Here is a 72,089-nt window from a genome sequence, read left to right as displayed (position 1 = left end):
CAAAACCCTTGCAAGTGTGTGTGCGTGTAAAGGAAGAGAATGAGGTGGTGGTTCGATGGTTCTTACCATGCAAATTCTTTTCCCACGAAGTGTTCTCGAATCTCCAATCATTGCTTGTACGAAATAGGTTTTTGGATGAAAGGAAAAATTGTGTTTGTTTCTCTTCTTCTAGAGTAGACGAGATAGAGAGGAGAGGAGAGGGAAATAAAATCTGAAACAATGAAGCAAATGAATTTTGGTGTTCCTCTGGCAAGGGTAAGGGGCGCCAACCATAAATGCCTCGTATTTATACTTCCCTTTGCTCCCACTTAGGGGAGGTTTGGGAGGTAAGATGAGAATTTTGTGTTTTGTTTTGAAATTTAAAATATTATGTTTTAATATTATTATTATTTTGGGATTTGAAAAATGTGTATTGGGATTTGAAAAAGTTGAATTGTTTATTATATTTTGTATGAGGATTTGAAAAAGTTGTAATGATGAGATAAGATGAGATGAGAATTTTGTGTTTTGTCTTGTGCCCCAAACCTGCTCTTAGTCTCTCTCTCTCTCTCTCTCTCTCTATCCTATCACTACTCTAATGAAGAATCCAAAAAGTATTTGATGCATGGGCACAAAGTGGTATCCCTTTTTTGCTAAGATCGAAAGTCCCTTCTTCTTCCCCTCATCATTGCCTCTCTTGGGAACCTAAGGGACTCCTCATGCATGAATGACTAGTGGCACCTTCTGTCCTAGCCAAAAGTTTCTCTTATCATCCCTTCTTGTGGTCTAGGTACAATGAACCTATGCAAAGAGACATGCATGGTAATGGGCGGCGTGTACATCACATGGTCGAAACGCTAAGGTCCTCTGGAAGCTTCATAACCTAGCTTGCATGCTTTCCAAGTAGCGTGCTCCTTAGAAAACTGATACTCTCCTAATGATTAAAATCTTCTAGAAATCCTAGGATACCTACGCATGAATGCCACGTGGTAGAAAAATCAATGAAGGTGGCATGTGTCTTTTGGATTTTCGAAATTCCCTTCCTCCATTTGTAGTTCAGGTTTAATAAACCTAAGGAAAACAATGCATGGTTGTCAAATGACATGAAGTAGGCATGTGTCTCTTGCCATTTTGAAATCCTCATTGTCCACTTTCATGAAAGATTCTTCTAGAAGCCATCATAAGTGGTGTGTAGCTCTTCCCCAAACTGATCCCTTGCTTCATCTTCCTCATCATTACTCCTTCTAGAAACATCAAAACCCTATACATGTGTGACAGGTGGCCATGTGAAGTTGGCCTCTAATGAGTTGGGCGTGCACAATAGGAATCCTAGCCCCTAATTCCTTCCTTCTTTCCATTTTGATCCAGGTTCAATGAATCTATAGAGTGTAATTGCATGACCGCCAACTGGCATTGTGGGTGTGGGGTTGGTGTGTACCCTAGGTGAGCCGAAATCCTAAGACTTTCCTCCTCCTTGACATGACTTCTTCTAAAAGTTTAGAGCTTCATTGCATGATGGACAAGTGGCAGTGTCTCTTAGAAAATATGACTTTCCCAAGGAGCCTAATGATTATGGCTTAGGGCGCCTCTCCCCTCATTCCCAAACCTGAAAATAGCTAGGTGTTGGGCCTTTCCTTGGGCTTGGATGCCTATTGCACCAACATAAGCCAAAGTCTAATGCCAATCTGACACTCTAAATCTTCTCAAACCATTAGGCTTAAATCCATTTAGATCAAAACAAAAAGTGAAAAGTAACAAGTAAGGACTTAGCTTAGACCAGGTTATCACATTGAAACTAATGAAAATAAGTAAAAATGGAATTTGAAAGAGACTTCTATTATTTTTTGAATGAATAAAATGTTTGGTAAGAGGGTCTATTTATAGGGAAATAGGCCAAGTGAAATAAGAAAGTATTCTAATCAAAGTAATATACATCAACATCCCCCATCAAACTCTAAAGTGTGGAACCAACTTGAGTTTAGAAACAAAATCATGAAGTCAATCATATGGATGATATTTTATGAAATGTCAACAAGCTGATCTTAAAAGGAGATGGAGCAAAGAAGCAAGGTCTCTTGCTGAAGATGATGTCTAATGAAATGATAATCAATGTCGATATGTTTGGTATGCTCAGGGAAAACATCATTATGAACAATCTGTATGGCACTTTGATTGTCACAATAAATGGGAGAACAAGTCATTTGAGGAGTACCCATATCTACCAAAAGCCAGGGTAACCATAAAAGTTCAAATGTTTTGTCACCAAGAGCACGATACTCAGATTTTATACTAGAGTGAGCAACAACAAACTGCTTCTTATGACGCTAAGAAATCTGAGAAGTCCTTAGTAAAAAGAAATATCCAGTAGTAGATCGACAATTAGTAAGATCTTCAGCCCAGTCAGCATCAAAATAAGCCTAAAGCTCAAGAGATGAGTTTGGGAAAAATGTAGTCTGTGAAATAGATGTAGGTTGAGAAGCACTCATAAACTGGCTAACCAAATGTACCACATAGAAAATATCTAGTCGTGTGACGGTAAGATAAATGAGACTACCGACCAACTGTCTATAGAGAGTAGCATCAGAAAGAGGCTTACCACTGATGGCAAGAAGCATGACTTGGTCTCAAGATGGGTGTTGACAATGTTGCTGTCAATCAAAGCAGCCCGAGAAAGTAAATCAGAAGCATATTTAGATTGAGAGAGGTAATAACCATCTATGCTAGAAGTAACCTTAAGTCCAAGAAATTAGTTGAGTCTGCCCAGGTGCTTCATTTGAAATTTTGCTCATAAATGCTTGAAAACTTTGTATTCCAGGAATTTCATTCCTGATGATAATCATATCATCAACATATAGAATGATGATAATAATACCCACATAACTGATTTGCAGAAATACTACAGATAAGTCATATGATATGGGAATAAAATCTTGTTGAGTGGCCATAAAACTAACTTTGGTAAACCATGCACAAGGAGTTTGTTTGAGACCATAAAAAGAACGAAAAAGACAACAGACTCTGTGAGGATGCTCATAGCCAGGTGGAGGTTGCATATAACTAACTATGCATCATTAACATATGAGGAAGAGGATGAGACAGATCCAATGTGAGTGACAGACATGTGTGAACCGTTAGCAGCACCAATGCCAAGATTAGGAAAAATGGCAGTTTTGTAGGAAAATAAGGTAGGGTCAAATGTCATATGATTACAACATGTAGAGTCGATGAACCAGGAAGACTTAACTAAGGTGCCAAACAATGAGAGCATGAGAGTGGGATGGAGTCTAAAGAGTAGATTCAAATGAAGATGGAGCAACCGCAACAACCTGTCGAGTGGAAGCTCGTTGCTTTTGGTATTGTAACTTGTGGCATTCCGACAGAGTGACCACTCTTTTTGCAATACTTGCATAAAACTAACTTGAAGAGAACCTGTCATTATTTTAAATACCGTACCGTACCGGCCGGTACAGGTATTACATATATTCGTACCAGCTCAAATACCGGCCATACCAGCTGGTATTTTGGCCTGTACCAACCATATTTTGACCCCGTACTTACCGATATTTTGGCCTTTAATTTTTTTTTAAAACTAAAAATTCATTTTTTGACTTTCAATTCAGACTAGACTATTTATAATTCATATATCGACTATCTCCAAAATGTACACAAAACTGTACCAGTACCAAAATATTTTGTTCCAATGCCTTGACCAGTACGGCGTTTGATACAATATTCAAAATTTTGGAACCTGTGCAGGTGAGTGACTAGATGAAGGCTTGGTAGCACTTGTAGAAGCAATTGTCACAACCATATCCAAAGATTGCATTTTCATAGTGGAACGATGGTTTTATTTAGAAATAGGAACCTCTAGTTTTGGGAAAGGTGTGCAATCCAAAAGGAAAGTCAGAGTTAGCAAAAAATTCTCATGAAGTGCCATCATGAAAGGCATAAGTTTTTTATGATCACGATATGCAGCAAATAATTCTATGCCTTACGGGCACTACAGTTGAGAGTCTGAAGATGATAGTTGTTCCCAAATATTATTTACTTGAGAATACAAATAAAAAATAGGCTAACCTAATTCTTGACACATTTGATAAATTTTAGTCTCAAGTTGGAACTCCAAGAAGCATCATGAGTACAGTTGTATCGGCATGCTAGAAAATTCCGGGCAATTTTCCATTTCCAAGCTTTGGAAGCAAAATATAAATAGAAGGAATTGAAGTGTTGATCAACCAAGAAAATATCTTACAGTGCATACTATCACAATCTTCAAGACGTGAAGTAATATCATCTTCTGTCTCACCATCTTTAAACTAGGTGGAGAGATTGTGCAAGACACATAACCCCACAATCGACGTCCTCATAGAAAAACCTTCATATGTTGGGCTCACATATTGTAGTTTGGCCCATTCAAACTAGAATCAATCGGACAAACAATATTGTCCAAATTAGAAAAGTTTGAGCCATTGAGAGAAGTCCAATGCAAAAACAGACAAAATATGAAATCAGCACGAAAAATCCGAGTAGGAAGCACCTAGTCAAAGTCAACTGTCAATGTGACACAATGAGATGGAAGTTTGTTGGCGCGTGGATGAGGGCCAAATCCTTTGGGCGTGTGTAGGTGCATGCGACATCGATTGTTGTTGATTTTTGGCCCCGTTCAACTTGCAGGCAGCTTTTCTATCACAATATGTTGTTAAAGATTTGAAAAAGAAAATATTGGTGGTTGACCGTGGTGTTGAGGGTCAAATGTTGTGGTGGGTCGTGACAGCGCATGTGATGGCGGATGGAATTGGGTCTTTCATAGATCGGAAGATCTACACCTTGTTAACTTGATTCTTAAATTTGGCTTCAAAACGAGTAGTGATAAAGGTTAGAAAGCACCAAGTGACGATAGGCTTGCTAGAGAAAAACACGGAAAAAATTATTCAAAGAGTCTACATGGAACCTGGGGCTTTGATACCATGATGAAAATAAGAAAAAATGGAATTTGAAATAGACTTCTATTATTTATGAATGATTAACATGTACAGTAAGAAGACCTATTTATATGGAAAGAGGCTAAGTGAAATAAGAAAATATTCTAATCAAAGTAATATACATCAGCATAATCTAGGTAGTATTCTAAGCAAATTAGTATACATCAACAGAAACCAATACATAAACAATTAGTTTTGATTGGTATAAGGAAAATAATTTGTGCAATCTAAAATTGTATAGGTCTCCTACAGGATTTTTGAAAAAGTGAAATTAATTATGAAAGTATGAGTTTTTTATGGTGGATCTGAATGGAAATCCTTATCGAGAAAAGTTGTGGGCAAAGAAAGGATCAGGCAAGCTAGAGCAAGCACAGTACAAGCAAAGAATAGGCAAACATAGCATCGAGTGGGCAATGCACAATGAGAGCAAGATGGGCAAGCAAAGGATTAAGTTAAATTGGGCAATAGTCAAGCAACAAATAAAGCAATACAAGTTTAAATAGGTGCCCAAAAGCAATTTTCCCGCCTTACTGTTTTTCCAGGCTAGTACAGGAACACATTCCTCGTGCCTAGTTACTGGTTTGAGCAAGAGCCCCGAATTAATTCAATTGCTCAAAAATAATGTTGAAGTGCTCGGAAGCGACCCCAACCAAGTGTCCTCACAAACTCCTTATTTCTGCCAACAAGACATCATTGCAAGGAGAATCACATACTCTCACCTTCCACCTAACCATGCGCTTTATGGCCACGTGTGCAACTTTCACCACCAGCAGACTGGGAGACCAACTCTATTTGAGGAACCCGTCTCACCTTGGTCGAGCTTCTGGAACGTGGCAGGGTTTATCATTACTGTTATTGTCACCTCTCCCAACCTGGCATACATTTGGATAGCTGAGAGCCCGCCAATCAACTAACCAATCCCCGCGATTATGTCAGAGAACTCGTGACAATTTCTTTTTCTTTTTATTATCTTCGTTGGCTATCTATTTCACTCATTTTTCTAAAATTTCAGAGCTTCTTCTCTCTGTCCCTTTCTCTCTCTCCTTCGTTTTAGTTTCCTATTCATAAAGGAACCATAATTCTCAAAAGCTTAAGTTCGCATACACTTGGACGCTTGTGGTCATAATCAAACTGTTGAAAGGATGACCCGCCAATGATCAAGCTCAATAAACCTTCACTGATCAAGGTAAGTGTCTGGCTTGACGATGCTTGCAATGTGTGTTGGTTGTAAATTATGTACGTTTTGCATACGTGTTAAGAAAAAAGTCTCTCATTATTTTTTTATTTCCTTATCTCACCACTCTAGCTGCATATTGCCTTGCTTTCACAATTCTTATACAAAGGTTGTTCAAGCATTTCTATAACTTATCCTATGTTTTGTTTTTAGAATAACTTTCCCATATATTTCACTTGGATTTTGTAAGTCATTATAGTATTATATCTTGACTTTGAGTTGATGTTTTAAAAATGGGATGTTGGCTATTTTAACGAAAAGGTTGTGCTTGTCTCTCACGACCCCAAGCCAAGATGAGATAGTATCTTAGTGGAGCTCCAATGGTCACTTAAGAGCTCCCTTGGAATAACATCCCCTAGGTTGACGTTGGGTGATCAACAGGTTTGGACAAGACAACAACGCTCTCGGGTCGAAGTTGTTGCCTCTTTGCTGACGAAGGCTAGAGGACGTTGTAGTGAAGGATAGGTATGCGAAGCCAAGTGTTGCTTGTAATGAAGTCGTATATGCATGGTCGTTTCTTGCGATGTGGCAAAGTGAGCCACAGTGTGTGCACGACCGTTAGAGGGGGGGCCGTGGTGTATACACTAAAATGAAGGAAAGGGGTTTATGTTCGTTAATAAGGAAATGGGAGGGCCTGGGTCCTTGGTGGTTTTGGTTTATGGAGAGCCTAGGATTCTTAGACTTATGAGATTGTATTTTAATGTTCGGCATTGGATACTCGAAAAACATTTATGGTGTTGAAGTAATTATTCATGATTGCTCGGGATGTTCATAGCTTGCTTTGACTCGATAATTGAATTTATGATCTATGAAAGTTTTAAGCTTATGATTTTGATGTAGATGTTGGAAACAATGGTGGATACGAGCAGGAAGACCCATCGCAGCCCAAGGAGTGAGACGACTGCCTGTCAATTTTCTGTTATTACCTAAGTTGTATGATTTAAGCAACTTGATAAACGGAAGTATGGGTTGTAATGACATTGGCTAATTAGGAGTTTGAGATGTGGTGACTTATGGAATTTATGATATCGAGTTCAGTGTTGATAACATTATTTCTGGTACTTCATTATTTTCCAATGCGATCCTTGTTACATGCGTGTGCCGAGCATACAAGCACACAACGTTTCATGTAAGGCAAGGGTTGTTGTTGTGTGGCGCATATGTCCGACTCCGCGGCTCTTGCCAAATCACTAGTGGGCATTGGAGGCGTCATAATCCCAATACATTGCCCAAATCAAATTGTTGGAAAAGTAGAGCCTTAAATGATAGTTCATAACTTAATACAATGGAAATACAAGCTATAATTTCCTTCCACGCTATGAAAATTAAAAAGAACACTAAGCATTGGTTTTATATTTATTAAAACCAGTCGATGGGCTGGTTAACTTTTGAATGATTTTGCTCCTGTGTTCGGTGTTCCAATAAGTTCTGTTGGAAAAAGACAATAAAAGGGTGGAACCTTTTAGTTTTACTCTAGTTTGGATGGCTACTAGGTTCTAGTTGTTTGTCTCACTTGGGTATAAATGGACTGAGTTTGAAGTAGTGGGTGATTAAGTTTTGTTAATTTAAGGCCATGTTTTGATGATGGGAAAATGATTTGTGCAATCTTATAGTGTGTAAGTTTCGCATATTCCTTTTAAAAAAAAAAGTAAATCTGAGATCCCTTAAGAGCACTCTCAATGGAATAGCTAAACTAAAATACATTTTTTATGAATGTAAGATGAATTTAACTTTTAGCTATTTCATTTATATAAGTCTCCACAATGGAATAGCCATTTTTTCATTATATGATAATAAAATAATATAAGATGAATTTAACTTTGACTATTCACATCAAATCTCCACATTGGATTATCCATTTATTCATGAGTAATTAATAATTTCAAAAATATTTTAATTATTTTAATTATGAAAATATTTTATTTTATCATATTTTACTATTCATAATATTATATATTAATCATATTCTAATTAAATTTAAATTTTAAAAAAATTATATTTTTTCAATTGTCATTTAATGCTATAACCACAAACGTCTAATTAAACTTATCTAAAATTCTATATAAATGAGGAGTTTATGGTTTACATGCACTGACAATTGGTACTCAACAAGCATTTTTTATATAATCTATGAAACTTAGTAGCTGCATGTGTAAAAAAAAAAAAAAAAAACAGATTCTTCCATCCAAACTAATAGCTGCATGTGTACAAAAAAAAAATCTATCAAGCAGGTTCTTCCATCCATTTACACTAAATCAGCACAATGCATTTCCAGGAATCTTTTTTTTTTTTTTCTAACGTAGAGGTAGCATGCTATGCAATGCAATAGCAACCAAACAAGCAAGTTTACCAATTAAACAATCTGAAGAACCAAACAAGCAACTAAATTTCTTTGGTGTGCTGTTTCTTAAGAGAAGGTTTCATGTCGTCCAGTTGGTTTGGTATCCCGTTGTTTCTGTCAAATTCAATTTATAGATGAACCAACGATATGTCCCTGTTTCAGCAGTCATCATCTCTATTAATGACTCTTCTCTAGCTAAACCAAAATCTGCAAGTTTAACTGTTTTATGGTCGGCAATCAACATCAAGTTTTCTATGAAAGGGAAAGGAAATGAAGATATCAGAATTTTGCTTAATCCTAGATTCATCAGGGCTTTGCCTATTTCTATGAATAAAATTTCTTGATTACCTATATATATATAAAAAAAAAAAAAAAGATTCATCGGGAAGCACATACACCTAAGGTGTTTTAAATTACTAATGATTCACCTTACGATTTGGTTACAGCTTTACAGCACAGTCACGCTAAGGCACGGAGATAAGAAGCATTACAATCACAAGGTGGATGTACACAGAGATGTAATCGTGTTGTGGGAGCTCATAAACAGAGATGTAATCCTCAACCCGTAAATTTACATGCAACCCGTAAATTTACACAAATAGATTTGTAATCCTCAAGATACACAAACAGATAAACCCATCCACAATCAAATATTAGGGTTTCGAGAGGAGGAATGCGAGGGACGGCGAGGTGCGGAATAAAGTTAGGAATCATCTTCATTATCGAATTTTATACATGGAAAGAGATTATCTTACCTTCGGAGAAGCAGATCGGCGAGAGAAATTTGGGGTTTTTAGTCGTTTTCGTTGAGAGCAGGAGTGCGGTGGCGCGGTGGTGCTGTGCCGTTGTTGCCGACGAGACGTGGGGTGGTGGTGCAGTTGTGGTGCGGTGGTGGGTCTCTATGGTCGACTTGGGGTCTTGGTGCGAGAAGCTTCTGGATTTTGCGAGCGAAAGGAGAAAGCCATGGGTTTTGCGAGGGAAAGGAGAAAACTTCGGGAAGGGACCGTAGATGCAGACGTCTGGAGAGAGAAAGAAATAATATAAAAGGGATTTGATGAATGAATAGTGTGTTCCAAATTTGAAAATTAATTTAGACTTTATTGTGGAATATAGCTAATTCAATGTGAGGGATTTTATGACCTATTAGCTAAATTCTCATTGGATTTAGCTTTTAGCTAATCCAATGACAATACTCTAAGAAAGAACTCATTTTCTTAATGGCGAGCTCCACTGTTTTTTAAAGAGAGTGCACGACTTACAGACCTTAAGACTTGATGAGCTTCGGGCTGCTGCTCCAACCATTGTGGGGCTGCATAAATTATGCTGCATGTGGCGACTAGGCTCTTTAGCCACCATAGGCAGCCTAGATCAAGCCGCTTGTGGCCAAACTAGCCACTCAATGGTGGACACAAGGTGGCTGCCAGTTTGTCATTCTTTATTAATTTTTTTTTTAAATTCCAAATTATATTTTGGATTTTTATGTTTAAGAAAACTTGAGTAAGATTTACATGTTTGGAACTAAGATCAACTTGTGATCGATTTAGACTGTATTTTCACAAGCAGATAGTTCATAATTTGAACGAGCTCACTCTAGTTCGGGAGCGACTAATTTTGACAAAATAGATTATTTATATGAATTATTATATTATCAAGTCGATGTGTAGAGTGCATTATCCATATTATTTAAATGGTAAAATTTGATTTATAAGTTTTAAATTTTAAAACTTTTCTTTCAAATCAACGTATACCATGTAAGCACTTTACTAGATGTGTTATCCATACCGGCTTATAAATATTTTTTTTCTTCAATTTTTGTATATACATATATTGATGATTATATTTATAAGGATTTTAAGTAACTCATATAGTATTAAGCACATGATCCCCTCTTAGTTAAAAGAAAACGATAAACACAATCATTTTCACAACACTTTATATAACTATAGTTTAAATGAAGAATATTTTATAAAATAATTTATAAATATATCATCATTTTACAAATATATCCTTATTTTCAAAAGTATATTTTTTTTTTAATTTAAATCCTCACTTATAGCGGAGAAAAACCTTGAACACAACGAAACAAACTCCCTTTACAAACCCAAACTTCCACCAAACAAAACAATAAAAACCAAACCAAAGAAATCACACTCTACGCCTAACATAGGTCGTACCCAATTTATCTGAACTATACAAGCCTCTCAAACAACGTGGAAGCTGAGCAATATTTTAGAAAAAATATTCCTCCCCCAGCGCACCAAGCCTAGCAAATTCATCGACAACTTTATTCCCTTCTCTAAATAAATGCTTGATGGTAAAATCAAAATATTATAATTATAAAGATAAAGAAAACAACATAAAAATAACAAGAGTCAAATGACAGATTAACCATTTGACTTTAATTTTAAACTTTTTACTTCCTAAACTTTTAGCTTTTATCTAACCGATCCCTCCATTAATATACTGTTACAAATCCATCAAAATTTCACGTCATCACCAATGAACTTCTACCACGTCATCTAAAAATTAAAAAAATATTTTAATACTTTTACACAAACCATACGAACATATTCAAGTTATACAAATTGACTTGAATTTTATATATAAATTGATCATAATTTTATATTTACAAACAATTCATATTATAAATTAATCAAATTGAACTCGAATTTGACTCACCAACTTTTTGACTCATCTCAGTCCTAAATTTGTCGCTAGGGCTAGGCTCCGATTTCGATAGAGTTCGAATGCCCAACTCCGACCTCCTACTTCGACCAAAGTCAAAGGCCAAGTTAAACTTTGAATTTGAGTGAATTTCAACTCCAATCAGAGTTGCTAGAGTTAGAGTAGGAGGCCGAAAGATTTACCAATGGCGAGGCGTTGCAACAGGCCACATCATCACAGAGGACAAGAGAAAAAACAAAGCATGAAGAACTGAGATCAAACCCTGAATTTATCAAAAGGGATCTCTGGCATCAATATGAATCTGCCCTATCAGTGTATTGCTTCCAGAGTGTGTGGTCATTGGAGAGAATCTCGTTGAAGCTCTTGTACCGAAACCAAACGCTACATCGAGTCAACCTGACGTCATACTCGATCTTATCAAAGGATGTGGAAGTGAAGATGAAGTGATAGACGTAACAGAAAGAGTGGAGGTGATGCAGTATTGAGAGAGGGGGGCAAAGAATCCGTTGGTGGAGTCATCGAGGAGGGCCATGGTGAGGACAAGGAAAGAACAAGAGAGAAAACAGAAGAAAAGAGAAAATAAATGAAATGAGTAGGATTTTAACTGAAAGGAAAGAGAGGAATATATTGGAGGAGAAAATGGCGTTCATTTTTAAGTTTTTCTTTTAAAAAAAAAGATTTGCAAAACACAATCTCATACATAGGGGCTCGCATGCGGGTTCTAGGTTTGCAAAACATTATTTCAACTACCTACTACTTATATTATAATATTAAATATATAAAGTATAAATATCATAATCAGAGTTTAAAAGTCAGGACTTATATCCGTTTTGATTCCGACTTCCATTCCAATTCCGACCATTTATTTTTAAGCAATCCCAATTGCACCCTGTTAAGAAATCCAATGTAAAAACTTCACGCGTCCGTGGTCGCAAGTCCTAATACTAGTATTTGTTTTTATTGACCTAGATCTAGAAGCCTAGAATCTAGTTGTTGTGTGGAGGCCATCTGGAATGCGAATGACCACTTGGATTGCTTGTCAATGCCAGACGGGGAAGAAGAAAAAAAGAGATATCCCTTTGGACTACAGAGATGACAAAAAAACAGTACGGCCCTTTCTTCTTTACCAAATTGTTGTTTGGTTGCTAAGAAGTGACAGAAGGAATAAATACAGAACAACAATTAATGGGCAATAAATCATGGTAGTCAATTTAAGACAAAAAAAAAAAGATAAGTGATTAGTTAACATCTTTCAGTCACTTTTCTGAGCTGTCCATTGAATCCAGCTACTACCCAAAATATCTTTTTAAAGGAGCTAGGAATAGGGGTTAAGAGGCTCATCTTCCCCTCCATCAAGGTATATCCCCACCTATGTTAAAAGAGCTAAGTGTGTACCTCATCACTTCTCCACCAACCGCACAACCTCTCCTGGAAATTAAATAAATGTTTCAATCTCACAGATGTATGTGTAGTCAGCCAACATTGTCATTTCCAAAAAGTATCTACGATATTTTTCATGATTCAGAGAGATATGAATATCATTACGTAGATTCCATGATATTTAGATATTTTTTTAAATTTCATTTAAAATCATCTTATTTCATCTAATCTCATCATCAAATTCAAACCAACCATGATGTTTAAGTTCACACTGTCTATTATAGCTATGTAATTGTCAAAAGTGGTTGGTTCAAAAAATTGTAAACAACCTTGACAATTTTGAACCACTCAATGCACATAACAAATCCCAAGAAACAGCTTTGGACATGGTTATACAAAAAATTCAATCTCAGTCCAAATCGTTATAGAATACTGGAGATTTTGTCTATGACCTGCAGATGTACCTCAAAGCACTTACTTTGTTACAGCCTTTTTAGTTTTAATTGTGAATAGCACTGGCCAATAGACTCCTGGAACAATGGCATATGCCACTTGGTTATCTCACAGTTGAGACAGCTAGCAAGTACATACCCTATGGATTTAAGCCGGCAATCGGCAAATGATATTCCCTGCCTAGTAACGCTCTACCCCTAGAACTAACCAATCCCATTATGGTCTACCCAAATTGAGAATACCAAAGTGAAAAATAGTTATGAAGTCACTTGGCATGGGAGCCCATCTCAAAATTTGCTGATTGGGGTTAAGGGAAAGCCCCTCTAGGAAAGATAATAAAAAGAGTACCAATCCAAAGATTTGAACTTAGATACGCCAAATATGTAAACAGAATTGCCAGATGTGTAAAAAGAAACAAGAGATACGCCACTCCCCAGATTCTCCTTGAGGATGGAAAAAGATCCCTCAGCCCTGGAAATATCAGAAGTGCCCCCATGAGCTATGAAAAAGACACTTGAACTTAGACATGCAACTGAATGAAGGGTAAAAGCATTAAGCAGAAATTTAGGGAACCTTGAAGCACAGCATGGCAGCTATGGTTTCTGTAGATAGATAAGAACATAGACCAATATCATAAGAAGGGAGTCTCAAACATGTATTGTTCTCTTGTGGTATTTCTGAATGCAAAAAATGAAATTCCCGTAATCATGAATGAGCAGATTTATCTGCATTTACATTTTGTATAAGCCTTTCGAAATGCAAATTCCGTAATGATTGAATATGAAGGTAAATGAAAACAAAATAAACCCACGGGAATCTGAGAGACATTCATCAATACCACCACATTAATCTGAATGGAAACAAATTAGGGAGCAATTTCAAGCCTGGGCTCAAAGCAAAAACCAGTAAAGAGCTGAAGTGGGAACCTCTTTGTCACAGGGCACTTCTGTGACCATTTCCACTGCTTCTGGTTCATATCAAAGGTAAGAAGTGCTGGAGCTCCATAGCTCTGGATATATATGAGATCATCTGTACCACTGCTTGCAAAAACATCATCAAACTCCCCAAATCCCTGAAAGAACTTATGTGGCATTCGCGCAATCTCCCGCCACTCCCTCCCATTTAGAACCCAGATGCCAATCCCCTTAATTATGTCTGCTCGATCTTGTTTACCAATTCCTCCGACCATCACCAGCTTCCCCTTGAGGTTCATTAGTCGGCCACATGTAAGAGGGCAAGGTACTGGAATAAAACTCCTATTCAACAAACCATGGGAAGCACGGCTAGAAAGACTATATGCAACTAAGCCATGGCGACTTTCTGGTACACCACTCCCTGTTGAATAAATCAAGAAGTACAAAATTCCATTGCAGATCACACTTTCCTCGCCACCTCTCCATCCTGTTAAAACCTCTGTCAAAGAGGTTGTCCACATAATTGTTTCTGAATCATAAATATGAATTGAGATATCCCATTGGAAAAAATTCCCGGGGACTTGCTTAGATTTTACGATTGTGATGAGATAACCAGGTGATATCCTGTTCACTGAGACTGCAAGGGAACTGTAATCAGAAAATTTCAAGCCAGGGGGCTCTTCAAGCTTCTTGCAGCGCTTGGTAATAGGGTTGCAGATAAATAGCTCGCTTCGGCTTTCATTATCCATGAATCCAACCAATCCGCATGAAGAAGCAATGGACCAATCGGGTGCCTTGATCTCGGGTAGTTCAATGCCATACCACTTCCTAAGGATGGGATCATACGCATAACCAATTGGCTCACCAGAGTTGGTAAACATAAAATACCATGGTTTTTGTGATAGGACATGCGAAAAATTCCATAAAAACCTATTTGAACTAACAATTTCATGCCATCTTTTACACACACAACCTGCCCTAAAAATGCTAGCAATTGGGAGATAGGCTAGGATCCGCTCCAGCAGGTCATCAGGCAGGATCAACTCAAGAGAAACTGCAGTAGTTTCTTTACTGCTTTCATCATCAAGCTCTGAGAATGAATCAAACTCTCCAATCTCTCTTGGTGTGTCATCAAGGCAATGGTTGGTCCATGATGATTCTCCCGCCATGACCTAAACAAAACCTGAGCCCAAGAAAATCAAAGTAAAATTACGCTATTAGGTCTCCCAGTGAGAGGATCATCAGCAATGTTAGGAACTCATCAATGGCAGATTCATATAAAGAAGAAGTAGCCCCAGATTAAATCCTTGAAATATGATTTAAAGCAAATTTACCAATCGAAAAAAACAAGTAAAATATGGTTCCCCTTATGTAAAGATAATTTCCACCTGCCTCCACGCTGTTAACAAACTTAAACTACCTCCACACCTTCTATATGAAGAGAAAACAGTAAGCATCCTCAATAACAAGCCAGGTTAAACAGATACGAGGAGCTAGAGAAGAAAACCCCGCGTCTCAAATCTGACAATTTGGAAAGAATTCAAAACCACAGAACATATTTTTCACATATATATTAGAGATTACTGCCTAGCCGGAAAAGATAGCTAAATAGATAATAAACAAATTGAAACAATTAAGCAGCCTCCAATGAGATCGTACACATACTCGGAGGAAAAGTATCACGTAGAGGAAAATTAGCAGACCATGCATTTGTCAGCTAAAAACAACGTTTTAGTAACCTATAGGAACAAAACAAAAAAAATGAAAATCGCCTATTTCTCGCAACAACAACAAAGAATAAAAACAAAAGCATATAAATACCAAGCAACAAATTGATATGAAAGGGAAGATTTTTAAGAAATTTTTTTAACCACACTGCGTCAGCTAGTCCGAGAACAAGTAGTTTTTCCTCAGAAACCAACTTTTACAGTACTCTAAACATCATACCCTAAGAGAGACTTGCGATTTATATTTTATTAAATAAATGTTCGGAAGACAACGATTGGACCACGGAGACCTGCCAGTCAAAAATGAAAACCCCACGTAACTGAAAAGCAATAACATCAACAGCTTAACCAATGACACCCATAAAAAAGATAGATCAGTGAAAACACAGAAAACAATTTCAAGGACACGAAAAGAGTAAAAACAATTCCAGAATAAAACCCATCATGAAAGTACCTCGTTTAAAACCTCCTCGACTGTCACTGACTAGAAGGGTCTTGCTAGATTTGGCCAAAGTCTCCAGATTCAACACCCGTGAAAAATAAATCAAGGAATAAAATTCCTGAATATCTGATACAGAGCAACCCGCTATTTCCACAAAGCATAAAAGAACATGAAGGAAAGGAGACTGGTTATATAGGAGATTTCCCTTCAAATGGTAGGAGAAAAGGAAAATGGGATGCTCTAGATTTAGCCGATAAAAATGCCAAAGCAACACCCAGACAGAGAAAGGGAGTTCTGTGGGAGAGAGACACTGTGTGTATGTGCGTGTTTTGTTTCTTTAGCCAATTTTCTTCTTCTTTTTTGATATAACAAAAACGACAGGCCGAGAGTGAAGTGGGGAAGGGGCGGTTTTTCTTTTCTTTTCTTAAAGGACTTGCGTGGCTTTCATTTTTTCGGGAAATACAGGCACTTTGGATATTTAATATTAAGATACAAATATTAGAGAATTGATGTAAAATAAATTTAGAAATCCCTTCTCTCTCGTTCAAACCTCTCTATCCGTCCGGTCCTTCATTCTCACTTTATCTTTTAATCTTTTTTTTCAATGTCTTCAACCTTTAACTCCTTTAAAAATTAATCTCTTTGTAAGTATTATATTTTAATGAATAAGTTTATTTCATATATTTCTCTTATATTATTTACTTCATCATACATATGATCGGTTATACCGCTTAAATAAATTTATATACTTAAATAATTTATATTATATTTATTTTATAATAAAAATAATTTTTCAATTTTATGTATCACATTAAATCATATCAATCTATAATTTTATTTTTAGAAAATTTTTTGTAATTAAAATATTTTTAAAATAATATAAAAAATATTTTATAACTTAAAATATATAAAATTGTCTATTTTTTTAGTTATATAAATTTTTATATAAACAAAAAATTATAAACAGCCTTAATTCAAAAGAGGGAGAGACCGAGATCACATAAATTTGAGCATTTAATAATTATTGTAAATTTTAACCGAGAGCACATATATTATATTTATATGACAACCGTAAAACCTACTTTATGTGCATTTATTTCTCCTACTAAATCTTAAAATTTGAGCATAAAATTCAACCACCTTGATTTTTCTTTAAAAAAAATTAGATTTTTTTTTTCTCTACTAAATAGTCCCCACTCCCCCATTTATATTACAATTATTGCTTTTTTATTACACATTGTGGCCCTATTCCTCCAATCTCTCTTCCTCTTCATAATTTAATTTAATTTTTGATTGAGTTTTAGTAATAAATGAGAGGGTGATATCGTGGATTTTAAACTAAATGGAGGAGTTCTCTTTTTATAGAAATAAAAAAGAGAGGCAGAGATTGTAGATTTAAATTGCGTTTAGATAGTGATGTATTTTTAAGTATTCTATAGATAAAAATGAATAATCGTGAGGTATTCTGAGAATACCTAAGATATTCTCAATATTGAAACTAGGCCGTAAGTAACAAGTACATGTTGTAGAAGAATACAAAGTCTTGAAAATAAAAGGAATCTATGTTTTTAATATTTTACGATGAGATTGTTAGTGTTGTTTGACAAATTAAAAAATAATAATTAATTTCATTCTATTCAGTTAACATCTAAATATCCCAAAGAGAAAAGTTATTTTGCCGTCCCAATAGTACCGCTCAAGTCTACCGTTTGATAATTTTTTTTTTTACTTAATAATTAAAAAAATAATTTTAAGTATATTGACGTATTTTTTTATTTTTTAAAAATATTTAAAAATATAAATAAAAAAATAAAAAAAAAATTATAAAAGCAATTGGCGGTAAGAGGGAGCGGTGCTATTCTAGCACCAACCAATCATATATCCCAAATTAAGGGATCTACTCTGACCAATCATGCTGCCCACTTGTGTATGCTTCTTTTCTTCTCCCATTTTGCTTTGGGTACTGTGGCAATGGGCCTGCTTTACCTAACTAAAACCTAATTTCATATCTTTCAAGGTCTCAAATCCTTGGTAATTTGGTAGTTCTTATATTTTTAATTTAGCACTAAAATCATTCATGCATTCTAAACAATCAGATTTTATTCTCTGAAATCACTTTCTCTTACACAGTGGCTTTGGTTCGTTCTCCCATTAGATCTTGCGTAATCTACTCAACAGAAACTTTGAAACAAGAAATACAAATAAAGAATAGAAAAATGGGCACAGAAGCTCAAAACACTGACACAAACAGAATTGAAGAATTAATGACAAAATTTCTACTATTCAAAGCGGAGAAAATAGAGATACCAACACTTAAAAAAGTACTTAATTACGTAAATTCAGGGTCTGTCGAGGAATACAACTGTTTTTAGATATCTTCAGATTATTTTATTATTATTTACAAGTTATTCAGTACTATTTTTTTACTATTCACAAATTATCTAAGATACTTTTTATTCAAATAACGTCAATCTATCTCATTTCGCATCCTTGAATTCAGATAAAATTTTCAAAAAACCTGATTGACCTAACATCACAAACCTTGTCAGGATGTTTTAATTAGGTCGTATGCCTGCTTAATGTATCCATTCTTATGCAAAATGGTCAAGTGAACAAGATACCCTAATGTGCTGATTTCTACAAGTTAAAAAAAATCTAACTAGTTTTAGCGGGTAACACTAGAAGAGGTTTACTCTGTCTTCTGTCTGAATTTTCTCCCTTTTCTCTGCAGAAAAGAAGAAGCCATGGAAAGATAATAATAAAACAAGTGTAAGAAAAGAAGATGGCATTATAATATGTATCGATCCCGAGGCTCATCTCTAGAGATGAAATGAAATGATTTTATATGAATTAAATAAAATACTGTTAGAATATTATTTTTTAATATTATTATTATTTTAAGATTTGAAAAAGTTGAATTATTTATTATATTTTATATAAAAATTTAAAAAAATTATAATGATGAAATGATATGAGACGGATTGAGAATGTTTCTGTATTGGGTCTAATCACAATATTGTACTTCATATACAAAATATATCTGAAAAATATATTAAAAAAAAAAAAAAAAAAGAAGGGGAAAAGAAGTGTTTGAAGTGGCTACACCACCACCATAAACACTCCTCTTTCCAGACAAAGCCACCTTCTGCTCATCAAGTCATGGCTCACTTCAAATAGTTTATTGACCTCCTTTACCCAAAACCATTATATAAATGTGTCTGCAATTTGTCTACATATGTATAGAATCTGTCAAGGAAAAGCCACCAAGTACATCTGAAACATAAAGACATGGAACTAAAGAGAAATGGCTAAGCAGGAACTGAAAGTGATGTTTCAATGATAATTAAGCCATACATACAAGCTGCAGACTTGCAATTCATAATAATAATAATACCCAGTACTTACACTTTCATTCCAGTCTAATCTTGTTCTAACTCATTCCTCTAAACTGCTTGGTCTCTATCATTGTAAATTGTTCCTTGAGAAAGTGGCATGCAAGTCTTGTAAAAACTTTGCCTTTTGATTTTTGTTTCTCTTTTTCCCTTTTCCTTGAGCTTTACAGTCACGTTTGGATTCGAAATTCACATCAATTCATCTCATCTCATCATTATAATTTTATTAAATTTCTACATAAAATATAATAAATAATTTAATTTTTTTAAATTCTAAAATAATATTTTATTTAACCAAACTGACCTAAATGTCAACATGATTATCTGTCTGATTGGAGTTAATTTGGAGGAGTAAGTGGGGCTGTTGAAATGACCCTTCCTTTCCAGTTGGGTGTCTGGCCTTCAGTTCAGTACCTAATGCATGATACAGAAAGGTGGAGTCTGTAGCAGGGACTTGGTGGAGCTAGTGATTAGGGAAAAGGGACAACACATGCTTCTAAATTCAAAGGAGAATTATTACCTCTTTTTATGGGTCATGAAAGTGGTGAGGGAAATGAGTGTTACTAGTTGAAAAAATATGTCAAACCCAAAAGTACCTAAAAAACAAAAAAAAAAAAAAAAATGCTCTTAGTCTTATGAGAAATGGTAGATAAGAGGGAACTATTTATTTTGAATTTATAGCTATTATAAAACATCAAAATAGTGTTTTAGAATGATTAAAAAATAGAATTGTTAATAGAATTTCTTTTTTCTTATTGAATGTCATGATTTGTCACATGTCAACAAAAGGTGCCAAAGGTCAGTGGCAATTGGTGGCTGCAATTTGTGGGGTCTTTCAAGTTAGAGCGGTGCTATTCTGCTGTCTCTCTGTGTCCATTTCGTGTGTTGTTTAGTATAAATTATATTTTTTTTGAATATTTTTTTAAACATATTTAAAAAATAAAATAAAAATCAATACGCTAATAATCATTTTCTTAACTATTAAGAATTTTTAAAAAAAAAATATATATATATATATATAAGTGGTCAAAATAAAGAGATAAAATAAATAAACATATTAACATTTTTCTTCAAGTTAATGCACCACATTCTATTGATTTGATTGAATAAATAAACATATATTTTTCTTCAAACCATTTTTTCTAAAATAAAAGTAAAAGAGATACCTTTTTCATATAATAACCAATAGAGGTCTTACGTGGAACGCAGCTTCCGGACGATCTCTTCCAACATAAAGAGTATGAAAGAGAGGTCAGCCCTAATCAAATCATCATATAATTTAGAAAGAATAGAGGGGTCACAATTTTTATTTTTATTTTTATTTTTTATGGGGTTAAATTGATTTTTTTTTTTGTCAATATTTATTATTGTATATTAAAATATGTAAGGTTTTACAGTTTTGACTAAATACTAAAGAAAATTACCAAATATGTCTCTCAGTTTTTGTATGTTTTCAAATTAGAAAATAATTTAAAAATGATGGAAAAACAAATACAGCAAAGAAGACTACAAAAAAAAACATATAACAGAATAAACATAGCAAATAAAAACAAAAAAAAGGAAAGAAAAGAATGAAATTAGCCAAATGAGGTAAGGGCACTTTGATCTTCATGACTGCCAACTACTACTTTTTATATTTTTCTTGTATTTATTGGGATTATTTTAATTGTATTTTCTTAGATATGTGACAATGTATAGTTGTGGGCTGCAAAACTCATGGATTCCTAAGGCCCAATTTAAAAATGAATATGATGGTTAATAGGCTTTGTTTGGATAATGAGATAAAATGAGATGATTTTAAATGAATTGAATAAAATAATATTAGAATATTATTTTTTAATATTATTATTATTTTAAGATTTGAATAAGTTAAATTTTTTATTATATTTTATATGAAAATTTGATAAAGTTATAATGATGAGATGAAATGATATGGATTGATAATATTTCTGTATTCAAACGAGACCTAAATCATCATCAAGAATGGCAAATAAGGCGATAGGACTACTATCAAAGAATTGGCCGGATGGCAAATAAATCATTATCAAAGGTAGGGGTGGAAACCAAAAAAACCAGTCAATTGGTGAATCGGATCGGTTTTATTTTTTTTTCAAATTGGTCGAAATTGATCCGATTCCGATTTTTCTTTTTATAATACTAGACCGGACCGATTCATATTTATATGTATTTTAATTTTTTATATTATATAAAATAATTTTATATTATACGCTAAATTGCTAATTAATATAACAATAAATTTTAAGATCATATTATTCATGTATAATAATAATCTAATAACATAAAAATAATGTAATATTTTATATAACATAAAATTAATCTTATAAATCTTAATATAACATTTGATATAAATTATCGTTAAAAAAATTAATTTTATATCATAAAATTAATATAATATAACATTTTAATCTTAAACATGAACATTTGATCATTTGTTATTAATATAAACTATATATATTAAAGATAAATACATTTTATAGCATAATAAATTATAATATATATTGTTTTTGATAAATAAATCTCTATGCATTTGATTAAATACACTCGTATAAAAAGTGTATGCAACCATCATATTATCACTAATATATATGTAACCAAGCATATTATTACTAACATATACAATCAAATATATAAATTATTTAGACACGATCATATTTGGAGGAGATAAAATATCTCAAACTTATAATGGATCTCCAAGCCCAGCCTAGGTGGGAGAGTCTCATTAGACGGGAATAAAGAGAGAAAGAAAGAGAGGACAAAAGGTCTAGAAAACAAAATATGTCAAGAGAAAAAAGAGGAGATGTGACATAAATGAAAGAAGATGTGACGTAAAGAAAGCAAGGGGCAAAGGATAAAGGGAAGAGACTAGACCACTTTAGGGGGGCTTCTTCTAGATGATTTTGGAGGCGAGACTTCAACTTTCCTAGTGGATCTTCTTCAACCTCAGGACCAACGCATCAACGATAGGGTCATCATCACAAGATAGACCTCCAATCTCCATTATACAATGAGGATAAGAGACTATAAGAGATTGTAAAACAACCATCTTATAGGTGGATTCTCTCCTCAAACGACCCGTGGACGTAGTCATTATGTCAAACCACGTAAATTTGTGTGTCTCCCTCTCTTTTACTTTCTCTGCATTTATTTCATGTTCACTATTATGGATGTACGCACGGACATCGTACAGTAGCACCAAACCATCGTCGTGGGCTCCAAACCATACCGATCGTGACCCGAATCGCCATAGCAAGCCTGGAGTGACTTTTTCTCCGCTTCCAGCCCATTGTACCATTTTTAAGCGTTAATAATTGACACCGTCTGTGAGATTTAATTTACTTTCTACATTGAAAGTGGGAAAAGGAGGATTTTTCATGCAATCAGGTTCATTGCTCACCCAATCACACTTTGCACTTAAGCACAGTGTGCATATGGGATAATGTGCATGAAGGACATCAAATTGAGGATTATGAAAGTGCACGTACAACACACACGCTATGCATGGCATGCACAAGACCTTATAAACATGAGATGATAGGTATAACTCCTAAATTTGATGTCCTCACGTGATTGATTACGTGAACCTGAAATTATACATTTTAGGTATAACTCATCTCATAAAATCAATTCTACAAGAGATGATTAATTACTCCTTATAAACATGCCCAAGACCTTGTCCACAAGCAATGTGGGATTATTCCTCAACATCATCCCTCACGTGCAGGCCAATATTTTTCCTGGTCCTTGTCACAGGGTAAGTAGTGTGGGCCCTCATTCATCCTGTGACAGGCTCTAATACCATGAAGAAATTCATGGTCCTAACTCATCTCATAAAGAGGTTCTACAAGAGATGATTGATCTTCCTTATAAACATGCCCAAGACATTGTCCACAGGCAATGTGAAATTATTCCTCAACAGGTGCACATGGCGGCGGGCTAGCTTCCCTTCGCCCCTTAGGAATGTCCTCACATGCTAGAGACCTCACCTTTGGACTGCCGGACAGAACCAGCGGAGATCACCCCGCCTGGTTCACACAGTGCAAAGTCCACGGGCTGAAGGGATCCATCTGAGGTGATGGTCCCCCTTCCAAAACAACCATCACCATCAGAGGTAGCACACGCAGCGGACACCGCATGCTATGGATTCACACGAACTGCAAAGTCCTCCAACAGCCACCATCACGCCTGCCGATGACCACCTCTTAGGCCACCGGAGATTTCTGCTGCCACAAGAATGGCAACCATCCATAGAGGTAAAGCACGCAGTGGACACCACGTGCTAAGAATCTGCATGGACTGCGAGCTCCTCCAGTGGTCACCACCACGCCGACATTTTCTATCGCCGACATGGTGGTCCTCGGCCACAGAAAACACCAGTAGGGAACCTCCCTACTTGCCCCTCAGCAGAAGACACTCCCCGACCACATTGTGAGCTGCCCAACCATGTTTTCTTGGCCACATGTGGCAGGGTCACCTAAGTGCTCGGCCTGAGCAATTGCCCAACCTAAGCAACTTGAGCGTTGCCCGGCCTGGGCACTATCGAGACCAAACTGCTCGACTGCATGCATATAGCAAACAACCACCATCTCAGCCACGGGCAAGCGAACAACCACCATCTCGGCCATATGCAAGCGAGCAGCAAACGTCATACTTAGCCAACCCAACACGACCTCATTACTGCTCGGACTCATGCATCACGATGCCCACCACCTCTTGCCCGCCATGGAGGGCCCTCTCTCTCGACAAGCAAACCTCATGACGTGAGCTCGTAAGCCTTGGCCAGATCCAATGAGACACAAGAACCTCCATGTGCAAGCCTTTCCAATGGGTAACCCCCACGGTACGTTGCGTGGCCCATGCGATATACCCCCACCGATCACCACCCCTCCCAATCAACGGCCACGCAAAATTTATCAGACACAGCTAGCCCGACTACAATGCTTCACACAACCACAATGAATTCTACTTGGAGATGCACTTCAAATAAATAAAAGTATTGAAGAAAAAGAAGGAGAAAAGAAGAGCGAGGAAGAGAAGAAAAAACAACTAGCAATAGGCAATTTCATTCAAGCAAAAATTGGCTACAACAGCTAAAACACTACGGTCTGTCTCTCTCTGAATTTTTGTGGATTCCATTTTTACTAACAAAATTAATTCTCGTGGCGTGAAACACCTGATACATAGCCCCACTCAGGCATCGCTCAAACGTCCCAATATGTCTTCATCAAAATAAACCACATGGCATTCACATGCATGAGAGCAACCTCCCCAGCAGCAAACAACCTCAAGAAAAACAATAGAGAGAAGAAAAAGAGAAAAAACAACGATGGACAAATTCAATCAAGCAAAAATTAGAAACAGTCTCAACACTCTGACTCTCTCCACCAAAACTCGTTGAGGTTTTGCGAGAATCTCAGGGTTAGCACACCTTGGGAACATATTTTGCCAAAGCTTACCAACATAGCACGGAACAACAGATACATAGCCCCGCTCGGTATCGCGGGCACCCCGGACCCTCATCATCGTCGAAACATGACTGCCACAAGCCTCGCTAGTGAACCTCAGACCTTTGCCGCACTCCAACAAGACAATTCAGCTTCACAAATCTTAAACTTGTGATTTGGGATTATCTACGCTAACCGGTTTGGCTTTTGTGGCACGGTCAAGCACTTCCTCACCTTCCCCGTGAGGCTAAAAAAGGTTTGGCAACGAGGTGAGTTCAATCTGACAAACTACTCGACCTTCGTCACGGAAACAAGGCGAGTTCAATCTTACGAATTGTTCGACCTCCCTCACGTCTACGAGGGTCAACAAGGCGAGTCCAGTCTTATGAACTGCTCAACCTCTGTCACAGCAAAGTGCGGATCCAGTCTTACGAATTGCTCGACTACTTACCTCCCCCATGAGATTAAAGAGGCAATTCTAATCTCTAGGTTGCCTGTCCCCTCTCACGACAGATGCAGATTTAGTCTTACGCACTGCCAGATGTTACTCCCAGGACGACATCTCCACCAGCAAACATCAGGTCTCCGCACTCGTGCCATAATCGCTGTCAGGGAGCTACCTTCGAGAATGAGCCTTCAAAGTTAACGTGTTTCCAAGCTCCACAATCGTCTCACGCTGGTTACCTTTGGGAACAAGTAAACGGGCTCGACAACCACCTAAGGTGGCCGAGGGGGTTGACGTGCTCCCTAACCACTTTTCATGGGTTACTACAAACAAACTCTAACACTGATGGCAAAATGGAAACTTTATTGACAATTCACATAGAAAAAGAAAAACTCACCAACACCTTCGAAGACAAAAACGTCGGATGAATATACACTTTTCGACAACAGAACTCGTTCATAAAAATGAATTGTCAAACTACTTACCTTCCCCTTGAGCCGCAATAGGTGAGTCCAGTCTTACTAACTATTATGCCTACCTCATGTCTACGAGGGTTAGGGGTGTAAATTGGTCGGCCCAGGGGGGTTTCAATCCATCATTTTCCTTGGACCGAATTGGACCGAACATCCATAGGGATCGGACCGGACTGGTAGCTATTGGTCTGGCCCAATTATTTTTTATTTTCTTTCTTCTTTTTTTTTTCAAAAAAATTAATAAAACTTTTATTTAAATTGCTAAATTAAAATTAAGTGAATTATTAATGTGGATTATGTAACTAACTCATTAAAAAAGTAATTAATTATAATTATATTGACGATGTTAATTGCTAATTAGTTACTAACTTAAAGTATGTCAATGTATTATGATAGTTAATGCATAATGAGCTATATTAAACTCTTTACATTTTGTATATGAAGCATAAATAATTGAATTATCCATAGGTCCCCGTCCATACATGTTTTATATTTACTTACAATTTAGGTATTTTACAAAATATTTATCTAATAACTTTAATTAGATCATAGATGTAGATGTTAGTAATTAATTAATGGTGAATTGGTGATAGGTTAGTTAATTGATATCATACATTAGTTAATTACAATTTACACTAATATTTGTAATTGCTTTATATTTACTTACAACTTAGGTATTTTACAAAAAATATATCTAATAACTTTAATTAGATCATAGATGTAGATGTTAGTAATTAGTTAATTGTAAATTGGTGATAGGTTAATTGATAATATACATTAGTTAATTAATAGAATATTAATTTGTATTTACATATTTAAAATTTTATATTGTTAATGGTGATAGGTTAGATGAAAATTACATAATTAATTATACAATTATTATATAAAATAATATATTTAATATATTTAAAAATTAAAAATATATATTTTCCTATATGGTCGGTCTGGGGAAAAGCCAACCCCGAGACCAGACTGAAAACCGAAAAAATGGAATTTCTTAGATCGAGACCAACTGGTCCCAACTTCAGGCCAAACCGTTCGATTTCTCCGGTCCGAACCAATTGACTTACGGCCCTAACGAGGGTCTACAAATCAATTCCAGTCTTACAAACTACTCGACCTCCCTCACGTCTACGAGGGTAAACGAGGCAAGTCCAGTTTTACGAAGTGCTCGGCCTCCCTCACATTTACAAGGGTCAAAGAGGCGAGTTCAATCTTACGAACTACTTAACGTATCACCACTTTCATAACGAGTCAACAGGCGCAAAAGGTCAGGGATCGCCCAGCCTCTCAAGCGCCCAAATAGGTGAGCAAGTCACTTGACTACCTAACCACTCTCGAGCACATAAAAGCCGAGCTTCGTGCTCGTACCTCACACATTCGAGTATATCTCCCACCAAAGTCAAGCTACACACTCACACCTTACACGATTGAGTACATTTCCCACCAAAATCGAGCCCCGCGCTCGCACCTGACGCGGTCAGGCCCATCTTTCACCATAGTCGAGCTCCACGCTCGAACCTTACACGGTCGAGTACATCTCCCTCCAAAGTCAAGCTCTACACTCGTACCTTACGCAGTCGAGACCATCTCCCACCAAATCCGAGCTTCACACTCGCACCTTACACGGTCAAGTACATCTCCTGCCAAAGCCAAGCTCCATGCTGACTGACACCTTACGCAGTCGAGCCCATCTCCTGCCTACCTTACGCTGTCAAGCCCATCTCCGTGCTCACACCTTACGTGGTCAAACCTATCTCCTGCTTAGTCTCGCACTTGGAAATCTTTATCACTTAACGCAAGTGAAACAAAAAACTAGGGATTCATCTCGAAATTTATTTTTCTACAAATTTCTACAGACTACCTTTATCGCATATTTTATTAAGTCTTCTTTTGGAGTGAATTGACATTAAGAATCGCGGGAAACTAGAGGGGATAAAATATCTCAATCCCATAATGAGTCTCCAAGCCCAGCCCAAGGTGGGGGGTCTCATCAGGAGAGAAGGAAGGATAGGATAAAAGGCTAAGGAAAGAAAATATGTCAAAAGGGAGACTTCAACTTTAGGGGGGCTTCTTCCAGACGACTTTGGAGGTGAGACTTCAACTTTCCCTGGGGAGCTTCTTCAACCTTATGACCAAAGTACTAACGACAAAGCCACCATGAGAAGATAAACTATTGATCTCTATTGTACAGTGAGGATAAGTAACTATGAGAGATTATAAAACACTCGTATTATAGTGGATTCTTCCCCCCCAAACGACGGACGTGGGCATTATATTGAACTATGTAAATCTGTGTCTCTCTCTCTCTTTTACATTCCTTGCATTTATTTCCTATTCACTACCATGGATATACGTATTGACACTGTATAGCCACACCAAATTATCGCCAGGGGTTCCAAACCACACTGATTGTAACCCAAATCACCATAGCAGGCCAAAAATTACTCTTTCTCCCCTTCCTGCTTGTTGTGTCATTTTTAGGCGTTAACAATATTATCACTAGCATATTAACACTAACATATATAATCAAATACTATATCACTATATGACTATTATATATATACTAAGACTAATACTTGTACTATTATTAATCCACCATATATAAATAATTATATAAATCATTATAGTATAGTTATATAACTATATAATCCACTAATACTATACTAAAACTAGAAAAACCAGAAAAACTGGACCAAACTAGTAAAACTGGAAGTACCGGTTTAGAGGTTTAACCGGTGCAGTATCAGTTCTTTAAATATCAAAATCAGTGTATACCAATTCAATTCTAAAATATATCCAAAACTAGACCAAACTGGATCAATTACAACCCTAATTAGAGGGGGATAGAAGTTGAACCAACCTAAGGCAAGATGACATGCAAGTTAATAGATCATGCTCAAGATTTGGCAAGAGCGAGAGCAAACTCAATCCTCCCTCATTGTTCGAGAAACGGAAACTTCAAGACTTAGAGATACTAATTACAATATGGTGTGTTGGAGTTAATTAATAGTTAAACAGAAATGCTTTATTTAAAAATAAATTTACAAACTTAATATAATATATTAGATTATAAAATTATTTTTATTATAAAATAAATTTAAAACATAATATGAAGTCATGTTAATTTATAAATTTATTTTTATAAAACTTATTTATATACTTGATGGATAGCCCTTGGACATTAATAAGGACAAGACCAAAATAGGGTATTGCACACGCGAAAACCCCAACTACGTACATGATTATTAAAAGATGCATTAAATGTGGCCATCAAACTATAGATGCTGCAAAAGGTGTCTCGCACACAACATCACCGATACTCTACTATAAAAGGTTGATTAAAATACCTATTTACTAAAGAGGCGAACATAAATATAAGAGCTTTCATATGCTGGAGCAAGTATCTAGACCAAGTTGTGTTCTTGTCTATAAGAGCTGAAACTACTTCGAAGTTTGAAGAGTCATCCATATACATGACAAGGGGTGGCAAATCATAAGTGAGGGCTGTTTTTTGTTTAAGAGGTTTTTGTTTTGTTTATTTTCTTATTTGTAAACTCCCAGATGTTTGGTTTGTAACCACAATATTCATCCGCCATAAGTGAGTGTTGCTTAATAAACTTGGGACGAGGTCGCTATGAGGGTGGCTACCGACTCTTCGAATAAATAAATAAAAAAAAGGTGGCAAATCATATTTTCAAGTCGTATTTGTACTGTGTCAAGTCATAAACATTCGATTATATAAATCAACTCGAACTTAACCTGTTAAACTAAACATATCAAACTTTCAAATCTTAATCCAACCCATTTAGATAATAGGTCGTGTCGTGTCACCCATTTTGACATGTTTAATAATTAATTAGAAATATATTAACAAGACAAGACTCATTTAAACCGGTTTATTTCATGTAAATTGGTTGAACTAAAACGCATAACTCATTTGACCTGATTAACATAATTTTACATATAATTTAAAATCTATATTTATTAATAACCATAATATCTTAAAATATATATATCAATATTTTTCAAATTTTAACATATAATAAAATCAATATTACAAACCATACAATAACAAATATAGCATAGGTCTAAAATTACAATCCTAATAATAAAAACAATAAAAATATAAGCATACTGAAAATATCAATATTACAACTTAATAATAATAAAATTTTAATTTTGAAATAAATTCTAAACAGTTCAAAACGGGTTGATTTCGTATTAAGCAGATTGACACGTTATTGACTTATTTATAAATCGTGTCTTAACGGGTCAATCTATTTTAATCCGAACTCGTTAACATCATCAAACCTAAATCCATTAATTTTGTATCATGTTCGTATTAAATTCATGAATCGTATCACATATTGCCACCCATAATCTATGTATTGGAAACTATATTTTTCGTCTATTAGGTCTCTGATCTCCTACTAACAACTAGATGGAAAAATAGTAAAGGATGAATTTAAAACCGGCCGAAATCACAAGCCCAAACTATCACAAGCATGTGAGCCAGATGCAAGTGTGTGGGCCCATTTGTCAGTTTAGAATGTTATCGAGCTCTGATCAATCTTATCCTTAATACATTTCCTATCATTTTTCCTAAATATTTGACCCAACGTATTCTTTTATTTATTAAAAAAAAAAAACAAACGAAGCTCTCTAATGAACCCTCCAACCCATTTTAAGCCCCCCCTTCCTCTAAAACGTGATTTCCCCCCCCCCCCCACTGCGATAGCTATAGTCGAATCTAATTAGCTTCATTTCTAAATGGGAGCACCTTTGGTGGAGATGTGGTGTTTTATACGATTCTAATTATCTCTCTATATGGTGGCCGCTGCCCTTTTTTTTTTTAAAAAAAAGAAAAGAACATAACTTCATTACTTCAACCAGAGTTATGGCTTTCAGCCATTACAGAAGGCATGATGCTAGTATCTACATAGTCTACATCAAAAGTTTCTTGAGCTAATGAAACAACCTTTTTAGCTAGTTGATGTGCCACCTTGTTAGCATCTCTTCTCACATGTTGAATTGTCCAATTTGTATCTAGCAATGTGGTCTTAGTGTCCTCCACCAAACAACTTAGTATTCCATTTTGTATTGTGCTTTGTCTCATAACATTGACAACCTGAGTTGAGTCCCCTTCGAAAATGACATCTTACAAGTTCAGTTTCTTACACAATCTTGCAACCGTGAGTAACCCCCTAGCTTCTGCAATATTTGGTTGTGAACAGAAGTGAATTGGTTGCATTAAGGTGGCTAAAACTTCAACCTCACTGTCTCAAATAACCACTCCAATTCCAATTCTGTGGTCTTCCTTTTTTATAGCAACATCCCAGTTAAGTTTGAGCCATGTATATAGTGGTGCAATCCATTGTCTGCTAGCTTGTTGTTACATCCTCCTGTGCATACCTTCTTGATGTATTTGTATATATTTGAAATCCTGTTGTACTTGCTTAGCTCTGTTGGTTATTGCTTCTGGGGATAGGAAATTGCCTTCAAAAATCCATTTGTTCCTCCTCTGCCATATTTCCCTTGTTGTTTCTGCAAATAAATTGATCTCCTCTTGGTCTGTTCTCTGAAGCAAGCTAAGAATAATGGAGCCAAAGTTTGCATCAATAAAAACTGCTTTTTGAACTTTCCTGCTTCCTAACCCCCAAACATATTGCGCAAATGGGCATGACCAAAGAATATGAGTAGATGTTTCAATTGCATTCTGACAGACGGGGCATAATGGGTCAGTTGTAATCTTTCTTTTGTGCAAATTTTGTTTTGTTGGTAAAGCATCAGTAATGGCACGCCAAATGAATACTTTGACAGAATTCTTTGTTTGTAGCTTCCAAATTTGTTTCCATAATTCCCTTTGATCCCATTTTGTAGAAGATTCCCCCCTCTAATTTTGTTGTTGTTGTTTACACAGGTGATATGCACTTCTCACAGAAAAATCTCCTTTTGATGTGGCTTTCCATACTAGCCTATCTTCTCTATCACATTGTGACACAGGTATTTTAAGTATTTCTTTGATCTCTGCCTCATTGAAAGCCTTTCTCAGTAATTGTATGTCCCACCATCCCTTGTTGTGATCAATTAAGTCTGCCACTTTTGCATTACTTGACAGAACTCTCATTAGTGATTGAATGTTGCAAAGTCCAGTTGTTGCGATCCATTTATCAGTCCACAATTTAGTTTTTTTCCATCTCCTACTCTCTATATGCATCATTCTTTAACTATGTTGATTGCTGAGTATAAGCTCCTCTAAACAAATAAGGGTCTTGATCCAAGTTTAGCCTGTAGAATGGATGAACTAGGGAAATAGATTGCTTTCATTATTGTGGCTGCCATTGATGAAAATTGAGTAAGAAGTCTCCAAACTTGTTTAGCTAGTAGGGCCTGATTGAAACTCACTAAATCCTTAAATCTCACTCCTCCTTCTTATTTTCTCAAACTCAAACTCCGTCAGCTTTTCCAGTGAACTTTGGAATTATTTTCATGGGAACCCCACCAAAAATTTTCCTTTAAAACTTTTAGTTTATAGGAATTATTTCTGGTCAAACTAAATAATTCTCAAACTCAAACTGCCACTTTTAGTTCACTCTTTTTTTTTTTTTACAAATAAATCTTATGTTACCAAATGTTATCAAAGTAAGAATCAAATCCGAAGAATGGATTTTTACTTTGATTTCTATAAACTAAATAACTACTTGTTCTACACACAAAAAAAAAAATAAAGAGAAATGATTTTTTTTTATTATATATAAATTTTTTTAATTTTTATTAAGGCTCTACTTGATTGAATTTTGATTCAGAGGAAAGAATGCATGAAGCTGAAATAACTCACTCAGAACGCCTTTTAAAAGATTACGCGGTACGATTGGATCGAATAGGCCCTTATGGAATAAATATTCAGCCGCTTGGGAGCCCTCAGGTACTGTTTTATTCAATGTTTGTTCAATTACTCTTTTACCCGCAAAGGCAATGTAGGCATTGGGTTCAGCAATAATGATATCCCCCAACATACCAAAACTAGCTGTCACCCCACCAGTAGTAGGAGATGTAAGGATTGATAAACACTCATACTATATGTAGGAATAGCCTTAATGATAGCCTTAATTAAAATCTCATTTCCAGCTTGTGATAGAAACTTGTTCTTCCAATTCTCAATTCTCTTGCTTACTCTTTCAACAATGCCTTGGAATTTCCTGAGTTTTGACCTTCCAATGAAAGATGCAATTCCAAGTACTTTTCCAGATTAGTTGAAGCTCTTAAACCAGCAACTTCCGTGAGATAATTTCTTGTCAATTTCTTAGTGTTTGTGTTGAAAAACAGTGAGGTTTTCTGTCTGTTGAGTTGCTGTCCAGAAGCCAATTCATAACCATGTAGAATCTGATTCAATCCTACCCATTCTTGTAGAGAGGCCCTACAGAACAGCAGACTATCATTTGCAAAGAACACATGGTTCATCTTTATCCACCCTCCTACCAATGGAACCCCTAAAATTATACCTTTATGTTCTGCTTGGATCAGCTTAGCAGTTAATGCTTCAGCACAGATTATGAATAAAAAAGGTAATAATGGACAGCCTTATCTTAATCCCCTTGATGGTTTAAAAGCTTCTTGAGATGCCCCATTAAGTAAAACAGAATGATGAAGAAGTTATACACCTTTGAATCAGTTCAATCCAATTTTGATCAAACCCCATTTTGAGCATTGCTTCTTTAAGAAATCTCTATTCTACCATTAGGCCTTGCTCATATCCAGTTTCATTGCCATATATCCTTTATTACCATTCAACTTTGTTTTCATAGTGTGAAGTGTCTCATAAACTGCTAAGATATTGTTTGAAATTAGCCTTCTTGGAATAAATGCACATTGGTTCTGTAATATAATGGCAGGCATGATTTCCTTCATTCGATTGGCTAAGAGCTTTATAACTATTTTGTACAACACATTACATAAGCTGATTGGTCTGTACTTAGTAATATTCGTTGGGTTGTTATGCTTTGGTATCATCATAAGGTATGTGTAGTTAATAGAAGACATGTCTTGCTCACAATTTAGAAAATATAAAATGGCTTCACATACCTCATCACCCACCACAAACCAATATCTTTGATAGAAGTAAGCTCCATATCCATCTGGACCAGGAGCCATTATGGCCCCATATGAAGGACTGCATCTTTAATTTCTTCTTTGCTAGAAGGTAGAAGTAACCTGTTATTCATCTATTGAGTTACTTTCCTTTCAATAGCATTAAGAAATTCCTTAATGAGAGTAGGCTCAAAGGTTGTAAACAAGCCTCTATAAAAATGAGTAAAAGCCTTCCCAATCTGTCCAATATTTTTCAAAGTAAGTCCAATCTCATCCACAAGTTGCAAAATTGTGTTCCTTTTTTTCTTTGGCTTGCACAGAAATGATAGTATTTTGTGTTTCAATCCCCTTGTTGTAGCCATGTCACCTTAGTTCTTTGCTTCCATTTCAAGTGTTCCCTCTCAAGTATATCATCCACTTCTTTTTTAGTCTGTTTAAACTACTGCACTAATTCTACTATAAGATATTTCTATAATTGTTGCAACCTGTTGGTTTTTTTAATTAAACTGCCTCTTTCCTGTAATTCCTTTCTATAGCTCCATCTCCTTAAGTCAATCATACAATTTTCTAACTTTTCCTCAATCTTTTGCAATCCAGCAACATGACCCCTCCCTTACTGCCATGCCTTTTTTTTTATCACATTTTCACAATCTGAGAAAGATGACCATCTATGTTCATATCTTCTGACCTTAGTAGGTTTGATTGACTTAATATTCTGCTGACATAGTGACACTAAAATAGGACAATGGTCAGATGTGGATGAAGTCAACACTCTCACATCTCCCCTTCCAAAGGTTGCACACCATTCAGAGTTTGCAATTTCCCTATCGAGTCTCTCTTTTGTAAAAGTATGATCTAACTTGTTATTAGCCCACGTATACTTACCATTTGTAAAACCCAAGTAACTAAGCTTACAGTCGTGCAGCATTTCCCTAAACCTTTCCATATGTTTTTCCTCTTTTCTAGCCCCTCCATACTTCTCACTTTTGTACAAAATCTCATTAGTCTCCTAAGCAAAGCCACCTTTTAGGATGTTGAAATTTAAGGTGTTTCAAGACACTCCAACCTTTGTGCTTATTTTCTGTTTCAGAATGAGCATAGAAGCATGTCATCATCCAACAAATTTTTTTTTTTTTTTTTATCAATCCACGAGTTAATATGCCTCTGATAGTAGCTGTGTATTATGAGTTTGACTTCCTCCTCCCAAAATATGGTCAATCACCCACTTTTTCCTACTCCCTCCACAGTAAAGAGACCTTTAAAACCCAACTTATATTTTATAGCTTCCAGTCTATTTTTATCCATCTTGGTTTTCATGAGAAACAAGATGCTAGGCTTGTGAACCTTAACCAAATGGCTAAGGTCCCTAACTGTCCGAGGGTTGTCAAGCCCTCAGCAGTTCCAATTTAAAAGCCTCATTTCTCCAAACGGGACTGATTTATCGCCTTTGCTGATAAATTCACAACAGATGCCATAGCTTGTTTCTTGCCCCTAGCATCCTGATTATTCTCCATGGTAAAGGGAGTATTAGTCAGCACCTCAATATTAGCCTGCCCCTAGCCCTTCTTTTCCACTTATTTACGCTTGTCTCTGCAGCCTGATGTGGTATGCATAAGAGCAGTTGATCCTTCTCTATTTCGATTCATTTCCCCTCAATGTTTGCCATCAAATCTGATGAGGGGTCTGGAATTGAAATGTTCAGGTAGTTGTGTGCCATATCCAATGCTAGCTTAGGTAAAACAATCATCTTCATTAATTCTATCTTACTAGTCTATTGATCTTCCTTTGGTACTGCCTTCAATATAATCTTGCTACTCTCTTCCCTTATCACATTTTTATTTCGTATAAGCCTTTGACTTTCTGTATCCTGGCCAACAGACTTAGGCATATTGATAGTTTGAAATGGCTTTCTTGAACTACTACCATAACTTGAACTTGTTCCCGAGCTAGTTGTACTAGTGCCTGAGTTAGTAGCTCTTATCCAAGTCCCATATTGATTGGTATTAGTCAACTTAGCAGTATCCACTTGATTATTCTGGCCAATACATCCACTAGAAGCATGTTTTATAACTCCACAAGTAAAGCAAAACTTAGGAAGTTTTTCATATTTGAAGTTAACAAACCCTCTGTGTCCCAGCAGATCCACCACTTTCCTTCTTGCTAGTGGTTTCCTCAAGTCTATTTCAACAAGAACTCTCAACCATCTCCCCCAGCAATTCTCATTGATATCAGCATCCACTGTTATTACAATCCCAATCGATGATCCAATTCTATTCCCAATTTCTTTATTCATACATCCCAGAGATAAGTTATGTAACTGAACCCAAAGATTTGTGTGTGTAAAAGCCAGGTTAGTTATAGGAGTATAACCCTCAAAATTCTTCAAACACAATAAGTTCATATCAAACATCTAAGGTTGTCCCTCCCATATCCTATTCAAGTTTGTCTTAGTTTGGAATTCGAAGATATATAGGTTTTCACCTTTTTTTTTTTTTTTTTTTTTGAAAGAAACATACTCATTTCATTAATGAACCAAAGTTACAAATGTGACTTATCAATAAATAAAAAATCCAATACATAGAAAATCCAATCTATAAGCCAACTTACGCAACAGCTCTGGGGCTTCCCCACACACAAATTCTTTTGTGGCGGACATTGTCTTAACTTCTAATCAGACTCTCTCATAACAGAGAAAGCGCTCTATAAAACAGAACTTAAAGGCCCTCTCTATCCTCCCAGGGAAGAAAAGTACGGGACACTACTATGGACATCAAATCCAATAGCCTATTCCTATTTTCTTAAAAACTAAACTAACAAATAACTACAAATAACCATATTAACAACTACAAGACCGCAAGCACTAGTGAGACCCCAAACGTCACGCCCACCGCAAGCATCGTCATCTCGAGCCCTGGTGGAACGAGCACCCAGCTTACGTACGGACCACAACAACCTGGCCGTAGCATCACCCACCACTCTCGAAAGACTCTTGCCCCGAATTACGTCTGATCCAAAGGCCCAAACCTCACTCGGGTCAAAAAAACAACACCAAAAATAGAAACAAAACACTGAAACGGACAACAAGAAAGAAACAAAAAACTAAAAATGGATGAACAGTGCACAATGGTCGGCATTGGTTCGTGCAGAGATTGTTTACACTGGGAGGAAAGCCGACGGTCAGACTTGGAAGTCCTGGAGTCAGAGGTTCCACAGAAACCAAGCATGGCGTCGGGAGAGGGCTCCTCAGTGGGGCGTGAAGGCCACGCGCCAACGCTGTCCGAAACTTCGTCCGGCGCGTGCGAGCTACGCTCCACTCCGATGGACGCCGGATTTGGAGGTCTTGAAGATCGGTGACTGGGCATCATACCGCGGGGTGCGTGTTGAGATGTGATGGCTGGAAAGACTCGAACGTCAATCCTCCCTTATTCGGCCTAAAAAACACAAAAATAAAATAAAAACACTACACAAAAATAAAATGGACAGTGAAGAAAAGGAATAGGGCGTGCGGGGGCAAGGAGGAGCCGAAGCTCCCACCCCCTTATTCACCTATTTCGATGATCTTAACATTAGTACAGAATTTCCATATCTTGCACATGGTATTTTTGAAGGCTTCTTTATTGTTCTTCTTATCAGCTATAATTTTTCCCACCAGACAAAGCTTACATCTTTCCATGGTCTCTTTGACATCCTTTCCCGTGATTACAATTTCATCTTTTTCTTCCTATATTAGTGAAAATCCATTCCATCTTTTGGTTAATTCTTCTGTCATCTTATACTCTAAACCAATCCTCTATTCTTGTTCACTTGTAGTCACTAAATTCTACTATCTTGCTTTATCAAATGGCCCTTGGCAAACTACCCTTCCAGTGAAGCATGTTCTTCCTCCTCGCTAGAGTACTTTAGAAACGAGAGGAAACCATGGTGGCTGCTACCTGATAGACGATCAGAACAATCACAAATGTCATTAATCTTGCCATCACTTGTGGCAGCTATTGCCACAGTGACAAACGACTTGCTCATGTGCGACATCGATATGGACGAATCTAGCCAGAATAGTTTGATCTGACCACTTTTCTTTTTCAATTATTTTTTTTCACCAATGTGGCAGCATTGCCATTCAATATGGTATATGTACTTTGGTTCTGCTGTGTCACACAGTATGGTAGGGATGTTCGAAAGTGCAAATTTATCAATTCATTGGTTTCCTCTGTTTCGAAGAAAGACATCAAATTTGTTCAATGATGGTTTTCATACTAATTGCAACATCAATGAAAATGACTTCAGAAGTACAAAGACTGGATTGGGTAATTACCACTTTCTTACTGGATCCCTTAGGCTCTGTTTGATTGTTAAATTCATCTAAATTCAACTTAATTCAATTTAATTTTAAACTAAATCTAGTATCCAAACATTCAACTCTCATATTACTAAACTCATCTTAACTCAAAATCTTTTTACACGTGAGACCCACAATCTTTTTCAATTCAATAATTATTTACACGTGGGACTCACAACCTTTTTCAACTTATCATAAATACATCTAAACTCATCTTAACATTCAAACACATTTTTAAACTCATCTTAGATGGACCCCACAAAACTCATTCTACATTCCCAACTCACTACTATTCATAAAAAAACTCAGTTTAGCTCAACTTCCAAATGCAGGCTTAGGTTGTATTTGGATGTTAAACTGAACTCAATTCTTTATGAATAATAATGAGTTGAATAATAGAGAAAGTTATGTGGAGCTTATCTAAACTAAGTTAAAGTGTGTTTAGATGTTAAGATGAGTTTAATATTTTTTATAAAAAATTTAAAAAGATTGTGTATCCCACGTAAAAAGATGTGTTAAGTTAGAAAAAGTTGTAGGTCTCCTGTATAAGAAAATTTTGAGTTGAGATGAATTTAGTAATTCGAGAGTTGGGTGTTTAGATATTAGACTCAGCTTAAAATTAAATTAAACTTAGTTGAATCTTATAATCAAACGCAACCTTAGAGTTCTTATTCATTTTAAGTGAAAAAGGTACGTGCATGTAAATAATCAAGTCTGAAAATTATTATAATGTTAATCGTGAAATTCATTCGTCCAGCTATAATCATCAGAAACTTTGAAAATATCTAATAATTTTTAGCATAACCTTGTCAAAGATAGAATTTTGGGTCTGAAATCCCGAACACACGACAACTGAATGATACAGTGAAATCAATCAACTAGGGAATGATCGTGCACAGAACCTTATCCAATTTTTCTTGTCATCATTTCTGAGCTAAAAATCTGAATTCTTGTTTAACATTTAACTACGGTCCTCATAAATGCAACAACGACGATAGAAGATTCATCAGCAGTACAATTCAAATTTCAAAACGAATCCCTGACGTTCCTTACCTTCCCCTCTCCAGGGACCCACCCAAAGCATCGGGGTTCATCCGTGGGCTGTAACAAAACTACCTCTGCATCAACAACCCGCACAACAATCCTGCACCGTCGGATGCCTTCAAACCCTTCGTTCCCGCCAACTCCCGAATCCTGTTCCAGTCCTTCAGCACATTCGATGCCGACGATGAGGACGACGTCGTAGAGTCACCACCGTCCGAGTGGTCCCCTGATCCTGGACAAGAATTCTCGCCGTCTCCATTTGACCACGACTCCCTCCGGTTCTCTCTCCATCTCCGGTGTCGTTCGTTCTCCTCCACTTGCTCGCGGTATCCAATGGCGGACCTCCCCTCCAAGGCCGGGACATCCGAGTCGAATATCACCTCCGCGCAGATGTTCAAGACACCCTGGAATCTTCCGGATGGGCGGCGGATTTGGACGGCTGTGAAAGTAGGGATCCTCGAGCCGGTTGAGACGGCGGACGGGAAGTTTCCGGTGAGGAACCGGACAGTCCCGATAAGATGGTCGCGGAGGTAGCCTACGGCGTAGATCTCGATGCAGACGGCGGATGTCTCGCTGGAGAGGAACTCGGGGCTGACCTTGAAGAAGAACTTGTCGTTCCAGGTAGGGTTCTCACAACCGACCCGGTCGGTACGGGTCCTGACTTTATGGTCAGGGTTGACCCAGACGAGTGCGTAGGTTTGCATGCGGCGCAAGTTAGCCGAGGGGGGTTTGAGATTCTGCGCAGAGATCAAGTTGATCTCCAAGGCACGCATGGGCTTTCTGTGATCTTGCTCCGAAACCCTATCATCTCTCCTCATTTTTCCCAGCGGAACCGAAGGCTGAGAGATTCGATAAAGAAGACGGTAGAGAATCAAAGGGGGCCGGAGAGAAGTGAAGAGTTCGGAGCCGATCAAGAAAGAAGAGATCAGAGAGGGTTCTTGATCGGATTCAAGAATGAGAGTCATAGTGTGACATGGTGGCCGCGCGCGCTAGGCGAGGAAGAGAGCGCGCGAGGCGAGGAAGAGAGTCAAACAAAAAGTGAAGGTTCTGTTAATACAGAGGTATAGTATAGCCTATAGGTGAGTGAGTGCAGTCGAGAGTGGACGCTTCGGCTTTTTTATCCTAATCACAAGTTGAGAGTGGACGCTTCGGATTTCAACTACAGTAATTCTTCAAATTTGTAAGGGAATAATAGGTTAGTTAAATATTAAAATATTTAATTTTTACTCCTCTCTTCTTACAAAATATATAGGTATTTTTTATAATTATGAAATTTAATTTGATTTATTATTATTAAATATAAAATGTGATAAAAATAAATAAATTAGTTAATATTAATTAGAATATTAATTATTAAGTTAATTATAATATAATTATTATTAAAATTAGTATTTAATATTAATTGAATATTTAATAAATGTGATAAATATTAATATTAATTTAATTAGCATATAATTATTATTAATATTAATATTTAATGTTAATTTAATTTAATTATAATATAATTAATATTAATATTAAATTGGTAGAATTATAAAATGTGATACAAAGAAATTAAATAAAAAATATTAAATTAATAATATTTTATTATTATATAGAGAGTAAATGGCTAATTCAATGCGGAGATTGAATTTAAATGGAATAGACAAATGTAAAAAAGTGTAATATTGGCTAAGTTTTGAAGATGAATTTGGCCAAGCCAATGAAGATGCTCTTAGAGCATTCTCATTGGATTAGCTAAATGCTAAATCCAATGAGAATTTAGCTATTAAATTATAAAATACATCACATTGGAATATAGCTATAGTAATATCTAAAATAATTTTCAAATTTGAAACACACTATTCATTCATCAAATCTATTTTATATTATTTAGTCCCGATGTTTTCCCTTCCCACGGTTTTCTTCTTTCCCTCGCAAAACCCAGACGCCCTTTGCACCAAGATCTCGAGTCTTTCATCTTCGACCATAGAGACTCACCACCGCACCACCACGCCACGTCTCGTCGGCAACAATGGCATAGCACCACCGCTCCACCGCACTCCTACTCTCGACGGAAACGACTGAAACCCCTCTTTCTCTCGCCAATTTGCTTCTTCGAATCTAAGGTAATCTCTTTCCATGTATAAAATTCGATTCTCTTGATGATCCCTAACTTTATTCCGTACCTCGCCGTCCCTCGCATACCTCTTCTCCAAACCCTAATCTTTGATTGTGGATGGGTTTACCTGTTTGTGTATCTTGAATTCTGTCTCTGTTTATGATTGAGGGGTTGCATGTAAATCTATTTCCGTGAGGATTACTATTCTATTGGTGTATTGCGAGAAAATCAAAATTTATGGAAATCTGTTTGTGTAAAAATTCGCTACTATGTTTCTGTTTGTGTATAGAAAGAAAAAGCAAAGCTTTTTACAAAGCTGTTTGTGTATATTTCTCTTCTCTGTTTCGTGAGGATTGCACAGCATTTATACAACTAAGGTAAACTTGCATGCTTGTTTGGTTGTTATCGCATTGCATAGCATGCTACCTCTAGGTTAGAAAAAAAAAAAAAAAAAAGATTCTTCCATCCATTGTGCTGATTTTAGTATAAATGGATGAAAGAATTTGTTTAATAGATTACACATGCAGCTACTAGTTTCATAGATTATAGAATATTTCCTTGTTGACTACAAATCTGTGAGGATGAAAACAGAATTTATACAAGACCTTTTGTAATAGAATAGTAAGAATTTAATTTTTCAAGTTTACATTTGAATAAATTACAACTACGATAGTTTCTCTACTTTGAAATTTGAAGTTTGTGGTATTTCTAATCGGTAAACTTGCTTGTTTGGTTGCTATTGCATTGCATAGCATGCTACCTCTAAGTTAGAAAAAAAAAACATAAAAACCATCCATTGTGCTAATTTTAGTGTAAATGGATGGAAGAATCTGTTTGATAGATTACACATGCAGCTGCTAGTTTCATAGATTATAGAATATTAACTTGTTGACTACCAATTGTCAGTGCATGTAAACCATAAAATCCTCATGTTTTTCGTTATCCTTATAATGCAATGAAGGATGGCTGCACCATTTGATGAGAATCATTTCTTCACCATCCTCTTACAAAGTGGTGGACACGAGGAAGGCAGCACCCCGTTCAATAGCATAGATGATAATGTTCTGGTCCAAACTTCACATTCACGCTTAGGTGAAAGAATGGCACCCTCTAAAAAAACTCTTAGAGGTGTATCTTTCACTGTGGAGGAGGACACCCTCCTCGTTTCAGCTTAGCTAAACATTACTATTGATGCTATAAGCGGGACTGACCAAAAACATACTCAAATGTGGGAGAGAATAGGTCAATATTATAATCAATATAAAAAACCAAACTGCCAATTTCGTTCTGATGGCTCATTGACCAATCGATGGCAATGTATCTAAAAATGCACAAATAAATGTTGTGCTATTGTTGCCCAAATAGAGTCACTACATCCTAGTGGTGCCATAGAGCAGGACAAGATAATAATTTAGTTTCTCCATTGTGGTTTTTTAGTGCTGGATATTAATTTTTTTCTAACATAATCACTTGGCTCATTTAAGCTTGAGAATGCGAAAATATTGTATAAGGAGAATGAGAAGGCAAAGTTCACCATGGAACATTGTTGGTGTCTATTAAGACACCAACCAAAATGGCAACAATATGTGTCGATGATGAACACGAGGAGGAAACCACTTGGGAGACGTCCAACCAGTAATGCCTCAACCCCACTAGGAAATGACACTCCCGATGACAACGTCGAGATTATTGATGAGAGACCGCTAGGTAAGAAGAGTGAGAAAGAGAGGGAGAGAAAGAGGAAGTCTAGAGAAGATGAAGATGCTGACTTTAATAAAGCTTTAAGTCGCATGACTGAGGATAGAACCGTGTGTATGGTGGAGAGGAGAGAAGCGGTCACGAAGGCCGAGAGCAATCAGATGTCATTACTTGCACTTAAGAAGAAGAAGGTTGATATAGAGATTAGAAATTAGATCTAGATGGTATGAATGCAATGCAACATGACTACTTTCAAACACTTCAAAAGGAAGTTTATGAAGAAATGAAGAATAGATCTACATCCACACCTTTTGGAGGAAAGTAACTCATGTTGTTGGTGTCTTTTTTTTTTTTTTTTTTTTTGTGCTGATTTTAGTGCTGTAAATGTAGAACAAGGTAGTGATTTTAGTGGCTGCCTAGTCACATATGCTGAAAATATGTAACTGGGCAGCCACTATGTGACTAGGCAGCCACATAGTTGATGACTCTTTTGTGCTCCTTTTGTGGATGATTGACATAGATGTATTTTGTGAAAATACGGTAGTCCTACCAATGTATTTTGTGGATTAGACCAGAATGTATTTTGTGGGAATGTGTATAAGACTTGAATTTATTTTGTGGGAATGTAGTTAAGATCTGAATATATTTTGTGTTTTGTGGATTAGACCAGATTGTATTTTGTGGGAATGTAGTTAAGATCTGAATGTATTTTGTGCTTTGTGGATTAGACCAGAATGTATTTTGTGGGAATGTGTATAAGACTTGAGATTATTTTGTGGGAATGTAGTTGAGATCTGAATGTATTTTGTGCTTTGTGGATTGACCAGAATGTATTTTGTGGGAATTTGTATAAGACTTGACTTTATTTTGTGGGAATGTAGTTAAGATCTGAATGTATTTTGTGCTTTGTAGATTAGACCAGAATGTATTTTGTGGGAATGTGTATAAGACTTGAATTTATTTTGTGCGAATGTGTATAAGACTTGAATTTATTTTGTGGGAATGTAGTTAAGATCTGAATGTATTTTGTGCTTTGTGGATTAGACCAGAATGTATTTTGTGGGAATGTGTATAAGACTTGAGTTTATTTTGTGGGAATGTAGTTAAGATCTGAATGTATTTTGTGCTTTGTGGATTAGACCAGAATTTATTTTGTGGGAATTTGTATAAGACTTGACTTTATTTTGTGGGAATGTAGTTAGGATCTGAATGTATTTTGTGTTTTGTGGATAAGACCTGAATGTATTTTGTGGAAATACAAAGCTATATTTTGTGTATTTTGTGGATGAAGCTGTATTTAATATTTGAAGTTGTACAGATAGAGAGATCTTATAACTTTGCTTGAAATGAAGCTGTACAAACTTGAAAAGAAAAAAAAAAACAAAAGAAGCTCTACAAACCTAAAAAGAAAAAAAAATAAAAATAAAAACCATTATTTCTTTTCTACAAACCTGAAAATTAAAAATAAAGCAGATAATAAAGCAGCTTCATCTGCTACCTACATAATAAAGCACATACCATAAATACATCTAATAAAACATGCAAACTCCGATAGCACTTTTAAGTTTTACAAATAACCAAAAAGAAATACAAAGCAAATGAGATTAGACTAAAGGAAAAAAAAAAACCACAAAGCAGCCTTCACTTGAAGTAGAACGCTTAGTTTTAGCCATGCAAACTCCAGATATGCTCAATAAGGTCATTTTGGAGCTGAGAATGAGTTTATATATCTCTAAGACGATGATGTTGTTGAATGAACTCTATAAATTCAGGTATATGATCTCTTGAAATTGGTTCATGAGAAGTACCATCCATTTGTTCGTAAACGAATTGGTCTGCACCAAGGTATAGATGGCATTCATCTTCAACGATCATATTGTGCAGGATAATGCATGCATACATAATTTCCTTTAGTACTTCTCGGTCAAAGTAGGTAGCAGGTCCACGCACAATAGCAAATCTACCTTGAAGTACTCCAAATACACGTTCACATATGTCCTTACTGATTCTTGGGCGGCTGCAAAAAATTGTTTATTTCTTCCTTAAGGTGCTGGAATTGTTTTGACTAATGTTGTCCATGAAGGATATATACCATCAACAAGATAATATCTCATTGTATAATCATGACCAGTGATTGAGTAATTGCATGGAGGAGCACGACCTTCGGCAAGGGGAGCAAACACAGAAGATCGGCCTAGTACGCTGATGTCATTATGAGACCCAGGTAAACCAAAAAAAGCATGCCATATCCAAAGATCGTAAGAAGCAACAGCTTCCAAAATAATTGTTGGTTCATGTACATGACCAGAGTACATACCTTTCCAAGCACTGGGACAATTTTTCCATTTCCAGTGCATGCAATCAATGATATCCAACATTCCTGGAAATCCACGCTTTTCTCCAACATCTAGTAACCTTACTATGTCACTACTATTTGGAGACCTCAAGTACTCATCAGAAAAAATCGCAACAATCGCCTTAACAAATTTTTTCAAACTCAATCGTGCGGTGGTTTCTCCGATCCTCAAATATTCGTCCATTAAATCTGCTGTTACCCCATATGCGAGCATTCGAATTGCTACAGTCATTTTTTGAAGGGAAGACAATCCAAGCCTTCCACTGGCATCTCTTTTTTGGACAAAATAATTATCATAAGCTTCTACTGCAGAATGAATGCGTAAAAATAGATCACGACTCATTCGGAACCTTCTCCTAAAAATATTGGGCGGATATATTGGTGGCTAAGCAAAGTAATCATTCCAAAGGCGTTGATGGCCTTCCAATGGATCACGTCTGATGAACATACGCCGTCAATGGGAAGCAGATGCTCCTTGGGTAGCCCTACGATCTCGATGTTGTGTCATTGCTTGCATCATTTGAAGTTCTTGATCAGAATAATCATCATATATAATATGATCATCACTCCAAAAGGGATCCATAGAAAATTGAGTGGTGTGTTGTAGAAAGATTGGAAGAAGGAAGATTGGAAACCTCAATAGGATTTGTTGATGAGTGGGAAGTACTAGGAGTTGGTCTATTTATAGGATTGCTCCAAGACTATTAGTTACAACAAAATTTTCATGCAAACGAATATAGTTGTGCTGATTTTAGTTGATGATACTGTTGTTGAATGGAGGAAAATTTGGCAAGGGAAGATAGTTGGAAGGAAAATAAAGTACATATAGTTGTTGGATAGAAGAAAGCTTGGCAAAAAAATATTGTTGAATGGAAAATAGAGTAGATATGGTTGTTTGATAGAAGAAAGTTTGATAAAAAAAGATGGTTGGATGAAAAAATTAGTACATATGATTATTAGATAGAAGAAAGTTTGGTAAAAAAAACTATATGGTAGAAGAAAATTTGGTAAAAAAAAAAATATAGTTGGACAGGAAATATTGGATTGGTTTGTAAATTAAGACATTTATATAGAATTTTAGATAAGTTTAATTAGACGTTTGTGGTTATAGCATTAAATGACAATTGAAAAAATATAATTTTTTTAATCCATAATTTAATTAGAAATGGATTAATTTATAATATTATGAATAGTAAAATATGATAAAATAAAATATTTTCATAATTAAAAATATTAAAATATTTTTGAAATTATTAATTACTCATGAATAAATGGATAATCCAATGTAGAGATTTAATGTGAATAGCCAAAGTCAAATTTATCTTTTATTATTTTATTATCATATAATGAAAAAATAGCTATTCTAATGTGGAGACTTATGTGAATGGAATAGCTAAAAGTTAAATTCATCTTACATTCATAAAAATGTACTTTAATTTTAGCTAATCCAATGAGAGTGCTCTTAGAAATCATTTATGTATTTTCTCAATCAAATAGTAAAAGAATAAAATTCGTATAGAAACAGTTTTAACTGATTTTATTTTATTTTTATAATTTTTTAAAATTTTTACACAAAATATAATAAATTATTTAACTTTTTAAAATCTCAAAACAATAATAATATTAAAAAATAATATTTTATTTAACTTTCAACTTTTATCTAAAATCATCTCATCTACACCACTATTTAAACGGAGCCTAACTCTATTACATCTACACCACACATCATCCACATAGTATAATTTAATTTATAAAATAAATTTTAAATTTTATAAATTAAATTATGTCATGTGAATTGTATGTAATGTAGAGCCCTTAAAATAGCATTTCTCTACAGTAAATTTATTAATTTTATGATATCATGTGTAGCTTAGCTTTGGGATGTGTGGACTACTTCGAATTAGTCCATGAATGTGTTTATGTCTATGTATCTTGTAATTTTCTACTTATCACTTATGATTACGTGAATATTGAGCAATATCAATTATTGCAAATTTCATTTAATCCGTTTTGCGAAAAATTCTACTTAGCAGCCTTATATTACATATCAACTGAGAGAGAAAAAAAGATAAAAAATAAAAACTCATATCAACAGGTGAAATGATTTATTACCGAAGACCATCATATTTTTCACGGTGAAATAATTTTTTTCTCACAACTAATCTTACGGGACAATGTAGGCATTTCTCACAAGTTGGACTTGTCGTAGAGAAAAATACTTTATCTCATCATTTTTATTTCACAAGCTCCCCACAATTAAAATTCGTGGAAAAATAGTTTTTCCCACGAAATTGAGGCTTGTTGCCACCGTAATCTCATTTGTTGTAGTGGCTCCCGAGTAGAAGAACTCTTCGAGATATAATTGGTGGCGAAAGATATTCCTTTTAACTGCAACAAATTAGAAAGTGAAGCTCACCAATTAATTCTCCAAGGATAATCTACAAAAATATATGCCATTTCTTTAAAGAAATATTTAGTCTACACACAAAGGTGGTTTACTTAGGGCCATCCATTAATGTATAAGATTTGTGTACAAACTTGATTGTATAAGATTTGTGTGGAGATCAAACAATACGGTCCATCCTAAAGTCAAATCAAAATAGATAATAATTGTTTGATCTCAATATTATAATAATATCAATCGTTCTCGTTACTATTATTTTTTTGACATTTTATGATCCATTAAAGAAATTTGAGGCCGAAGCATTCATACTTCTTTTGTGGATTTTAATACATATCATTAAACAAGAATTTGAAGGTAATTTCATGGGGAAAATGCAATGTCTAACCCTTATTCCTATTGAAAAATTCTATTATCAACTCGGTCTGATGAGCACACATAGTAAAATGCTTGTATATATTTAAAATATAAATTTTATAATTTGAATCTTACAAATCAAATATTTTTATTTAAATTACAAAAAGTCTGTCTTTGAATTTTGTTCTTTGTTTAGCAAAGTGCTTGATCTATTGCCTTGATCGAGTGTGTTTTTTTAATTTTTCTTCTCAAATTGAATATCGTATTTGCTCATGTTTGAAAACTACGTACAGCTCTAGAAATAGAAATTTTCTTGTATGAATTTAAAATTCATGTCAACTCATCTCATCTAATCATTACAATTTTTTTAAATTTTTATATTAAAAATAATAATCAATTCAACCATTTCTAATTCTAAAACAAAAATTATATTCTAATAATATTTTATTTAACTTTCAACTCTCATCTCATCTCATCTTTAACTATTTGCATGTGAGCAAATATATTTGGATCAAAACAAATTGACTTGAATAGACATAATTAATAAAATTATGGCCGGATAACATGAAACCCGCATTTAAATTATATAACTTGAATAAATAAATAAAAAAGGGTTTTTAAAAAAATTGTAGGAGTTCCTATATTTATTACAATCAATTATACATATTCCTTAGGCACTCCGCTGTTGTGACGGAATTCAGCAACTATTTTCTATTAAAAAAAAATGATGTAACCAATCACATCGACTTATACGCAAAAGAGTATGCAAAAGCGGCTGTGCACTAAAATGGACTTAAAAAAAGCTTTGAACTTTACATCCTCGTACAATTATTCTGGATATTAAGATGAATAAAAAATAGATGGCATGGACGAAAAGTATCAAACTTCAGGGCAGTTCCATTGAATTAGCTTGCACTTTCCCTGTGTAGGCTCACCAAGAACAGGCTCTCTCTTTTTTCTCTTCCCCTTTCGTTGTTGCAAACTCATGTCAAAAGCGATAAGAAATTTATTCTGATTGCATCTTCACGAATTCGGCCCCCATTGACCAGCGCTCGATGATCAGAAATGTCATGGCCTCTTCATTTTCATTTTCTATTCCAAAGAATGTATCATATTCAACAAACGGGAAAAGAAAAGAGCGAAAAATGGTCAATTATATTACATTTTGGCCTTAAATACCATCAATGACCAGAAGGATGCAGTTTTACATACAAAACCGCCACATACAAAATACAAATTGATGCATCCTTCCAGGCAAAAATTACACGATAAAGAAAAAAAAAATTACAAAGAAAAGAATTAGAAAATTACACTACTTTAAATGATGCCAAAACCCCATTTCATGCAATATTTTACCCTACCATGCTGCTGTTTGATTCCGGTGGGGGCTTAACATACTTCCCTATCACTTTTTGGTGTGTTCGCCTCCGAATTCTATCGATTTTTTCCTTGCTCCTTTGCTTCCTAGTTTCTTTTTGCCGGTGGCGTAAAGTCCGTTCTCGCTCATACACACCTTGCCAGAACACCTCACCAGTTGATGGCCACAACCACCGCCTAGTAGGGTGCAAAGTGTCTACTTCCTCCGCCAGATCCTCATCCATGCTCTTTAGTGTCGCATATGAAAACCATCTAATCCACATTTTACCTTTACGGCTGTCAAATCTATGATGTTCCTGCATCTCACCCGTCTCAGGGTTTACATACACCATCCGCCTCGCACTGTGATACGCCCAAACATTTATAAGTAGCTCAAGAAGCCGTGAGTAGCAATGTTTATCCTGAAGATTGTAAAACTACTCATTAAATAGGCAAAAAATATAAATCCAACCATATAATCTGGAAGAAAAACTTAAGAATATCTGCTGATTCTGAGCCCCCTCTTCTGCCCCTTTAACCTTTAGGGCACTTTGAGTAGGGCATCCAGAAATCAAGAAATGAGACCATTTCAATATTCTGACAAATGCACATACATGCATAATGGTGCCTCCAAACTAATATCTTGAATCTCCAACCATGATTCAAATATGACACTTGGCTTATTCAATTCCCTAGCTGTTTTTGCTATTATCAATGAATTTGGTGATGCTTTCATTAACTATTTTACAAGGCAAACTGTTTGTATCCAAAATTTAAATGAACTGATAGAATCATCCCATTTAGACATGGTTCCTAAGTTCCCTATTGAAGTCCAAACAAAAATTGACTCAATAACCAATGACCTATTAATCAAGTAGCTGACTAAACTTGACTTGCATTTGAATACATAAGGCCATTTTTTCATGGTCCTTGGATGACCTTTGTTGAAATAATAGGCCCCTTTTTGTGTAAGGAATCAAACTTGATGGAAACAAAAAAATGTCTTCAGAGACAAACAGCCTGTTGTGTAAGTAAGACATCAATGAAGAAAGAAAGTTACTTTGAACAAACTCAGATAACAGCGTCCACTTGAATGGTGCTCGTCATACATATGCACATCCAAGGCATCCACAAACATTCTGCACATGAAATCATATCGACAGATTAAAAAGTGAATCAATTCTTAGTAGATAACTTTCCCCCAAGTCATTCAATCTCTCCTACCTAGAAAACATCACGAACTCAAGGAAGGATCTAGTTGGCAAAGCCCAGCTGTGCATGACAGACCATGTGCCACCATCTATAGGCATGGATGGTAAAGAATCCAAATTGTGCTTTATGCCATACATTCTCTTAAGAGCCTCAGAAAATGCGAACCTATGGTTGGCAGTGTTGTGGTGAAAATTAGGTCAAAAAGTTAAATTACAGAGAGTGGATATAGATACCAGGTTTTATACAAGACAGAAAAATTTCTGTGACAGTTTTTTTAGTGATCTTACTTGCAATTTCCAGCATTTATAGCATCACAGAATGACCAAAAGTCCAGCTGCAAAGAATTTCGTGGATCCGAATCCAAGCGCACCCAAAAGTAGAGGGCATCCCCGTGCCTCCGTGCTTGGATAGAATCTACCAGTGCATTTTCAGCCATTCTGGACAAAGTTACCTGTTTAAACCTCCACATCAGATATAGAGCAGGATTTAGAAGCATGATAAAAAACAACTTCATTGCTTTGCTTTTTTTTTTTTGACATCCAACAACCCCAATAATATTGCACGAAATTGAAGTCCTTACCCATCAAGAAAATAAAGCAAACTCAAAAAGTTGGGTGCTGAATAGACCTGATGTAATTCATTTTCTTGACCCAAAATATTCTATCTGTAGCAATTTAATTGTTTCCACTTTTCTTTCCTTTTCTAAAAAATTTAACCAAAATTCACATTTGATAGTTATTTCAAGGTAATTAAAAGGGAAATAATATGCCCCACCAAAATACAAAGGAGTTTTAGGTTTTATCAATATGGCAGGTATTTATCAATATAGTTTTAATGAGACAAAGTGATCCATGTTTTCGTCTTTTTAAGACCGAGCCCTTCTACTCATCATCCCCACACCACACTTGATTTTTTATTTTTTGTTTTATTATTGCTAAACTATAGGAATTCTTCTACTCATCATCCATACACCACATATTTGGTAAGGGACAAAATAAAAAATAAAAATAAAAATAAAAAAATCCTGTGTGGTGTAGTGAGTAGAATTTTTTTTTTTTTTGACATATAGGGTTCAATGATTGGAAGGCACGTGGCAGCCTTCTTTTTATATGTCCCACAACATCATTACACTTGAAATGGCCACCAGTTGGTACTCAAAAAATTTTTAGAATCGTTCACTTGAAGAGGAAACATTTTAGAAAAGAAGTACTCCAAAGCAGATCCAAGTAACAAAAACCTTGGATAAAGCAATATGGAGAGCAATGACATACCTTCCTCGCTGTTGCTCTCCAAGAATGGAACCCTATCCAAGCATTCTTATGTACACGGTCAATCCGATTTGCAATTGCAAAATAGGCTCCAAATTCACCAAGTATATCTCGATAGTACGTATTACTAAGAAGTGGTAGACGAGAAGGTGCATCAACATCTTCTGCCCTAGGTCTCCGGCCTTTAGACTGCAAGTACCCAGTCCATGTATCCTTATGAGATTGAATACAATATAACTCATCTCATCCAAATTCCAACTTTAGAGAAACAAGTACGATAACTATTAGATAAGTATTAAGGCACGCTCATGCATGGCACAAAGGTGCCCAGGAAAACACAAGCACCAACCAGAATACCAAAACAAGTGAAGACACCCACAATGAACCAATCTTGAAAGCAAATGCAAATACTACAAAAGGTTATCTAGCAAGAATTGCAGAAGCATATATAAGATGAACAGAAGCAATGAAACCAACCAATCTCCATCATAAAGGCATAGCATACTCCTGTCCTTTATATACCTCACAGCATAAAAAATCAACAGAAAACACAAATGAAGTTTAATTGATTCCAATTGCTAGTAAGTAGTCACTTCTATCAACCTTTCTGAGGTACACTTTAAAAGAAACATAAAGAAATGACATTTTGAAATAGTCAACAGAAAATAAGACCCCACACTAGAATTTGTTATACTGCTAAACAAATATATATATATATATAGTATCAAGAACAGTAAATGGGACTATTAGGAAAAAAAGTAGTGCTTGATTGTGTACAGGAATGAACATACAGTTTCCCAAGCATACCATTTCTAAGACTGACATACTTCTGGAGAAAAAGAATATTGCAATTGTATATGTACAAAAGTATGATCTACAGCTGTCTACATTATAAAAGCAAAGGAGAAAAAACTGTTTGCTAACTCACCAGCCCAATCCCACGATAAAGTGACGACACATGTAGGAAAGGCCATGTACCCTCTCCGAAGTAAGGTTCATAAATGCATAATGGTTGACCAGTCCTTTCAAGCTCGCCTTCGTCCCTTTCATGCAAATCGTGCTTAAATCTATCCGCCTTTTTAGCACTTCGATATACGTCCTCCCAGGTCCCATGAGCTTGATCAGTTCTATCCTTTAGCTGTATCAAAGTCCAAATAAGGTGAGTTTTTACACAAAAACCAATACTGAGTCAACACAAGAAAAATATTTGAACCTACATCTTATACATATAATTTTGTCCTGTACATAACTTACCTCTTCTTCCTCTCTTCGTTTTCTGGCATTAACCATCTCAATGCTTTTCTCATCCTCCCATATGCTATACAAAAACAACTCATTAGCAGCATTTATAGCACTAGATCTTTCCCTTTGAGTATGGTTCCACTGCTGCTCAAACTTGTCTAAAAATGTGTAACTTCTTGAAGTGATGTCCATATATGTTGAATTTGATACTGCTTCAAATAGATTCCATTGCCATTTTTCCTTCAATTTTGGAGGGATTTCTGCAACATCCTTGGGAGATGCAACTTCTGATGGGAGCTTGAGGACATTTACAAGGAGTGAAGCATATCCCTCAACGGCTTCTGAAACCATCAGGTTTCTTGCAGTGCTTCTTCCTAGTGAGGCACTATTGCGAGCTAGTGGTGATACTTTTCCTTTAAAGAACACTTGCTTTATGACTTGTGTCAGAGCCCTACTATTCTCCTTCGGGAAAAGAAAGCCATTCACCCTGTCATCAACCTAGCCATTAATGTCAATGCAGTTAGTAGTTTGATAGAAAAAAGTTTGCACCAAATGAGAATTCAAAATCATGAAACCATAAGATTCCCAGTTGTTTGAAATTAGTAAATTAAACCCACACCTTTAGTTCCTCCCTCTTACATTACTTATGTAAAAAAATTTCTACTTTGCTAGATAGAAGAAAAGATAAGGTCCTAGAACTCAATGGCCTAAAAGGATCTCCATGCCAGGCAAGTATTGGAAATGGAAATTTTATAACCTGAATGGAAACTGTGAATGCATTTTCCCTCCCAAGACTTCTTTGTTTATTAAATACTTTTAGTTACTCAGGAACATGTGTGTTGGTCACAGTTGTCTGAACAGAGGAGAACAGAATTCAGAAGCATACATATTTTCTTATCATGGAGATATCTGGGGCAATGATTGGTTTCCCGTAGCACATGGCTTTTATCAAGATGTTTGGAAAAGCCTGCTCTTCAAGGAAGGATCCATATATTACAAGATCAGCCATGCCTAAAATATCGTCTGCATCCACATCAAGAGCTTTATGCTTCACAATGCCGCTTGGATATTTCAATTTAAGAGCAATTGCCTAAGAATAATTACTTTATTAGTTAAAATAATATATCCACAAATATATAGAACCAAATTTCTGCAGATATGTACCTCAATAACCACACCATAGTCACTTGTTGAATTCCCACTTAGAACAATAATTTTGAGCTCAGAATTGGAACTATTATCTAATGGAAAGTTCAGAACAACTGGTAATAAAGCCTGTAAAACAATCGCATGCTCCAGCCACAAACCCCTGTACAAAAATTGGCTTCCCACAATTGCCACAACAGTATCATCAGGATCATAACCCATCTTGACACGCATATTATCATTTTGTAATGCTATTGTTGTGTCTACTTCCCATGCTTCAGCAGGCGAACCCGGGATAACAAAAAAGTTCCCAACATCAAATGTGGAGTAAATCATCTGTTAAAAGCACAGAAAGAAATCATACCACTATAAATAACTGACTGCTTCAGCAGCTATTTTAAAGCTTGATAAATTAGACAATGAGCAAGTTAATAAGCTCAAAATAACTATACAGGATATTTTCTCAATGTAATATTGAGCTTCACTGGATTATGGTTTAATCCGCTCATTACTTATATCTCCTGAATCAGATCTACTCATCACCAATTGATAAAGAAACTAACATATAGGGAATATAAATGCCAAGAATGGTGTGATGTTACACAGAGGAGCTTTCAGCTGTGGATGCAATGAAGCACCCCTTTCCATGTGTACTAATTGCGATGAATGGTAAGTATAAGATACTGAAGAGTGTCTACAAGAAAAAAACTTTCTGTTAAATATTACCGGAAGGACATAGTTTGGGAAGACAACAACAGTGGATCGGTTGAAGACCCTTTTCCAATCATTTAAGATGTCAATCTGCCCACTTGAAATATATTTTCTTGAACGAATTGCTAGCGATCTTTCATGGATGGTCCATATAAGAGGTAATGACTTGAAAGGTTCCTGCTCAAAACTGTAACAAGTAAAACCATTCATTTTAATTCAGCACAATGCTGATGATAGGAATTCCTTAACATCATTGGCAACAAATTCAGAAAACTCTGTAAATAAAGAAACTTAAAAACATAGATCATAGATGTATAGAACTAAGACAGAATGTAACCACGGGGATTGCATTTTGTAAAATGGGTTTAAGATCTTTCATTATGCACATATTTCAATAAAAGAAGCTTCCATAATTACTTTGTGATGATCAAATAAAGAAATACTCATACCAGGAAGCACATGCACCTCCAAAGGGCAAAAAAAGTAGTGTAAGACATATCAAACATGGATGCCCATGCCACTACATCTTACACATCACCAACTGGAACTAATCCTGATTTGGCCAACTTGATCATCAATGAAATAAAATACGTTCAATGGCCAAAATTTCTTTTGCTAGTAAATTTGGCCCCCACTTAACATAAGTTTTGCACCACTACTAGGCATTATACACATGCTTCAAGACTTATAGGCTTCCTAAACTTCCAGGCCAACATCTTGAAAAATGTTTTCTAAGAAGGATCCCAAATGAAAAGTGCCTCACGCACGCTAGCACCATGGTTCATGACCATGTCATGTAATTCCTCGTTATGGACATTTGTGCTGACAACCAAGAGACATTAAGCAACAAAAACTTAGCACCCAGCCTATGTTAGAAACCTCTGGTATTCATGTGGTAAAGTCCTTGGGCTTGGGGTATGCTCCTCCCAAGTCTAAGGTTCAAATCCCCTTGGGTGCAAACAATCTCCACAGGCCATCAGACTGGGGGATTTTTCCCTTGAATTACCCGAGTTGCACTTGCAGGAAACTTCTTACCGAGGGCCTGTGCACCCTTGAGATTAGTCAGGTCGTTATTCCTGAACACCCTGTGCCAATAAAAAAAAATCTCTCCCAACTCAACTCACAACCCATGCCTCATACCAAGATTACAAAATTGTGCCAGAAGCAGAGAAGTACTAGTCAATCTATAAATTTAAAACACAAGTCACGACTCCATTTGAAAGTGTCGGTCACCAGAATAGGTTAATAAAAAGTACTAGAAGCTGTTGTGAGATCATTTGCATCGAAGACATGAGTGAATTTGAAAGCGTTGGTGACCAGGTTGGGTTATAAAAATGTACTAGAAGCTGTTGTGAAATCATCTGAATGAACTTTCACTCTTTAATCCTTTATGCTTTTTAGGATGTCATTGTAATAAAACAGTGCTTCAGAAACAAGTGTTTCACAAACTAATTCCTGTACCAAAGAAAATTTAGAGAGAAGACAGCAACCTATTCATGTGACAATAATAGCTTCTTGCTAAGTAAGAAAAAAATCTTTAAATAGCAAAAAAAGGGTGTCAACCCAAAACACAGGATATATCCACCTAACTAGATTGTAAAAATAATATTAATAATAATTAACACCAATGCAAAGATTGCATGAACAGAATAGGGTAACCTAGATAGAAATCAAAATTTTAAGAGTTGCAACCATCTGACCATCACATTTTTCTTAAACAAAACTCATAAATCCAATTTTGTTTTTTATAAGAAGAATTTATTAATCCACATAATTAGGCAAAGCCCAAGTACACAGTAAGTATACAAGAGAAAACCCTAATTACAAGCCAAGAACTGTGAAAAACAGAATAAAAGTCAATAAAACTAGTCCCATTCAATACAATAGCCAAAGCCCAAAGTAACAATGAATGGAAGAAAAAATCTCTAAACCCTCCTCAATCCAATAAAACTCCTAAATCTCTAAACCCTCCTAAAACAAAATAACAATGTGTGAAAAACAGCATAAAAGTCAATAAAACTCCTAAATCCAAATTTAAAACTTACAATCACCAACAAAGTCTGAGAAATCACCAATAAAACTGTAATGCAACAGCAATAACATGGAAGTTTTTATCGCACGAAAATCGTAAATAAATAGTTAATCTTACCATGAAAAGACACCTTTGGATTGAAAAGAGCTCACAATTACGCCATCATAGCTGCAAAACACATAAATTTTTGTTATAGACATCCAAAATTTAACAAATCCAATAAAACGACATGGGAGCAACAACTCGATAATTGCTTCTAATTATATAGTCACTGGGATAACATTTTCCTAAGCATTTAATTTAATCTTATGTATAACACTCAATCATAATGGATGTATTATCAATTCTATTTCCACTAGAATTGTGGCACAAGATCAAGTAATTATTGGGTTATCACCAACTCGGAAACATCAAATCAGAAGGTTACCACAGATTTTTTCCTAACACAGCCAATCAAATGGCAAATGCCATGGAAACATCTTTGACAGCATGCCAACATGTCAAGCATCTAGTAAGTTAGAATAGGGAGATGGTTTCCCCTTCTTTTTCTTTTCTCTTTTGAATAAATTAAATTTTATGAACAGACTGATCTTTTTTGTGCTAGAACAAGAGGATCTTAAGTTTTGATTGAATCCAAAAAATCCCCTCAATAAAATATTCTCATCCAATCTCAATGTATGTTACATACATTAACCAATCTACACCAATCTCTGTCTTGTCACATGTTTGAATAATGGTGACTGGAACTCCAATTTTTCTCCAAATCTCACGCACAGGACCATTTTCGAGTGAGAAAACCTGAAAATTATAAGATCAGATGTTATATTTATATTAAATACCACTGTAGAATTTTATTGGAAACAGAGAACTCAAGGTAAATGCTTTTAGCTAACAGACGACTCAGGTAGTTCAGGAGATGGGCAAGCCTCTAGCAACAAGTCAACAACAAAAGATAAAAGGACTTTTAGTCCTTTGTCCTGCGCTACAGATATCATTCTTAAATGAATATGTAAATTCCACCAAATGCCTTCCACCATTTTTCTTTTCTGCAAAGAAGTGAGGGACTTTGGGTACAAATCAACGGGGAGACGAACGACTAAATATATAATAGCACCTATTTCATCTAATAGTCTCCAATTTTATTCATGATACCTAATACATATATTTGAGTCCTCATGCCCAAAGTTCCTTTCCAAAATCATTCCAACCTTTCAAGTTGTCACGACTAGCAGTCATCTACTTCAATGTCAAATTTACATCAAATTATGTCATTCATTTGATTTTCACATTTATAAATCTTGAAGGTCATTTTCTTCAACCCCAACTGTGTACTATAGCGTTTATACCATTCTGTCTCTCCTCAAAATTGGTAAAACTTTATTCATAGCACACACAACTTCCATGGGTAAGGATATGTGGATAAGTGTAAGGGGAAGAACAGGATAGTGAAACAGTAATACTTGCACTTTCTAATCTCAGTATCATTAAGAAAAAATGAAAAATACTCGACTCCCTTAGCATAGAATTTTGGAAATCATAATGGATTTGATAGGTCTAAAGGTAAAACCCCAATATTGGTCTAATTCATTTTGGTAATCCATAATTCTAAGCACACAATAACAGAAAACTGGGTGGTAAAGCAAACATCAAGCAATAATTTATGATAAAAAAATAAATTAAATTTCAAGCCCGCATGTCATCTGTAACATTTAGTACAAAAAAGTTTTATCTCACGCCTCCTCACTGCCCCCCTATGACAGTTTGTAGCCTAAGGGTGCCGCAGTCATCCCATAAATAAAAAGAAAAAGAAAAGAAGCCATATAACTAGAAATGTTTTTTTTTTTATAGTTTCTTCAACCATACTCGGCATATTAGAATTACAAACTAAACCAAAAAAAGGATGCACAGTACCTGTACTTCGTAGCCAATCTCCTGCAAAGCAACTGCAACTGTCACCATCAGTAATTGTTGTGAATCAACCAACAGATCTGCAAAAGCCTTCAAGTAGAAAATGAAATCAAACAGACAATCAAAGAAAAGGCTATCCACCAACTAAAATCAACTACGAAAGATAATAAACTAGAAAGCATGCCATATGATAAAAATGGATAACCCACAAGCATTCGTTGTAGTAGTCGAATACTGACCAATGCAAGCCGGGGCTTTCTGCACCCAAAACGCTGTAGTGTCCTGTTGAAAGCAGAAGAATGCAGATTTGCCGCCCTAGATTCTTTCTGAAACTTCTCCAAAAGCTTAGTAGGCTCAAATCGAACATCCTCCCCAAATTCAAACACACCCATCTCCTTCAAAATGTTCAAATCCCCGTAACTCACTTCCATTTCATTTTCGAATGAAGCCCCTGACTTTTCAACCATAGAACCAGGCAGAAACATCTGGAAGAGCACCACAAAGAATAGGAACACGACCATCGTACAAATCCATAGGAGGTAATCTAGCTTCTTGAAAAGCAAAAACCTTGAGAACCTCGATCTGGGTCTCTGTAAAAATGGGTTTCTCTCGGTTCTACCAGATGAGTTAGAGCGGAAAAGGTTGTCTCTCTTCAATGGAATCCCGGTTTCCAGAGACCCCATTCAGTGTCCCATCCAAAATTACCACAAAAGCTTCAAATTTGACGCAAGCACATTTAACGCTACAGACTTAAAACGGTGCTTTCAGTGCAGAGTGAGGACGAATGTCTGCGAGCTTTGAGTATACAGAGAAGTGAAAGGTCAGAGAGAGGCCGAGGTCACGAGGATGATGATAGCGTGTACTGTGGTCGTAGTCATAAATTGTCGACTTGAAGGTAAACCAATCATAAAATGGGTTTTCTGTGACATTTGAATGTGAAAAAACACTTTGCGAGCTAAAAACTCGGAGACAATCTAATGGCGGATTTACTGTTTGATGTCCGAAAGTTTAATGTTTTTTCATGCGAATAACACGTTGACAGGTTAAGTATTTATAGTTTTATTATCACACGTCAAGTACATACATTCTGATTCTTCTCAGTATATTATGATTATAATTTAAGATTTCATCAATTAAATTACAAGTAAATCCTTAAAAAATATCGAGTTGATTTTATTTTTTTCCTTTTTTCAGATAGAAAACCAAATACACCTCAGCGTGAATTAGATGAACAGTAACAAGATCTACTTCTTTCTTCTATATATTTCCATACAATAATACAAAAAGGGAAGATCTTGGAGAGTATGAAACGCAAAAATAATTTACATTTTTTTTAAAGTAGAAGCAGTAGTTTGCATGATAGTGGAACAAAAGCGAAATAGTTATATTTCAATAATAATAATAAAAAAAGCGGTAAAAAAGAAATAGACTATTCCAGTAAATGGACAACTGGACAGATGTGTTGCTGTCAAACACGAGGATTGGGACCTTTCAATTTTCTTTTTAAATAATTGATAATGGTATATCAAAATTATTTGTTCTTACTTTATGTACGTGCACATGTATCGCGTAATTATTGGGTTACACAGTATTTTGTGGATAATCTTGCCTGTGTAAAGTTTCAAACTGTTGCCTGTGCAAATTGGGCCTGAACCCACGATCCAATCTAAAATTCAGATTGGTCCACCTCTGTTTAAAAATAAAAATAATTAAAAAATTAAAAATATTATAAAAAAAAAGTTAAAAAGTTAATTCATGTGTATCATCGCAGGAAGATGTTGAACCCGTTAGACATGAGAAGCTACCACTTTCGGTTGAAAATTGATCGTTGTTGTTGTAATAGTTATATAAATCATCAATATCACATTTAAGCGATCTAATAAATTGATCAGCATCCTTATCGTCGAGGATGTTTCTAATCCAATCTTCTACAATCGCCAACTTATATATGGGGTCAAAGATTGTAACCACAAATAATAATCTATTTATCTTCTTCACATCCCTCAATATTTATTATATTTGTATTTCATCCTCATAGTCATTGCATTCAACAAACTCACACTATCAACACAACTCTATTGCAAGTGGTCATAAAGCCCCGATAGCTCCTCGAAATACATATTCGTAATAGGATATTTTGTCCCAAATATCTGCATTGTTATGTTATAAAATACCTGACATTGGCCCAATCAACTGTATCTGGTATATCGAGACCCCTTTCTCCCCAACTAACTTTAGAAAAGCATACATCATGCCCCCATCCTCGACCTTCATCCTCTCGAACGTTGTTTGGTACTTATGCATTACATCCAGCATCATGTATGTCTAGTTCCATCGAGTTGGAACATTCAGTTGAAACATACTGGAAGATGAGATCTCAAGTTGTTCGGTTATTGCCTTAAATTGGCGAAGCCGTTGGGGAAAAACCCTCACATATCTCATAAGGTTTTTGACTTTAATAATGGAATCATCAACCTCCTTGAACCCCTCAGAAACTGAGGTTGATGATATGAGTACAACATCGAACATGAATAAATTGGTTCTCACAAATAATATCCTCTGTTACCGTCGTATTCAGCCTAAACCAATCAATGGTAGTGTCATTCACACTGGCATTGTCATCCGTGATACAAAGCACTTTTCTGATCATCCAATCTTTTATACAGTCACACATTTCCTTACCAATGGATAAACCTTTGTAATTAACAATCTCTTTAAAGTCAATAATCAGCTTATGCAATATCCACTCACTATCAATAAAGTGGGTTGTGGTATACATGTAGCCCATATTCTGTATAGAGGTCCATGTATCAGTCATAAATGACATTATCTGGCCAGTGGCAACAAACATTTCATTCATTATTGTCTTCTCCTTTGCAAGCCTTTTCAAACAATCGCGTATCACAGTATTCTGTGAAGGCATGGGAAATCGTGGCCCTAAAGTGTGCACAAATTTGCAAAAAATTGCCTTATCAATAGTGGTAAAAGGCATCTCATCAGTAATGATCATCTCCGCAAGAACATCCCTCAACATCTTCTCATTGTATTGAGGGATTGATAGCTTCTTAATTTACGTGTCATTAGTGGCTGTAAAAGTCTCGTAACTTAGTTTCGTCTGATCAATTGCTACCAGTCATTTGTGTATCATATACCGCTGACAGCCCATAAGATGTGCTATTAATACTGACATGCATTACTTCTTCGAATAACAACCACATAGTTGGCCACAATAGTGGCATTGAGTTTACGGATTCTCACGATCACCGGGAACTTTAGTGAAATGTTCACATGTCCACGACCATTTTTTACTAGGTTGTCCTGGTGGATCGGCCTCAATATTCATCAACTTCTCCTCCTCATTAAGCATATCAACGTTTTCTAGATTTATTGGGACTCGACTACTTGCACAAGAGGCAGCTACTCTAGATGGAGGTCTACAGCCTGAAATACCTGTCGGTGATGCCAACAGTTGTGCGTCATCCTCTTGTGGAGAATCGCGGCGAGATGGTGTAGCATCTATAATTTGAGTAAATACTCCGAAATAATTAATAAACAACTGTCAGTTAATATGTTATGAAAATTATCTACAAATTAGAAATACATTGAAAAGGAAAAACATATGTGTTTAGTTGTGTTTGTGATTTTATAAATAAATAAAACACAAAAAAATGAATGCCTGCTCCACACTCAAGCGAAAGCTCAATCAAACAATCTGTGTGACGTGAGCGAACGTCACCTGAAACAAAAATACCCAATTTTTTCAAAATCTAAATCCCTCAATTCTTAAATTTAACATTCTAAAAATTGAAATCATTGAAATGCAAACCACAAATAATTGAAATGAACAACAAATCATACATATTTTACAAATGGAGGAGGATGATTGTTCGATCTTTGACATTTCACAAATCATATTTCACATTCTTACAATTTGTGATGAACTCCGGAAGGTGGCTCGCGGCGGCCTCAGGTGACAGCAGACGGTGGGGGAGGTGAACTCTTGTGGAGACAAATAGATCTGGACTGTTGTGCGAAAGTGAGGGGGAAGAAGGGGGTCCTACGTTTTGGACCCCCTTATTCACGAAACGATATTGTTCTACTCGACGTCATTTAGTTACCTGACCGCAGCGAGATGGTGTAGCATCTATAATTTGAGCAAATAATCTGAAATAATTAATAAACAGCAGTCATTTAATATGTTATGAAAATTATCTACAAATTAGAAATACATTGAAAAGGAAAAACATATGTGCTTAGTTGTGTTTGTGATTTTAAAAATAAATAAAATACAAAAAAATGAACGTCCGCTCGAGCGACACTCGAGTGAATGATTGAGCGAACAATCTGTGTGAGCTTTGCTCGAGCCACACTCGAGCGAAGGCTCAATCGAACAATCTATGTGACGTGAGCGAAAGTCACCTATAACAAAAATACCCGATTTTTTCAAAACCTAAATCCCTCAATTCTTAAATTTAACAGCCTAAAAATCGAAATCATTGAAATGCAAACCACGAATCATTGAAATGAATAACAAATCATACATATTTCACAAAGGGAGGAAGATGATTGTTCAATCTTTGACATTTCACAAATCACATTTTACATTCTTACAATTTGAAGAGGAACAACAAATTTATTGGAGTAGGAACAACAAAACATTCTTACAATTTGTGATGAACTCCGAAAGGTGGCTCGCGGCGGCCTCAGGTGACGGTAGACAATGGGGGAGGTGAACTCTTTTGGAGACAAATGAGTATGGACTGTTGTGCGAAAGTCAGGGGGGAAGAAGGGGGTCCTACGTTTTGGACCCTTTCTTCATGAAACGAATTCGTTTAGTTTCCTGACCAGTGACCAAAACGTCTCCTGTTTAAGCAAAACGACGTCATTCCTCTTGAAGTGGAACAACGTTGTTTTGATCATGTGTTTAAAAAAATATATATATCGAAGTTCGGAGTCGTTGTTCAGAGCCCACATGGGCTCTAACTTCGACTCTGAATTCCCTCATCTTCGACTCTGTCAGAGTCAGAGCCTTATCGGAATTCGGTCGGAGTCGAAATCTCGAAAATTTTGCCCACCTGTACTGTGGATTCAATCAATTCAAGTTGAATCGTAAGAAATTGAATCAATTTTAGTGAATATATTTTTGAATCATTTATTTAACCGCTTTGTCGATTTTAGATCGACTCCAACGAATTCAAAATTGTATTTATTTTTATGTTGTCTAATAGCTAAGGTTTTTTCTTTTAACTTTTGGTACGAAAATACAATAGAACTAAATATATATTGACTTTTTCATCATTGCATTCGATAAGAATTTTAAAAAAATTTAAAAATAAAATATGCAGTTCTTGATTTTTTTTTAGTTGAACAAAATTTTAAGAAGATGAATGAGTATTTTATATTAAATTTATGATTGTGCATAAAATACTACATTTTCCATGTGTTTATAATGTAATGATCTTTATATTTTTCATATATAAGACAAAAAAATATCGACTATTGAGGTTAAATATATAAATATGTTTTTATTGAAATAATCTAGATTCATATCATATTTTTATTTAAACTAGTAAATAAATTTATATTTTATACTTTTTTATACATGATATTAATTGCTTAAATTGCATCAAACATGATTTTCAATACATTTTATCAATATTAAAATATTCAATTCAAAATTATCATAAATCGCTGGATTTATTGAATCAATCCTCACCCGATTTCCTTTTTTTGAGCATTGCTTTAATCAGGTCTCGTTCCGTGCTACTTTCCACCTTTAGATCTCTAATTCCACCCAAAAATAAATAAAAAATATCTAATACGAATGAAATGGGATTTTTTTAGAGTATTTCTGAATTCACATTTTTATTTTTTGAATATTGACCCTAATCTCTACTTTTAAATAAAATAAAATTAAAGATTTTTAAAAAATAAAATAGGTATGATGTGTAATGTGAGGTGACGAGTAATATACAATTTTCTAAAAGAGTGATGTTACAGCTTCTGCTGGGATGTAGTATTATTTTGTATGTATTTTATTTAAATAATTTTTTATATAGATCTTTTAATATTTTAAAATATTTTTAAAAATAAAATAAATTTAAAACATCATTAAGAAAATATTTTCTTAATTAGAAAGTAAAAAAATGTATATATTAAAAAATACTTTCTTAATCACGAAGTAAAATAAAAAATTATAAAAATTTTTTTTTTATAATTTTTTATTTTACTTTGTGATTAAGAAAATATTTTTTAATAATATTATGATTTTTTTTAAATATTTAAAATGTCATGCTACGGCCCTGCTGGGGCTCTCATTGGGTTTAGCATGTACTTTTCTATGTGTATTTTTTTAATTTATTTTTTATATAGATTTTTTTAAAATATTTTTTAAAAATAAAATAAATTTAAAATATCATTAAAAAATATTTCCTTAATCAGAAAGTAAAAAAAATTATTAAAAAATATTTTCTTAATCATGAAGCAAAATAAAATATTTAAAATTATTCTACTTCGTAATTAAGAAAATATTTTTTAATAATATTATAATTTTTATTTTATTTTTTAAAATATTTAAAATTATTAAAAATATCTATATAAGAAACCCAAGTTGAGTTTTGGTAGTGTTTGTTTTTTGTTTTAAACATTCGCAACTATTTCTTGTAAAGCAGCCGACACTCTTTTTCTTTTATTCAATTCTATTATTCTCAGTGATTTACAAACAATAGCGTTTGTAGTCCAACGGTTAGGATAATTGCCTTCCAAGCCCGGGTTCGACTCCCGGCAGACGCATTTTTGTTTTTGTATTTTTTTTTTTAAAGAAGTTCTTCCTCTCCTATTGCTGGCTTGGCAGTTGGCAGTACTGAGTTGGTGTGTTATGTGTTTTGTCCATTTCCAGAGGTTTGGTTTTCACAACTTCTTCTGAGGTTGGTGCAGATTTTACATCAGTACGAGTATGTCTGGTGTTAGATAATTCTGAACACTTTTAAGGCAATTTACAAAAGAAGCCATACATTTTGCACACTACTTAAAAATATGTAATTTTACTCTTTTACTCTCGTATGAACGTCTAGAATTTTTCTTTACAAAAACAGTGAACAAACTAGCATTCCCGGAAAGAGAACAGGATCTATGGCAGATATACCAATTATTTTCATTTTGGTGTTTGTATAAGTACACGAAAACATCACATAAGAACTCGAGGAAAATGACTGATTTGCAAAAATGGTCAGATGTATAATGAGTAATAAATTGTTCACAAATTTTGAATTTACGCAGAAAAAATGAATTTTTTCAAAATCTAACTGGTACAACTAACTAATTGAGATCTACTTTCTGCTAGCCAAGACACCAAAGCAGCAGTGGGAAATTTTTGACCCAAGAATGGTTGATAGTTCTTTATAATCCTTAAAAGGACCCATCAGAACATAAAAAAAAGTTGGCTGCTCATGCAAGGTTTCCTCTCACAGATTTCACGGGAGTAGTCACTGAGCAAGAAGGCCAAGGTCAACCAGCTAGAAGCATTTTGCAATCACCAAGGGTCTGCTTGGTTGTACAGGGAGATACACGGTTTTCAATTTATCATAGTCTGCCTAGAGGGGACTCGAGGGCATGATCATCAACCAACCAGAGGCCAAAGTCACGGAAGCGCTTTATCTTCTTCTCAAAACCTGAGATATAATTATTGTGAATTATAACATGCTTTCCCTTGGTTTCCTGCACCCACGTCTGGTTCTTGAAGTATAATCCTCCAGTTGGAAATGCTGCCTGGGGAAGCAAATAGAGATCCACCTGCGGAAAAACTTTAAACATCAATTTGTCTAAATAATCTAAACAATGCAATTTATGAATACATTTTAAAAAATTTAAGATGTAAAATCCACTAATGCTCACTGTAGGCTGCATAGTTTCAGACCCATAATACTGACACGTCTTTTACAGGAGTCTTGGAACCAAGGCCTTAAAAAAGTTCTGGTTTTTGAACACGTAGAATATAATGTGTACAGTTAAATAAACCTCCAACATAAGCAGAAAATTCTTAAAAGACCTTTTCAGATTAATTTGTAATGGAATTTTAAAATGAGAGATCTTCCCTAAAATATATATTCAGGGAAATCTGAGCTACAAAACAACTGGAAAGGAAATAATGATAATGCAAAGATAACAAACCGCTCCAACAGTTTTGTTCAATGCCCAATTAAAAGCAGGCTGATCATTTGCCTTCTTTGCTTTGGACCATGGCTGCTCTTGAAGTTCCTCGATCCACTTCTTCATAACCAGTTTTGCTCCAGGAGTTGATCGAAGGAAAATCAAACAGCTACATATGTAAGTGCGCCCTTTTTTCCCCGGTGGTGGCAGATCATGAGAGTGTTGCAGAGGTTTTACCTGGTCATCCAGGAAGAAAAATTATTGATGATCTTAACAAGTTGCTTCTGCAGTCATGGTTCATAATGCAAGTTCAAGAAAAAGATTACATTCAAGGATTTTCAGAGCCAGGCTGACTTGACCCTTTTATGCTTGTTTCTGTTTGGACACAAGGCATGTGCTGGAATGCAAATGAAATTGATTGCCAGAGTTCTCAGCTCTTCTAGAGTCATACCGACTCATCTGAAATCCTTCCAGAGAAATTGGCGTGCGCTCATCTAGATGGATTTTGGCTTTCAAGGTTGACTTGTCTTTTTTACTTTCTTTGCATTACTTTTCGGCTAGTTTGAGCCAATGGCTAGGTAAAGAACACGCAAAAACAGCCACTCAGCTGTTATCTGCAGGGTATTTGAAAAATCTCGGCAACAAGAAATCAACAGTTGCTCCAGCAGAATGGAATTTGGGTGTGTTAATAGATGTGATGTTTTGATGTTGCAAGACAACGGAATCTATTCCAAACATACATGCTATGGTCCATGAATCAAACATATAGTTAAAAAAGAGATTTCAAATGGTATCCAAGATGACCACCACTTACACACTAAATCTCCAAAAAAAAACTAGGGCCACCGAAGGATAGACAAGTTTAGTCCCTTAAAGAAAATGTCCTCCATATTTTAGATTTATGATCTATTTGAGTTCATTTGGAATGAGTTGGTTCTATAAGCACATATACTGCATATCTCAAACAAAGTGCACTCTATTGTCCATAAATGGCAGATAGCAAAATCAAGTGGCAAAATTGGTGTACTTACTGCTGCCATATCATCTGTAAAGTACACATCGTGATTTCCTTGCAAATAGAAGAACGGATCAGCCAACCAGACCATATCAACGTCATTGTACATAACATTATATCCAAGCTCCAAAATGTGTAGTAGGTGGCGTGGTCTTCGGGATGTAAAATTGAAGAATCCCTTTACAGTGAAACCAATACGATAAGAATTGTTAGATAACGAATCAATAACGTCTTTTTTTGCCAATGTGTGGCATCAAAGTCTAAGTACCAAAACAAACGAATCAAACCCAGTAGTTAAGAACCAAAGTAACACCTGAGAACCAAACTTGTGGGCAGTTTGTGCATCGGGGGCAGGAGGCACGAGGACGGCGTGGCCAGGCCACCGCTCGTTCACCTTATAGAGCGTGGCGTAGTCCTCGGCAATCACGAGGACCTTATCTTGATGCTTTTGCCTGGAGATGCTAATCAACCAGTTGTTAAGAAAGGGCAAGTAAGGCTGGCTGACGGCGCAAACGATCACGGTGCCATTCTTGGCCACAAAAGAAGCAGCTTGTGCCAGCGAGTAGTGGCGCCACTTGGTAACGGAAGGTGATCTGGTGGTCGAGAAGATGAAGACGGGCATGCCCGCCCAGGGTAAAAAGACCCAGAGGACAACCAGGAGAGACAAGAGAATGAGAAGGGCGGTGGGGTTGAAAATCGAAATGGGTCTTTGGGAAGTCGAGTTAGAGTGAGGGGACAATAGGTACTGATTCGAAAACGGGTTGTGGATGGGTCTTTGGTGCAAAAACGTCGACATCATTATAAATATGGTCTGGGTGTATTTTCGATTCGGGAGAGGAGGGGAGATTTTTGGGAGGGAAATTTGGGATTTTATTTTTATCCGGAAGAGAAGGGAACAGAGATCATATGATTTGGAAGTGCTTTGTATCGACTACAAAGTTGTCGGTGGTGTGTTTGTTTATGAAATCAGTGAAGATCGGATCTGAGGCCTGCCTGGGATGGGACTTAAAAGAGCAACACTGCAATGCTCATGCGCTTCTGGGATGGGACTTCAAAGAGCAACACTGCTATGCGCTTCTATCGTTTGGCAGCGGATCAATTATTAATGCTGCATGTAGTTGTAATTTTATTTATATTTTTACAAATTTTAATACATCTTATTAATTTTTTTTTTAATTTTTAATTTTTAATTTCATAATCTTTAGCATGACACGTGGATAATTAAGTTTTTTGTAAATTTTTATTAAGTACATTAGCATTTCTCTTAATAAATATTTATAGATTTATTTATTGACACACCAAACCCACTTGTTCGTTTGGTGAGAAAAAACCACTCAAGCTGACAAGGAAAAAAATGTGGCCCCAAGGGCATGCGGCGGAAAGAGGCGGATTTAAGGCTGTAAATAAACATAACAGCTCGTGAACAGTTCAAACTCGGCTTATATATACTCGATTTGAATTCAGCTCATTTAATAAATGAAATGTTCGTAAACATTGATATTGTCTCAAATATTAAACGAGTAAAACTCGTATAAACTCGGCTCGATTTCGTTTAGCTACTAGAACAAAATTTGTATAAACTCAACTTAACTCATTTAGGTTGTATTTGGATGTTGAAGTGAGTTGAGTTGAGTTGAGTTAAGATGATAAAATATTGTTAGAATATTATTTTTTAATATTATTATTATTTTGAGATTTGAAAAAGTTGAATTGTTTATTATATTTTGTATTGAGATTTGAAAAAGTTGTAATGATGAATTGAGATGAGTTGAGATGAGTTTGGTTACCCTAAACTTGTTTTGAAGCTTGTGATATGTATTGTATATGTATGAGTTATGTTATTATTTTCTTCGCAAAAGAGTAGGTGAGCACAACCTGCATAACAACTTTTTTCTGGGCGTGACTATATGAGTCTCTCCCTACTATGAAATGTCCAATTCGAGCCATAGTTATTGCCCCAAGGGCGAGTCTGTCACCACAACACTTCCAAAGTATCAAGATGGTCTAAAGCACATCTCATGGCCAAAGGTCAGACTTTACTACCACAAGTGGTTTCAACTTATGTCCTCTCAAACTCCTGACCTCGAATCCATAAAATATCAACTTGTACTAACTGAGCTACTACCCTGCTAGTATGTATGTGTTATATTTATTATATGTTAGTTATATTTTATATACTAAATTATATATTATTAATATATATAATTTACCTTATTTAATATATTTATTATGTTCCCAAAGTGTGTTTAGGATAATTATGTACTGCGTAATATAACATTAATGTTGTATATTAATTTTCTAATTGTTACATAGATTATAGCCTACTGATATAGTAATAAATTAATGAGAGAATACACATTTACTAATATTTGTGAATTTACTTTTGTGTAATAAGTTTATAGCTAAAATATTTCTCTTACCAAATGAACTATACTTGATTAACTATAATTTGTATAATATTACATATTATTTATAGTTGCATGCTATTATATTTTTATAGTGTAATATTTATACACGAACTTATATGTTATAATTATATACTTATATCATATGCTTGTAATACACCAATAAATATAATATTTAATAATGTAGGCTATAGTATATTCATAACTTATTTTTAATAATAATATATTATACAATTAGAACATTTGATTTATTACGTTATCTATAAATTAAATGGTTTAGTTTAATACATTTATCTTATGTATTATTATTTTTAATTTATAACTATTAAGTTAATTTATTTTATAAAAAGTTATATCATAAGATTTTTTTTAATAAAAAAATTTGGTTGAATAGTTAAATGGTTAAAATTTATTGTAAAATTTAAAAGTATTATATATTAATTAAAAGATAAGAATTAGAATATTAAAAATAAATCGAGTGTAGCTCGAGTTCAAATAGTTTGTTTATTTTTAGTCGAGTTTGAGCCGAATTCGAACAAGAATATCATTGAGTCTTATTAGAGTTCAAGCCGAGTAAACATGTTAATCAAGTTGGAGTATCCTTATTCGAATTCGGCTTGACTTGGTTCATTTGCAAGGCTAGGCGGATTGGATTGCAAGGCTGACCTTGTCGTTCGATGGATTACAGCCTACAGGACCCAAATCTAGTTGAAGCAACTCTTAAGAATAGCAACCACCACCATCAATCGGCATTATAGAAATAAATGGTTTTCACAGTAACTTTAGTACTACATTCTTGCATATACAATATGAACAGTGAAAATGATAGACATTGGCATCAATTAGCATACTCTGGACAAAAGAAGTATTTATGACATCCTAGAGATCAGGGCTTATACTCCAGTGAGCAGATCCTGACCATCTTCACCGTGCAAATTTGCACATTATTAGAAAGCTAAAATGAAAGGGTTGGAGTAGAGTAAAATTTGATTTCAAGCAATTGCTGAACTAATTAATGGCCAAGAAAACAGCTCATCATCAAGCATAGAAGAGATTTCCTGGCAACTCGACCCAAGGTTTGCGGGGTGGCATCTTTGATTTGTTCTGAAGATTCACGCAACAGAACCGGCCTTCATCTTTGATGTTTTCTGTTTGACGAAGAAGGATGATAGTACGCTTTTGCTCCGAACAGGGACACGCACAATTGCACGTCGGTTTTGGTTTTCAAATGACCTGTATGTTGTCAATGCTTTGGAACTCTCCATTGCATCCTACAAAAATAGACCTCTGTCAGCTTTCTAATTTGACCAACACAGGTCAGATACTAGATAACAAGAAATAGAATGCAGTGCA

General features: G+C 35.4%; 6 protein-coding genes across 10 annotated transcripts in view; all 6 read right to left on the bottom strand.

Annotated features, from left to right (window-relative positions):
• Nucleotides 1-13,663: 13,663 nt before the first annotated feature.
• On the bottom strand, nt 13,664-16,499 carry LOC109002699 (F-box/kelch-repeat protein At3g61590-like). 3 transcript variants are annotated; one of them, XM_018980548.2, is made up of 3 exons: nt 16,150-16,499; nt 15,916-15,985; nt 13,664-15,151 (listed from the first exon to the last, which is right to left on the bottom strand). In XM_018980548.2, exon 3 carries the CDS (start codon nt 15,135-15,137, stop codon nt 13,920-13,922), a length of 1,218 nt encoding a protein of 405 aa, XP_018836093.2. In that variant the 5' UTR covers nt 15,138-15,151; nt 15,916-15,985; nt 16,150-16,499; the 3' UTR covers nt 13,664-13,919. The 3 variants fall into 3 exon arrangements, with proteins under 3 accessions (XP_018836093.2, XP_018836092.2, XP_035539727.1); XM_018980547.2 differs by lacking the exon at nt 15,916-15,985 and having other exon boundaries at nt 16,150-16,498; XM_035683834.1 differs by lacking the exons at nt 15,916-15,985; nt 16,150-16,499 and adding an exon at nt 15,634-15,884.
• A 22,587-nt stretch (nt 16,500-39,086) lies between these two features.
• On the bottom strand, nt 39,087-40,479 carry LOC109002701. Its single transcript, XM_018980549.2, has one exon. It carries the CDS (start codon nt 40,343-40,345, stop codon nt 39,449-39,451), a length of 897 nt encoding a protein of 298 aa, XP_018836094.1. The 5' UTR covers nt 40,346-40,479; the 3' UTR covers nt 39,087-39,448.
• A 4,742-nt stretch (nt 40,480-45,221) lies between these two features.
• Nucleotides 45,222-45,767, bottom strand: LOC108980674. The gene has a single exon (XM_018951674.2). It carries the CDS (start codon nt 45,765-45,767, stop codon nt 45,222-45,224), a length of 546 nt encoding a protein of 181 aa, XP_018807219.2.
• A 3,661-nt stretch (nt 45,768-49,428) lies between these two features.
• Nucleotides 49,429-60,154, bottom strand: LOC109002703. The gene is made up of 14 exons (XM_035683570.1): nt 59,408-60,154; nt 59,172-59,258; nt 57,949-58,058; nt 57,378-57,428; nt 55,244-55,415; nt 54,536-54,853; nt 54,258-54,461; nt 53,384-53,869; nt 53,058-53,267; nt 52,133-52,318; nt 51,149-51,312; nt 50,874-51,026; nt 50,710-50,788; nt 49,429-50,071 (listed from the first exon to the last, which is right to left on the bottom strand). Exons 1-14 carry the CDS (start codon nt 59,849-59,851, stop codon nt 49,646-49,648), a joined length of 3,090 nt encoding a protein of 1,029 aa, XP_035539463.1. The 5' UTR covers nt 59,852-60,154; the 3' UTR covers nt 49,429-49,645.
• Nucleotides 60,155-66,393: 6,239 nt separating this feature from the next.
• On the bottom strand, nt 66,394-69,400 carry LOC109002704 (UDP-D-xylose:L-fucose alpha-1,3-D-xylosyltransferase MGP4). Of its 2 annotated transcripts, none has more exons than XM_018980555.2 (4): nt 68,645-69,400; nt 68,348-68,509; nt 67,338-67,553; nt 66,394-66,959 (listed from the first exon to the last, which is right to left on the bottom strand). In XM_018980555.2, exons 1-4 carry the CDS (start codon nt 69,128-69,130, stop codon nt 66,750-66,752), a joined length of 1,074 nt encoding a protein of 357 aa, XP_018836100.1. In that variant the 5' UTR covers nt 69,131-69,400; the 3' UTR covers nt 66,394-66,749. The 2 variants fall into 2 exon arrangements, with proteins under 2 accessions (XP_018836100.1, XP_018836101.1); XM_018980556.2 differs by having other exon boundaries at nt 66,394-66,935.
• Nucleotides 69,401-71,553: 2,153 nt separating this feature from the next.
• The window catches only part of LOC109002705 (protein ABIL1), a 5,668-nt gene continuing 5,132 nt past the window's right edge, over nt 71,554-72,089 (bottom strand). For both annotated transcript variants that reach the window (XM_018980561.2, XM_018980559.2), the window contains exon 9: nt 71,554-72,007. In XM_018980561.2, coding sequence (XP_018836106.1) covers nt 71,849-72,007 — 159 coding nt within the window. In that variant the 3' untranslated portion in view covers nt 71,554-71,848. The remainder of the gene's footprint in view (nt 72,008-72,089) is intronic.

The sequence above is a fragment of the Juglans regia genome, chromosome 12 (assembly GCF_001411555.2).
Source record: "Juglans regia cultivar Chandler chromosome 12, Walnut 2.0, whole genome shotgun sequence".
Lineage (NCBI taxonomy): Eukaryota > Viridiplantae > Streptophyta > Magnoliopsida > Fagales > Juglandaceae > Juglans > Juglans regia.
Note: the sequence above shows the minus strand (reverse complement) of the source record. Positions and strands in the feature narration are given on the sequence as shown.

Bases quoted from the DNA above. Each gene is read 5' to 3' on its own strand.
- LOC109002699 (XM_018980548.2), bottom strand. From the start codon at position 15,137: ATGGCGGGAGAATCATCATGGACCAACCATTGCCTTGATGACACACCA.
- LOC108980674 (XM_018951674.2), bottom strand. From the start codon at position 45,767: ATGACTGTAGCAATTCGAATGCTCGCATATGGGGTAACAGCAGATTTA.
- LOC109002701 (XM_018980549.2), bottom strand. From the start codon at position 40,345: ATGACTCTCATTCTTGAATCCGATCAAGAACCCTCTCTGATCTCTTCT.
- LOC109002703 (XM_035683570.1), bottom strand. From the start codon at position 59,851: ATGGGGTCTCTGGAAACCGGGATTCCATTGAAGAGAGACAACCTTTTC. The intron at 58,059-59,171 runs GTACTGTGCATC...TATAATTTTCAG, and splicing joins AGATTGGCTACGAAGTACAG to GTTTTCTCACTCGAAAATGG. The intron at 57,429-57,948 runs GTATGTAACATA...TGTGTTTTGCAG, and splicing joins ATTGGTGTAGATTGGTTAAT to CTATGATGGCGTAATTGTGA.
- LOC109002704 (XM_018980555.2), bottom strand. From the start codon at position 69,130: ATGATGTCGACGTTTTTGCACCAAAGACCCATCCACAACCCGTTTTCG. The intron at 67,554-68,347 runs GTAAGTACACCA...CTGGATGACCAG, and splicing joins TTACAGATGATATGGCAGCA to GTAAAACCTCTGCAACACTC. The intron at 66,960-67,337 runs GTTTGTTATCTT...GTTTTTCCGCAG, and splicing joins TGAACAAAACTGTTGGAGCG to GTGGATCTCTATTTGCTTCC.